The sequence below is a fragment of the Sprattus sprattus genome, assembly GCF_963457725.1.
Source record: "Sprattus sprattus genome assembly, chromosome: 15".
NCBI lineage: Eukaryota > Metazoa > Chordata > Actinopteri > Clupeiformes > Clupeidae > Sprattus > Sprattus sprattus.
Genome location: NC_137913.1, coordinates 25,294,463 through 25,366,551, shown reverse-complemented (window position 1 = coordinate 25,366,551; position 72,089 = coordinate 25,294,463). Strand labels below are relative to the sequence as shown.

Sequence of the window (72,089 nt, the reverse complement as noted above, 5' to 3'; positions counted from 1 at the left end):
ATGGGTATACATTAGTAGACTTTTAGAGGATAACAAATCAGTATTACAATTATGGAAGTATTTTACTTATGGACAATGTAGTTTACACAACTAATTATAGTATTGACTGATAGTTGTGTTGATGTAAAGTCACCTCTATGGTCAAGTTAAGACTTACTGTTTGGAGACAACAATGGAATGCAAATTACAACATTTGGTCAGACAAATATTATAATAAAGAGAACAAACAGTTATAATTATTGATCAGTGTTATTTCAATTATGCAAGAAATCAGCCTGATCACAGGGATGTAACCTTTCAAAAGTCCCTCCCTCAGTGCCATGGAAATGATCATGGTAATGGACCATTTCACTGGTCTGATGGCCACAAATGGGATGGAGGAAGACAAAGGATATCCCTATAATTGTGTAAAGTGCTGGCACAAGGTGCTAAAAACACGAAGGTCGTGAGTGCGATAGCGTGCAAAGAGCAGTAAAAGAGACTTTCTCATTTCAAAAATCTTGATTAAGTGGGAGACAACAACCCATTGGCCATTGTATGAGGCTGTCAGAGGAACACAGGAGAACATCTGTGAATGTTGATTAACGGGCGGAGATGCTCTTCAGTCTGATTTAAAAATGTATATTTATCAGAGGATTTGCAACACCAAATCAATTCCAGTCTACTGTAGACCTTACAGTTTATGTTCTTGCTAACTTTTTCAGAATGGAATCTCTTCAAATGTCTGAGATATTTGAACTCATACCTGGTCATACCAGTACCTGGAGACATGGTGACATTTATGCCTTCTGTCCTCTCTTCCCTTTCTCACTTCCCTCTTGTATGGTCCTGTCCACTACGGTTCCCTTTCCTATGCATTCATTTCTCTTCCCATCCATTTCTCTTCTTCCACTTCCTTCCTTACCTTTTATTTTCTACTTTCCTTTCATCTTTATTTCCTTTCCTTCCCCTATCATCACCTATCCCTGCCTTTCTATTCCCTCATTTCGTCTTATTCTCTCCTTTCCTCTCTATTTCCTCTCCTTTCCTCCCCTGTGATATCTTCCCCTTGCTTCTTGTCCTATAGGGATGTCTGTCAGAGGACAGGATTTATTATTCTGGCCTGCTGCCGCTGAATTGAGGTATTAGTTCCTTAAACAGGTCTGAGGCCTCTGCAAATGCTTTAAGTCCACATAATATCCCCCTGCCCAGCGGCCAAGGCCTCTCCTGCCCAGCTAGAGGCTGCACATATCTACCTGTTCAACTCTTTCTTTCTCTCTCTCACTCTCTCTCTTTACATCTCTCTCTGCAACCTCCTCTAGCATCTTATTTAAAATCTGCTCCTCTGTCGCTCAAACATGAATTCTTCACTTGCCCTGTCTTTTCAGTGATCCAGCCTGCTTGTGGTTGCGATATCCATCCTATCCTCAAACAGGCTTTTATGATATGACTACTATTCATCCATGACATGCAGTGTTTTATGAATGCAGCATATTGAAGACTTCTTACTAAGGAAGGATCCCATAATATTCAGTAAACATACAGGTAACGTAATAACGAAGGATTCACAAATTAAGTAAACACATTACCAGTAGTTAAGAAAGTTTGTGATTCATACCAGATACAAAAAAAACAATTAAACATTGAACATTAGAATTACAGGGAGGTAGTGCCAGGTCCATTCGGAGGTATTTGTTAATTGCCTACTGATCACTGTATCGAATGCCCTTCTCTTTCTCTGGCATTCAAAATCTCCTCACCTCTCTCCAATCTGTTCTCTCTCTCTCTCTCTCTCTCTCTCTCTCTCTCTCTCTCTCCCTCTCTCTTACTTTGACAAAGCTGCAGCACCTACCCGCAGGCCTCATTCTTTTGTGAGCGTTCTGAGTCTGAATTATGCTGACAAGCAATGGTAAATGGTTTCATTCCTTTGTCTTTCCATGAATATGAAAGAGTCAGCCTTGCCTACCACTCCAGACTTGGAGTTGTTTTATCCTCCAAGGCTATATGTCTTGTTTGATTCTGTCGCTTTTTGAGAGTAAGCAACAATATTTCCCAAACTTGGCTCTCGTTTCCATGCTGCCTATGGACTTTTCAATCAATCAGAGCCCACTTTTTTTCCCTCAGGAAGTGTTCAATAATTCATTGCCACTTGGCTTTTGGCCACGGCTGATGTCACAAAAGGAAATTCAATCGAACTGGAAGAGTCGCTGCAGTGGGTACTTGGGGTACGTTTATGGGCCCCACACAATTAACTTTGGCCCGGAGGGTTGTGTTGCGTGGCAAAGATAAATTCAACTTCCTGAAAGGGGTGTCCTCGGGATCAAGACACATCGGCAGCATTTTAAATAGCTCTGCTTTTAATATTGGTGTTCACACCATATATTCTTCAACAACCCCTAACACACCTCCCTAAACTGATTACCATTATCCATCAATATGAATGGAATGAAGTGATGTCTTAAAATACCACCTGTACTGGAAAAAAGTAATAAACTGGGATACAATCATTCCGAGGCATGATCATTTATACTTTTACATTGGAAAATATCTTAACAGAATGTATGTATTCTGTTCAAGTAACGATTTGGTCACTAGCATGTAGTCTCCCTTTGCACCTTTTGAAACATTACCACTGTGTGCAGTGCATTTCATTAAATAATGGGTAACGCTTCCTTTTACAGTCCCCTAATAACCAAGTAATTACCAGGTAAATACCTGGTAATAAGATGTATTAACTAGGTAATAACCATTTAATTAAATACAATTACCAGGTAATTACCAAGTACATACCAGGTTATTACCAGGTAATTACCCAGTGTTTACAAGATATTTTCCTGACTACTACCAGGCATTTACCCAATAATTACCTGGTAGATACGCAGTAATTGTATATTGTAGATTTTAAACCCGGTAGTTAAAAATATTTACCTTTTATTTATCTGGTAAATACCAACAAGTTACCTGGTATTTACCCTTTCATTACTTGGTAGATATCCTGCTATTGCATATTGTAGACTATAAACCCACTGAATGTGTCTATATGTGACTTTGTTAGGGTGATAATAACATAGATATTTACCTGGTAATTACCAGGTATATACTGAAAATGATCACACACTTACCTGCTAACTACCACTTATTTACGTGGTAGTTACCTAATATTTACCTGGTAAATACCACTTATTTACGTGGTATTTACCTGATAACTACCACTTATTTACATGGTAGTTGCCTGATATTTACCTGGTAAATACCAACTAGTTATCTAGTATTTACTAAAAATATACTGAAAACTACCAGGTATTTATCCAGGAATTATAGATGATGTATTACCAGCCAACCTGTGTTGTAAGTGACAGTGAGGGTATAACTTCCAACTATTTACAAAGTAATTACTTTCTAATTACCCAGTAGTTACAATTTACATTATCAGGTAAAACCTTGTAAATTACCCTGTAAGGAAGGTGGAACTGTACTGTAAAAGGAAGTGTGGCTTGTTTCAATGATATTACCATGTAATTTCCTGGTAACTATAGATTATAATCCTCTACCACCCATCAGGGTGTGTAGTTTTGAACATGGTACCTGGCAAGCACTCCCATATCTCCATGATAATTATCAGGTAAATATCGGGGTGATATCAGAGTTTCACAGTGTCGTTACCCTGTAAGGAAGGTGGAACTGTACTGTAAAAGGAAGCGTGGCTTGTTTCAATGATATTACCATGTAATTTCCTGGTAACTATAGATTATAATCCTCTACCACCCATCAGGGTGTGTAGTTTTGAACATGGTACCTGGCAAGCACTCCCATATCTCCATGATAATTATCAGGTAAATATCAGGGTGATATCAGAGTTTCACAGTGTCGTTACCCTGTAAGGAAGGTGGAACTGTACTGTAAAAGGAAGCGTGGTTTGTTTCAATGATATAACCATGTACTTTCCTTTACATAAGGATACAATGCATTTTGTTACACTCCTTCACACAACCTGTGACAAAAATGCAGAAACAGGTGAACTGTCAAAGAGACTAATTTTTATCTTCTTAATCTGCAAAACTTGACGAGAGTAAATTCAATACTCAATACATAAAGTGCAAAACAGTGGCATAGCTTTCTAGTGTACTTTTATTGCAAAACAAGTGGGAAATGTAAATAAAAAGTGCAAATGGAATCAATTCAATAACCGTATGTAACTATTCTGTCCTGAGGATACGTGAGCTGTATTGTAGACAGATAGCTAACAAGAAACGACTCAGTAGGCTTGATTCCAGGTTGACTGTTTACTGAAATCTTCTGGTACTTAGTATTTCTGCTTTTTGTAAAACTGCAAAACAATGAATACACAGTATACACAATGTCACAACTAAAATAAAATACTTGCCACAGCAATGTCTACATTCCTTTCACATTTCTCTTCCTTTTCAGGTTTTAAATCAGGTAAGTATTACTCACTGTTATCTAAACTTGTTAACTTAATTATCTTTCTTACAGTAGCCTATGTCCACACAGATAAGTAACATAATGTCACTAAATGTTAATACTGTTCACACATAAATTGTAGCATGACTGAGGCTATAAGCCATGACAATGGACTCAAACATAGCTATTTGACTAGCATGCTAATGATTAGCATCGCGGTTAGCATAAACACATTTTACAACTTAAAATAAGTGTCCTGAGCATCACCTAAAACATCACAAGGATATATAGCAACTAAAATAAACGGCTACATTCAAAACTTACTGTTGGTTCCACTCCAAGCTCAGCTAACAACTCTTTGTGGAGGAGCACATGTAAACTCAAACAAACACTGGAAGTTTCTGGCAATTAAAGCTGAATTAATAAAGCTGCAGTAATTCAAACCGCCACTAGGGGAAAACTCACTGTCAGGAGTCAGAACAGTAACAGTATTTCAATAACCCTATGTATGTAACGAAGTTTAAAGTGTATTATTTTGTTTGCATTTAGTTAATGAAATGTAACCATATTCTGATTTAATTATGCTTTTATTTTCTATCTTGTACATATTAAAGGTTGACAATACACACTGAGTACGTAAAAATGTACTGCCCCTTTAAGATAATTAGTTTAGTATAGTCTTCAGTTTGCGGTTTCTGAACTGAAGACAGGTATGCTTGTTCCCATGTCAGACAAACTTAACTCATAATAAACCAACAAATATTAGATATAATGTTGACATAAGGGGGTTAATACTAGAGAATAGTTAACATGCAATTTACCATACTGATATTGTGATATTAAATATATATATTCCGTTTTGTATCATACCATGAGGTCTCTAGCATATGTTTTCCTTTGCTAGCAGGCTAATGTCCAGTGTACGGAATGACTGCATGTTCATGACTGTCTCTTGTGTGTTGACGTGTGCAGGTATGTTGGATTCAGTGCAGGGGCGGACTGACCGGTAGGACGTTCTGTCAAAGTCCAGAACGGCCGTCCCTTTATGTGGCCTAGGCCGACGTGTTCAACGTAGGAAAAAAAAAATCCTAGCGATATTAACGTCAAAACAACAGAGGGCGCTATTACAATAAATAATTAGGCTACGCGGGGGAAAGGTACACCTCACCAATGTTAAAACAAACAAAAAACATAAAGAAGAAGGAATGTCAGGTAGGAAGCGCAAGGAGAAAGGTGGCTGGGAAAAGTCGAAAGAAAAAAAGGCCAAATTATTGGCGGTTGAGGCATCAACATGCAAAAAGATTACAGAGTTATTTAGTAGGCCTAACGAGCCTCCGCAGGACGGCCAAGAGGAGGAGGTCGAGGCTGTGCATCCCCCGGTAGTGCAGGGACAGACCCAGTGTAGAAGTGCGAGAAGTACCGGTAAGTTGCAGAAGCAGTAGTTACATAAGTAGGCTATAGGCTCACCTATTTATTTGGATTATCTTGCTATGAACGTCGAGTTTTCAGCACGATTCGGGGCAGGCCAACTTGACGTGTTTGGAGCTGACAGCGTTAATGCGTAAAATAATAACGCAATATGGGAAATGATAAAATAACACCGTCATTTCGTAGTTCGCGACTTTTTCATTAATTTCCCGTGTCATTTTTGATATGTAAGAAAAGGGGAAGAAAATAGGCTAGTTTTACGTTTTGGAGAGGGAGCGTAGCCTTTTAGTAGTCTCTCTCTCTCTCTCTCTCGCCCTCTCTCCCTCTCACACATTCAAACACAAACACTGTTTTGTCCTCTTTTTCCAAATGGTCTAATGAGTCTAATTACAAGTAGTCAGGGACGGACTGGGGCTCAAAAAAGGCCCGTGCAAATCATGCAAAGATTGCCCAGTATGTTGTTAACAGATTCTGTCTAGATACAACCTCCTAACGGATGCATGTACCATATCCTGGGCCTAGGTTACAAATTTCTCCTCACTCTTCCTGTGACCCAAGTAGCCTGTGGGAGAAGTTTCTCTGTCCTCAAATACATCAAGTCCAGATTAAGGAGCACTAGCCTAATTCTCAGGAGCACCTTGAAGCATTTATGCTTATGGCCACTGAGAAGGACATCCTAATGTCCCTGGACAATGAGCTCATCGTAGAGTTGGAGAGACCAGTACCCTGTTGAGGAAGCTTTTACTGCCACAGCATTAAGTACATTTTTAAGTTCAAGTTAAAATACCGGTTAGGCCTACCTTCTTTGAAAGTGTTCTCAAAATACTTTTTTTTATTGTACCTTTGTTATAAATAAACACCTCAGAAATTATTATTGATTGTGAAATGTATTTATTTGTGAATATCTTCAGTTTAGTAGGCTTGTGGTATAGTATCTTGGAACGCTGACAAGTGGATATTTAAACACAAAATCGCGTATGGGCTGTGGGCCTAAATTTTGGAAAAAGTCCAGGGCCTTTTTTGAGCCCCAGTCCGTCCCTGATTCAGTGTATGTTAATTGTCATGTATAGTTTCCTCTATTGTTGTTAGAATGTGTAAAGTGATGATGCTATATTTCATGTGCTTTCACATGACGTTCATTGTTGTAAGATGAATGAGTTTGCGGTTTCTGAACTGAAGACAGCAGGCTAATGTCCAATGTATGGAATGACTGCATGTTCATGACTGCCTCGTGTGTGTTGACGTGTGCAGGAATAAATTCCAAAAAGATCATTTCGTGGCTGTTTATTGTTCAGCAAAGGAGACAACTAGAACACAACGCAGAAGAGCCCGTTACAATGGTGCCGTGACCCGGATATTCAATCAATTCAATAACCAATCATGTTCAATAACTGTTATTTCTACCTATTCTGACCCTGACACTTTTTTTGATGTTAGATTCCATTTGGTGTTAGGTTCCATTTGCACTTTTGCACTTTTTATTTACATGTCCCACTTGTTTTGCAAAAAAAGTACACTAGAAAGCTATGCCACTGTTTTGCACTTTATGTATTGAGTATTGAAGTTACTCTCGTCAAGTTTTGCAGATTAAGAAGATAAAAATTAGTCTCTTTGACAGTTCACCTGTTTCTGCATTTTTGTCACAGGTTGTGTGAAGGAGTGTAGTAAAATGCATTGTATCTTTACGTAAAGCAAAGTACATGGTAATATCATTGAATCAAACCACGCTTCCTTTTACAGTACAGTTCCATCTTCCTTACAGGGTAACGACACTGTAAAACTCTGATATCACCCCGATATTTACCTGATAATTATCATGGAGATATGGGAGTTCTTGCCAGGTACCATGTTCAAAACTACAAACCCTGATGGGTGGTAGAGGATTATAATCTATAGTTACCAGGAAATTACATGGTAATATCATTGAAACAAGCCACGGTTCCTTTTACAGTACATTTCCACCTTCCTTACAGGGTAACAACACTGTAAAACTCTGATATCACCCCGATATTTACCTGATAATTATCAGGGAGAAATGGGAGTTCTTGCCAGGTACCATGTTCAAAACTACACACCCTGATGGGTGGTAGAGGATTATAATCTATAGTTACCAGGAAAGTACATGGTAATATCATTGAAACAAGCCACGCTTCCTTTTACAGTACAGTTCCACCTTCCTTACAGGGTAAATCACAAGGTTTTACCTGATAATGTAAATTGTAACTACTGGGTAATTAGAAAGTAATTACTTTGTAAATAGTTGGAAGTTATACCCTCACTGTCACTTACAGCACAGGTTGGCTGGTAATACATCATCTATAATTCCTGGATAAATACCTGGTAGTTTTAAGTATTTTTCTAGTAAATACTAGATAACTAGTTGGTATATAAATATTAGGTAACTACCACGTAAATAAGTGGTAGTTAGCAGGTAAGTGTGTGATTATTTTCAGTAAATACCTGGTAATTACCACGTAAATATTTATGTTATCACCCTAACAAAGTCACATATGGACACATTCAGTGGGTCTATAGTCTACAATATTCAATTGCAGGATATCTACCAAGTAAATAATGGGTAAATGCCAGGTAACTTGTTGGTATTTACCAGATAAATAAAAGGTAAATATTTTTAACTACCAGGTTTAAAATCTTCAATATACAATTACTGCGTATCTACCAGTGATTATTGGGTAAATGCCTGGTAGCAGTCAGGGAAATATCTTGTAAACACTGGGTAATTACCTGGTAATAACCTGGTATGTACTTGGTAATTACCTGGTATTTGTATTTAATTAAATGGTTATTACCTAGTAGATACATCTTATTACCAGGTATTTACCTGGTAATTACTTGGTTATTAGGGGACTGTAAAAGGAAGCGTTACCAAATAATGTTACATTTTCTGTAGTTTTTCCAGATAGCAAGGTCAAGACTAATAAAGTGTCTCGTTATGAATGCATATATATTTTTGAACGGTTTAGATGATCCACTAAGCCCCCCCACCTCCAACCCCCCTTTGTACAGCATGTGTTACTACCACGTGTAACAAAGTTATGAGAGGCGGGAGAATGGGTGACACAGCAAGAATTAAGTCTTGGATGTTTTATGCATCTCATAAACTCTAATTATTGCAGTAAACGACCCTCTTGGTATGCGCATTTGCATTAACCAGAAACCAATAGTTCAGCACAAGTCTCCAAGTGAAGTGCTTCATTATGAGACCGTGGCCCTGTCTAGTTCCAGGAACTCTCAACAGGTCTAGAGCTGATATTGGTAAAGCATTAAGCGTCGTAATTATACAGCCTTTATCCCCTCTTTCCATGTAATTGCCTCCAATGGGATCACTTGTAATCATTAAGACATTGTTGATGTTAAAATAGTTTAAAGTATTTGTGCACTGTGTCCTTATTCCATTGGAGGCTCGGAAAGAATAAGGCTAAATTATTACTGCTGTGGTAAGCCACACATGCAGGGGGTACTGAGAGCTAAACCAATCATGACCTGAAAATGTCAGGTCTGTGGGTGGTTTGGTGGCAATTAAAGGACAACCTGCTGCTTTGTACAGCAATGTTTTTTTTTTAAATGAAAATGTGGAGTAGGGCAAGGAGCAGCTTTGAAACTTGCCTGCAGAAACTCAAACTCAAACTCAAAAGTCATGTGAACAGATTCAGGTAACTGGAGAATCAATTGAGGAGCCCTCATGAATTTCAGATAGTTTTGAGACTCATCAATATGACAAAGAATAGTTTAAAGGCAAATATGTAAGAGTAGAAACACCAGCGTTTGATTAAGTCTTATTTGGGTCCCCATAAGCTTCCACAAAGTGGTCGCTAGTCTCCCTGGGGTACGTTGATTAAGTCTGTGCTAGCTTATCAAAGGATATCACAAACACCCCTCCATATCTGACTAAAGTGTTTTACCATTAATACTTTAAAACCTTTGAGAGCACTGCAAGAAATCAGTGCTGTGATGTTTTGTCAAACAAAAGAAAGCATTTACCCCCCTGCAGCGCTCTGACCTCTACCGGATCTATTGCAATCCAATTATTGCAATCATAACTTTTTTATCACAAATAAAAGCTCTTAGTGTTAACTGAGAAAAATATCCTCAAATCTTAACAAAACTACAACAGGCTGTCTCTAACCATATCCCCAGTGGATACTACTACTACTACTACTACCACATCACGCCTTTCTTCTCTGGTTCTAATAAACATTACCCTTGTAGCACCTGGCAGGATATATCATCTCCTTAGTGGCAAGAATTACCTGACCCCGATGTGATCACGCCTCCATATTAGGCGAAGCACAGGCTGATGAGGGAAGCCTCTGTTCATTAATAACAATGAAAATGATATCGCCAAAAGGCCTCTGGTGAAATTAAGGGAGAGGGTGGGAGGAATATTGCAGGTTATGAAGAGGTCAGAAGGACCTTGGTAAGTATTTAATCACCACTCGAGAGAGGCAATGAGAGTGACAGAGACTCCAAAAGGACATGAGAGAAAAGCTTTTTCCCCATCAGTGGTATTACATAGTTAACACTACAATATTATCACCAAAATACAAAACACTGCAATAGAAATATAATTCAGTCTAACTGACTGTTTAGTTTATATATATAATTTATATATATATATATATAAAAGTTTTAGGCAGGTGTGACAAATGCTGTAAACTAAGAATGCTTATGCTAATAATATTTTTTTTTCATCAATTTTCAAAATGCAAAGTAAGCTAACAAAAGAAAATCCAAATAAAATCAATAATTGGTGTAACTACCCTTTGCTTTCAAACTAGCATCAATTCTAATTGGTACACTTGCACAAAGAAACGGGCAAACGTTGAGGATGCTAGACGCAGTGGTCGGCCAGGGAAACTTAATGCAGCTGATGCTTTAAACTTATCAAGCACATCAAGCTTATTTCTCTTCGAAATCGGAAGATGTCCAGCAGTGCCATCAGCTCAGAACAGGCAGAAACCAGTGGGACCCAGGTACACCTTATTTACTGTCCGGAGAAGTCTGGCCAGAAGTGCTCTTCGACCCCAAACATACAGTCAATGTCATTAAGAACTATTTTCAGCATAGAAAGTCCTGTAAGTGATAGTATAGCCCCCACAGAGCCCTGATCTCAACATCATGAAGTCTGTCTGCGATTTCATGAAGAAACAGAAGGATTTCAGGAAGCCTATATCCACAGAAGACCTGTTGTTAGTTCTCCAAGATGTTTGGAACAACCTACCAGCCGAGTTCCTTCAAAAACTGTCAAATTCATAATTATATGATTCAGATCCACACGGTGCTTTTCAAGCGTCGCACTTCATGTTCAGAACCTCTGCCAGGCTACCCATCTGAAACAACAGTGGAGCACTGGATAGATTTGATGTCACAGATGTGATGGCTTCAGAAGTACAGCATCATGATAGAACAATCAAAAAGCCGGCAAGAACATCTTCCAAAAATCTGAGGAGAAGCAAATTCTCAAACGTTTTACCATTCACCTGAAATGTTAATGTCTCAGACAGTTCATTAGAAGGCACTCCTTGAGACCTTCCTTTTCTTTTCTGCCTCTTCCTCCAGCGCTCTTAGGGCATCCTACTTTGGCATCCTTTTTTATGTTTTCCTCTCATGGACTTTCCACAAACGGCTTGCTTCTGGGTTTTGCATGCACAAAAACGCCTTCCTCCTTGAATAAGACAGGCAATGAGCAAACTGGGTCCTAAAGCAATTACACACAGGGAGGCAATACCCCTGCATCGCATTCACACAATGGCTTCATTCAAAGCCCTTTAACATCCAAAGGAACATCGCTCTACCCGTCATTGTTCACGGATGAGTTGATATGCGTCGCTCATTCTACATATTTAGATGTGATGGTGACGTGCTTCCATTCCGAAAAGGGGAAGATAGGGAAGTGGTGGGCTCAGGCCCTGCAACTCAGGTGCCTAGAGACAATTTTATTGTTTTGGTGCAAGATAAATTAAATTGAAATTGAATTGAAAATATTCTCGCGGTCTATGGGTATATTTTGCAAACTTTGATGTCTTAGTAAATTCGAGAAGGCTAACGGACATAGCACGTGTAAAAGCAAACATGCTCCCTTTCCAGACTCGTATGAAAGGTCGTAAATAGCTGGGAGGTTTGCGTTTGAGTGGCAGCGGTTTGTTGTCAGACTGACGGCTGTACTTCAGGCCATTCCTTCCTGATTGTATGGACCCTTCATGGAAAGTACCATGCTGTGTTCAAAGTACATGGAATTGCACTGAAAGTGTTACTCATGCAGCAGGTTTCCCCTAAAAATTCTCAGATTTCTTAACCATCTGATTACCACCTGTCCTTTGACTTTCCTCATGAGCACCTGCTCATTTGGTGAGGTGATATGTTGCTTGTCACATTCCAATCACTGAGAAAGAGATGAGCAGGGGCAATTTGCAAGGAGGCACACAGCCAAGGGAAAGGAATTAACTAAATGTCTTCTGAGTAGTTTCGCTGTTTTAGACCAAGGCCAAGCTGCAGTCGAGAGTTTTGTGCATCCTGAGCTTTACAAAAGGAAGAAAAGGAAGAACCTGTGCTGTTTCTATTTGTAATGCCGCTTTTCTGTCTACTCGCCATGTTGGCACTGATATAACTGTAAAAGACTGCAACTTACTTTCATCAAAGAGACTAAATCGCTTAAAAGAGCAAGGATCATCCATGTTCTCCAGTGGCAGTTTCATTAATGATGTGTTTTGTAAGAAAACTTCGTCAAGTATTCATTCAATGACTTGCTTACAGTCCCATTGAGAAGACATATAGGAGAAAATTCAGTCAAAGTCTGTCTGTAGAGTACATCTAAGATCTTGAGAAATATAACCAGTCTTGATGCTTTTTTTTTTTTAGGTACACCTTGCATAATGCTCAGACACATCAAATATGTATGTATAAAATGTATAAAATATTAACCGGTAAGGCATTTTGTTTGTGACCACAATAAAGCATGACATATTTCAAAGTGAATCATTTTAACTGCCATGACCACCTTCAATATGCATACATTAACCACGATATGTCGACACAATGTACTTTTTTCTCAGAGGTATTTACATCAGAATGAAGCTCCCTTCTTGATTCGGCTGCATCCTTGCTTTGCGCTACTCCTCTGCCATGCCGACCCAGGCATTCTGGTGTAGCTAATGCTCGTCCATTGTGTTGCTGAGTGCTGCTGGGACGGAGAAGAGGGAGCTCTGCGGGGCCGTGGACCTCTCAGCGTGAAACCCATGAGCTCAGCTGATGTTAAATCACATACACGAGCCCCCAAGCCCTTCCAAGCCCGCTCCCTTGACTGGGGCTTGGGGACCACTTGAAAGCCTGGCCCCGCAGTCTCTCTCTGTCAGATTCACCTTGAGATGACCCGTCCCTGGGAGCATGTGCAGAGGCTTGCAGGATGAGGGTGAGTGGGTAAGTAGAGGCAAACAGTCAGTCAACTGAATTATTTAGATTATTCAGACAAGGGAGGCACTCGACAGAAGTAAAATATTGACAGATTAGTAACATTTGCTTGTGAATAGTTTGCAGCGACAGTCTGGATGTTGAGAATGCTACAGCTTATTTTGAGTCATCCTCTCAATAAAAAATAGCTTTGTGACTGTTGAATTTCATGGTTTGGTATGGGCACATGTGAAGGTCTTTTTCCTGAACTGAAAAGCTTGACAGAACACCACTATAAGAACACATGAACCTCATGTACATTATAAGAAGCTGAGAGAGAGAGAGAGCCACAAAGGAAGCGAGAAGGAGAGAGGGAGAGAGAAACGGAGAGCGAGGGAGAGTGAGAGAGAGAACACCTTATAAAATAAATTAGGTGCCATTCAAGATGGACAGAGCTAGTTCTAATCTTTAAGTAATGAAGGCCACGAAAGATTGTGGTAAATGGAGCAGATGGTAAATGAGATCCAGTCTATTTCCACTGCATCAAACACAAGCTCTCTCTCAGGGTTAGACTGGATTTCACCAAATGCTAGGAGTTCTGACTCACTGATCTCAACTGCCCAGACACATTAGGAGGACCTACCCGCTGATGTCATTGTTCACTTGCTTGCTAACAAATCTGTTGGTCAGTTGAATGGACAGTCTGCTTGCATTCAGAAGGATATATGTCCATGGCATTCATGTATTGTAGGCAAATCGCTTTAGGTTAAAGTTGCATCATCAATCTTCAATCATCAATCATCTTATGCCATGTCAATGATAGCTCTGAAATGTCTAGAAAACACACAAAAAAACTGTGAATGATATTGGTATCCATTCAATTGCAGGGATGTAAACATGTTCCATTCTGTGACTGACAGGACCTGAAGCACATTGTTGATGAAGAGAATTTAATTGTTTTACCTGTCTCATGATCAACTCGGACATTTATACTGACATTTTGTGGATAGTGGGATACAAAGCACAAGCACACAGAGCATTGTTTTGTTCTCATTCTCAGTGCCATGGGATGTAGTTGTGCTGTTGGAACCATAAGTGATAATACTCAGGGCGATAGAGACGGGCTTGTTTAGAAACTTTTGTTTTGCTTTGGATACAGTGACAGCACAAGGTTGAAGATTTTTATTTGTGATCGAAATTGATTTTTTTCCCCACGCCGTGCCCAAGCACCAGCCTGTTGGCTGTCATTGTTTTCCTTTGGCCCCGTAAAAACGAAACATCCAGCACAACAAAAGGGGACACATTTAATTTAATTGACACCCTTGTAACCCGGGGCCTATTGAGAAGAAGTGAGCTCACCTCCTAAATGTCCTTGCATCCGATGAGGGGAAGTTTTATGAGTTTGTCAGAGGGAAAAATCAATCCCCCTGAGTGAACTCGCACAAGACAGGCTTAGGCAGTCTGTTCATGATGCGGGTTGATTCTTCTGGGTGGAGGGAGACCGTGCCAAGAGGCATTATAGGGTAAGGGTAATCCTTACCACTGGGCTCAACTGTCACTCAGAGGGGATAAGATGCCCAGTCAAAATGATAAGAGATAAAAAAAAGAACTATAAGTAATATAACTTATATAGTGAGCGCCTGGGTTGCTACATAGTCCACCCCACAGGAAATGTTAGTATAATAGAAGTAAATCATGATGACATTACCAAGACACACAATATAAAGTCTTGAAGCAATGGGAATCATCATAGAGTTCTGTAAAGGTTCAGGTTACAAATAAGTTATTGTCCTCTGTGGTTGTAACCAGTATAACCCAAGCACTGTGCTTCATCATGTGCATGCATCACTGCTTTCTTCAAGCTTTCTTTGTTTACCTTGTGACCCATCCTGATGATCTGGGCCATAAAGGAATGGGAGAGGGAGACAGAGAGGGATCTGCGGCAGGTAAAGAGCATCCCCGTGGGGTCTGACATTACTCTGGCTGGGAGGTGGGGTGGGTGGGAGGGATGGCAGGTATTGCTGATGCCTGACACCAAGCTTATTGGCAATCTGTTAGCACAGCCTGCAGGGGCTGTGTGAATAAACGGTATCAGGACAGCATGTTCTCACACCACAGAGATAGAGGAAGAGAGAGAGAGAGAGAGAGAGAGAGAGATGTTCAGTTCCACTGTGGTGGGTGGGGGGAAAGGAGACCATGCATTTCAGTAGAGATGAGGACAGGAGACAAGACAAAATCTCCCGATAATGTTTGGGAGAAAAAAAGGGGGAAGGAAAGACTGGTGACAGCTCGTGTTATTGACAGGGAGAGCACAAAGGTACTTTTTAAAGTTTATTTTCAAACTTTCTTTACCACATTTCTTAGGAAAATATCCATAAATGTATCTATTCATGGATAACTGTAATCAGTGAAACTAGCTCTGATTGATTCATTATTTCTCAGGATGTTTTTATAGACCATCCTTGTAGTTCATTCCCATGGATGTGTATCAGTGTGTTTTGGATAATCTCCATTGAGTCCCAACTGGAGCAAGTGGTGGAACAAATTGAGCTAAATATCATGCAAGTTAGGAGCACATTTCATCATCCATTTGATAATTAGCGTGGGTAAAGTTTGTGGAAAACATTGCTTGAGTTGTCAGATTTCTTGGTGGATTCAGAGAAAGATGCCACTGCTTGTGGTATTGAAATAGAACCTGAATATTAATATTGACAGTTAACTAACTGTTAAATAACAGTGTGAAGCTGTTTTAGACATTTCCTGTGAGTGAATTAAATGAGAGGACATTTGGTATAATTGCAACTGTACACTTAAGAATGCTGTGATATATAAAAAAAACACTTAGCATAAAGCATAGAGCTTCCATGTATTGATGTGAAATGAATTTATTTAGAGCTTGCATTGCATTTATTTATGACTGTGGCTCGTGTCTTGTCTTGTGAGTGGTCCACGAGGCTTTATGTTTCCTGTTACCTTCCTTATAAATAGCCATGTCATGAACACTTCCACTCTCTCAATGGATGTTAACACTTTATTTAACAGCACCCTGGGACCACCATAGAACAAACACAGTGTGGAACAAATGGCATGTTTAGTTTGTAAGGAATAATGGATGACAGGGTAGCAGAAAATAATGCATGTTCGAGGTGGTCAGGATGTACACAGGACCCGGTGTGTGTGAACAGTGTGTGTGTCGTCCCCACCCCCCCCCCCCCCAGACTAGTTTCCTCACCTCCCGACACATTATGGGTTGTGCCAAAGTAAACAGTGAGTAATAGTAAATAGAGACTGTACACTTATATACACCAAATTCAGTTTTAAGATTAGTTTTCACTTAGAGAAGATGCAAGAACAGAAAGGCAGTGCGCTGTTACAATCGGTAATTACTGTCTTACACTTTTCTTCAAAGAAGGTAAACCATTCAGAAAACACTTTAGTAAACACTAAATGCAAAATAACCCCACCATTCCAAAGCTACCTGAACATGGCGACTGATGATGTCAGTGGCATATTCGTGTCTAAGGTCAGCAGTCTAAGGTTCCTCATGTACACTGGCATTTCATGGAGATAAAGGTTTTTTTTTCTTAAATGAGCTGTTCGTAGAGTGCCATTATTGACATCGAGATGCATTCCATGTTTCAAACAAAATGAGTCCACAACATAATGCACTTTCTAAAAATAGGCCACGAGAAGAACAATGCATCCATTAAATGAATTATGATTCCTTCAGCATTCCTTTATACATCCGATAATGTTTTACATAGAGACAGCGTGGAACGCCCAGATTCCACCTTTTTTGCCATATCCACATTTCTCACAATGTGTCAAACCATGTACAGGTGTTGTCAGTGAGTTACTTTTTTGAGTGAACACTGAAGCCTCTTCGGTTTGGTGCTGTGCTATATATATATATACCATATACTCATCCATCTCCAAGGGATGCACTGAAACATCTAATAGAAATTAATGTTGAGAGTATCAAAATTAAAAGCACTTCTATCTTATTCATTTGACTACAAAACAATCCCACAGATATATTAAGTGCACATTCATACGCCTAAATACGCGAGGGACCAAAATTCTTGTGCCTTCGGGAACAAAGAATTCTGTAAGACATATTGATTTAGTCACATAAGCCAATTTTTCAACGCATGAGATCCATGAAGGAGGGAGTTGGGATGAGAAAAAGAAACATGAAGCAATTTTTCCCCCTCACAGCAGCGGGAGGAGGGAACATATTTCCATTCCAAATGGGAATGGAGTTATTAGTTCAAGCAGTGGGTATTTTGTCACTGTCACAGGCATGAGGGGAATTAATTGTTGCTCCAACTCCCCGTGTGCCACCTTGTGGGGCGCAAATGACATTTTTCTAACCTGGGGACCTTAATCAAAGGGAACATATACAGAGGCGCGCGCGGGAAGGGCCTGAAAGCTTCCTGCTGGCACGGATTTTCGGGATGAGCAGTTCTGACTCCTTAAAGAAGTCGGGATTGATTGACTGAAAATTCCGTGTAATCTCTTACTGGTGCTTTGGTGGGGTATAAGCGATCAATTATACGGGGTTGTCTGGTCTCCCACATGGAGAGGAAATAGGAAAAGGCTTTGAAACTGACACTAAGAGGGAAATGCAATCAAGCAGTTTGGCAGAGCTGGTGAATTACTTGATTGAATTGCTGCCGCTAGTCATGAACGTCTCCCTTAAGTAGAAAGGAGAGGTAGAGGATGGAAAAACACAACATTCCCTGTGCCCAGGCAGAGAACAGTAAGTACCAGTACTGTTATGGGCTGAATCAGTGCCATTCAAAGGCTATTGCTCACCCAGTTATGAACAGAACCAAAACCTGGCAGTTTGTGTGAGTCACACTTGTATATTTCATGACCTTCTTGAAGAAAGATTACAGGTTAGATAAGGCCACCTAAAGGGCAGGGGTTCTGTCTCTAGCACCTGACTGGATAGGCATCCTGAAAGGGCATGGGTTCTGTCTCTAGCGCCTGACTGGATAGGCATCCGGCCCACTCTTCGGCATGGTTTATTAGTGGCTCTCCTGAAACGGTAATGTGTAATGATCCATGTGAACAGCAATTAAGGCAAGTTTACAAAATGGCCATTATTTAAGGGTGTATCTTCTCTTGTATTAACTGATGACTCATGGTCCGTTCGTTCTTCTTGGAAGGTGTTCAAATGTCATGTAATGAGAGTTATTTGAAATGGAGTGTTGGACACAGTGAACTCAGCACCTGCTTAGAAACAGATTTTTTTTTACTGAGAATCGTCCTTTCATGAATTTCATGAGAATGACCTTGACGTTGGTCAGACATGGCTGTTAGCTATGCAAGAGAAATACACCCTTCTTGAGAAGTAAGCAAGCTCTAAGGAATCTTTCAACTTGTTTACATAGAAGAGATTGTGCTTGCCATAGGTATGATTTGCACTCACTGTTCTTTTGCATGTGTTAGTCTTGCTGCCTCCTGTAATTAAAATGTTGTATGAAAAGAGCTTTGACAAACACTTGTGCTAAGAGTACTTGCTGAAAGCACTTTCACAGACTGTAATGGATAAAATTATGTTTGAAAGGATATAAAAACTAAAATCTGGAGCAATTTTGTGTATTCCCTGGCCGGTTCAGTCACCAGACAAAGGCCATGTTTCATCAATGACTCAGAACAATGGTTGGACATCTTGTTTGTTCCATTTCTGATTCCATCGTTTGTTTTCTTTTTATGACTCTGGCACGGCTGTAGCAAAGCACTTTACAAGCCTACAAACAGTAGGTAGCACAGAGCAGCCAGAGCATCCATCAAGTGCTGTTTATTCATTATGACTTGGCCCATGAGATTACCAAGATGGACTCTTAAGTTTGGTGCCACATATCCCACAAACATCAACACATAACATTCATATACGTTTGCACATACTATAACTCGTAAATCACATTCATCCTGGCGTTCTCTCTATGACGTTGAGGGGGGCAACCGTTGTGGGTGTTTTTGCCTTTTCAGTAGTAAGATTGCTAGTTTTTCGACCGAACCCCCTTACTGCTGCTTTAATCAATCTCAGGGTGAAGTTTGTGAATCAGGGTGAATCAGTTACCACTTAATGTACAAAAACATTATTACTAGTTAGTAGATTGAACATCTTATGAAAAAAGACTGCATACTACCCTCTGTTATTCTATCATTGCCCCTCACAAACATGCTGAGCAGAGCATCGCTCATTGGCATTGCACCTTGGGGGCATTTTGGTGCTAGGACAAGGGCATTAGACTTGGTTGTTTTTCGGATGGCCTCAGCGTCCTTCAAGTGGTCAAGCCCAAAGCAGCACAGGCACTTGTTATGTTATGTGTCTGTCAGTAATGTATCCAAGGCCTTGCTGTAAAACGCCGGTGCTGACAAGTCACCAAGGGAGGCAAAGATAAAACCCCAGGGGGGGGGGGGTGGAGCATACAAGGGGGAGACTTAGGCTAGAGACACAAAAATCCAGAAATAGAGAGGCAAAGAATGGATAGAGAGGGGAGTGTATGGTACACCAGAGGTCAGCAGGTAGAACAGAGAAAACCCATCAGACAAAGCTCCACTCACGGAAAATGCAGTTTCCGAGACACCAAACCCCTCATAGAGGAAATTTACAAAGATAAAAGCAGGGAAGCAACTGTGAGCAATGGCTCACATTTACACATGTCCTTATTTAGCATAGCTTAAACCAATTTTAGATCAAAGGAAAATTACACACGTTTAATCCATTTGTGTGCCTTCCCCTGAGGAACACTACCCATGACTTTGAAATTACAAGCACCTATGAGCTGGAGGATAACGCATGTACCCGTGGCTGCACAAAACAAATCTACAGCACACTCAGTCCCACTCAGAGTCTATTGTAGTGGGTAATGTGTTAGTTTAATATATGGCAGAGATGTGTTGGCATTCAGGCAGCGTATATATAGCCATATCTTCTTTCTCACTTTTTCTCAAAGGTGTGCTCTAAAAATGTAGTATAAATAATGCAATCAGTTTGCTTCCATCTTACCCTCTCAAAACTATCTCTTTCTCTTTTTTCCCCTCTTTCTCCGGCCCTCCCCCTCTCCCTGTGGTCTGGTCTTACAGGATAAGTAACTGATGTCCCTCAACTCATTGTGAGAAATTTATGGACTTGGCGAGTGCAAGGATGGCAGTATATTTCTCATGACTTCTCAGCTGCCTCAGTTGGACTTATCTGTGTGTCCATACCAAGGTCAAAATAAGCATATATTTCATAGAGACAAATTGTTCCTGTGAAAGTATGCTATCCTCGGTCCCCTGGGTCCTTTTAAAGATGCTCCACTTCAGCCAACTCCTCTACAATCACCAGTCTTCCTCCATTTTATATCAAACAAAGATAGCTTTGCTGCTGAATTGATGCAATACAATTTTTTTTCACAATTAAATGGATTTTAAATTGACAATAAAAATCCTTATTGTGTTATGACAATACAACCCTTCATTATATGTTTCAATAATAAAAAGCCAATCAATCACTATATTTATTTTGGAGAGAGTAGATCTAATTATGAGGTCTCATGCAATTCCCCTCCCTTATACTTTATTGTTCTCATTTATTCAGAACAGCATGCTTTGGGATTTTAGATTTACTTTGTTATTGAGATTTGTGGTTCCACTCCACTGTCAACATCAAGGACCACAGGCAATACACTGGTTTCAGATCACTTGTGATCACCATCATTGTTACTCTCCCCACTCCTTGCCAAATTATCCTCAGTACGGAAAGTGACATTCTTACCAACTTGGAAAATGTGTGAGACTGAAAGGGAAACACATGCTAGGCCTAACAGAGCCTATTGAGTTTGGATAATCATTATGAATTCCACTTACAATATAACAAGTTGACATCTACAAGCGTCTCAAAAAAGCTGTTACATTCCATTCTTCATTCTGTTAGCCTGCTACGGCTACCACTTCATCTGTTACTGCACTAAAGATAGACCAGGTATTTTCATGATGTTGTTAAGTCTGACAGCCTGCTCTTCAAAGCCTCATGTGACATTGAAAGGCTTTTATTAGTCTCCTGAGCACTTTAAGGTAAAATGTTGTTGTCCTTGTTTGTTTTAGAAAGTGTTGTATGTTTGACCTGTTTGTTATTCTAAATAAATCTTCTCCTGCTCTTGAGTCACTTGAGAATGTGGAGCTTTGATTGGTAAGGGTAGCATATGTGTGTAGAGGGTAGTTGTTCCTTTTTCAGTCCAAACTAATTTAACATTCTCGGAGAGCTTTTTTCACGAACATTGTCTGTTTTATTTCCAGTTTCCTTGCCAGGAAAATGAGAGGGCAAAATGACCTATCCATCGATCTATCTTCATTAAGAAATTATTAACAGAAATATAATTATCAGCAATGATCTCTTTCAGAAATACAGCCATCACGTTGAAGTGAAGTTGGCCAGACAGTCCAAGTGAACATTTCACAAGACCACAGGGCCATGATTGATTTTAACAGCTGAGTTGAAAAATTCAATTACTATGACTGTGTTTTACCCCTGCTATTAAAATACTGAGTCTGCCCATGTCACATAAATTAAATTCAGGCTTATTCAACTATAACCCCATTCTATTAACTTTATCTTAATTACTATCCAATGTCCTGCCTGACCTTGGGAGCAACCGCAGGCTGTGGGCATTGAGGTGTTGACGGGAGCTGGTCCTCAGTTCAAGAATTCGTTTCACATGCCTTAAAGTAAAAGAAAACAAAATAGTTTAACCCCTTAAATAAGCCAAATTACATCTTAAAACAACAACCAATCAGCTTACTGCTGGGTAGGGCTGGAATCAATACAGCTGTACGCTTGAAAGCTCACCTGAGGAAAATGTGAACTAAGAAAAGGTTTCAGTGGAGCACAGTGCAATATAGAGAGGGCATAATAACTCTTATTTTTTTTAACAAAGGCTAATGACTATAGCTGAGGCCAGAAGGCCAGAAATTTTTCAGGCCGGGCATTTTTAACCAAGAGCAGGCCACCACCAGGTATTGACGGGGAAAAATGTAAGCACGCTGTGTGTCAGCGTGGGTTTTTTCCACAACTGCTTTTGACATGCGTACCCCTTAAGCCTTTTTGTCAAACCATGAGTACCCCTTCACTCATGCAGTGACTATGCTGCACACATTCGTTAATTTATCCACATACCCCCTGCAGTTTGCTTGCGCACCTCAGGTGGTATGTACCACTTACCCCTTGTTGGGAATCACTGCCTTAAACGATCAATGTGCACTAGGAGACACAAACATTTTAACATTATGAGAAGCATTATGAAAAGTTCTCCCAAAATACTGTTATCGTAGGCTTATCAAAAGTATGATCTATTGACCGTAGGTCACATTGCTTTTTAGAAATGTCATTTCTTTCAACCTTGTTACTTAAATTTAAGTAAAGGAATTATATAAAAAAAATATGAATTAACTTAATCTGATCCACTATGAGTGTTTCAAGGCAGCGTATTATTTTACCATCACAAAAGCAGCCTTTTCATCAGATCGCTCTCGGCTACCCTGTCAATGATGACATCTGTACAGTGGCTTAACGTGGTTACGACGGGCCCCGGTGCACGCTATTTTGACGGGCCCTATAGTTACTTTGGCATTCCCTATTACGCTACACAAAGATGTTTGTAATCGATATGAGTGTGACAGGTGTGTACACAAAGAACGAAATCTTGTTTAGAAATGGTCAGAAAGTAGCCTAGATAGCACTGTTTACGATAACCCTGATCTTAAAAATGACAGACGTCCCACATAACGTAATTAACTAATTTATTAAGAGGAACAGCAAACAATGTATTAACAATATTTACAAGAAGAAGTTTCAATAGGATATTTAAATAGTGTATACAAGCAACGCAGACACGATGAAACTAACTAAATTATTAAACACAGACACACACGTTCTGTTTTCCATCCTCCTGGCCATGGTGCAGTCACGGATGGCCCGACACCTCTCACACTCGAAGTCCTCTTGCTCTTTGAAAGTAGACAGGACAGTGACAAATGTATTAGAAACATGGATAGCGACGCGCTCCGACTCGAGGTAACGTAAACACAGGGTCAAAGTGTGCTAAAGCGTTCTTAAAACACGGATGGCAAGCGACACACCTGCTTTACCCACATCTGAAAAACACATAATGAAACAGGTGCTCCACTGCGACTTGTTAAAGGGGGCATGGCAGCCCTTCAAATACCCTTGTACTACTCACCTATTTGAATGGCATTCGACGAGCCTTGGTGCTAGCAGGAGGGTCGTCCGTAGTACTAGCAGACTCCACGGACTGGCGAACGTTTGTTGAAAAATCAAAATAATCTAATTTAGGTAGCTTTGCCACCTTCTCCTGCAGCTCTTTTCTCTCTTGCCTTTTCTTACTGCCACTTTTGTGTTTATAAGACATTTTCAACAGACTCGTGTAGCCTTCACAATAGGGTATAGCAGTCTTGCTCCTTTGCTATTGACAGTTAGCAGCCTTAATGTCACTCTGTTACCTTCTCGCGAGACGAATATTTAAATGATCTGGTCCATTAGCAGTGTTAAACATGTTACCCAGAAATCCCCATTGCAAATCTGAAATTCTGAAAGACAAAATACCAAAGAAAATAACTCATTCGTTTCATTGAATCGTTTTTATTTATTGTGTCTTCAGTGTATGTAGGTTAATCATGTGCTGTTGTTCTAAATTGCTACTATTTTTTTTGCAAAAATAATACCTACCATGATGAAGATACGTACGGTATTATAGGAGTATAAATAGTTGTCGAGACACCCAATTCTTCAAATAAGGTAGTTAGCGCTGAAAACTTTAGATAGAGTACTTGTAGTCCAGGACTCGCGGCCCTGTTTAACTTCCATTAACTTTAATTGACGTTAATGTGGCCTGCATTGAAGTTAACGTGGCCTGCTACGTTAGACGCGAGTTGGGCATAAATAAAAAAAATAATAAAAGGCTTCAGGCCACCGGGCAAATGCCCTATGCCCAGTCCAGCGGTGGCTGAGGCTGATCAGTCGTATGCATCATATACAGTGCCCTTGACACATTGCAAATACACCATTTAGGACGGTAACACCTTAGTACAGTGTAACAAGTTGAAGATTTAGAACACTTAGTATGACCCTTTTATACTTGGTATGCATTGAAGCTTAAGTTGAAGATTAGGGGTAGGCCTACAAGCAAACACAGAATGTCAGTGTGTTGCTGCACACCAGAGGCTCTGTTCATAAGGGGTGTGCTTACAGTGCATCTGTAGTTATCAAATGAGAGACTATAGGCTGCAGATCCCACTTTAAAAAAATAAAAATGCCAACGCTTGCACTGAAACAGTCAAATGTCAGTGAAAAAATATCATCCTGCATGAAAATAGTACTTGGGCTGCAAAGATATTTAACACAGCTGCATTGATGTCCACTGTGAGAGGAGAGGCTACATTGCCCAGCAAGGGGAAGACGGCAGCAAAGTCTTAGCACGCAAAACTACTTTGAAAATGGCCAGTGGGCACAGGGAGCGATTCTTGATTTGGAGAAACAGCAAAACACTCAGAGCTCAAAGTGTAAAAGGTGGCAAACATGCTTAGCAAGGTGTAAAATCAAATCTCAAAGTGGCAAAACCTTATGGCTTCATCAGGCAGACAGGCAAACTCAATTAAAAGTTCTGTAGATCCTCTGACTCACTTGGGTTCAATGAAGTTTGATGAAAAACCTGAAGAGGTAAATTCAGCTGAACACATTTTAAGCGCTATGGGTATTTCTTTCAAGCTCCCTCCAGACACAGCAACTGAAGCAGATAAACACTTTAAGTGCCCTGATGGCTCATGCAACTGGACCGTGTTGAAAGTGTGGCTGCTGATTGCAGACCCTAAGAGAGTACCGCAGGCATTTTCTTCTCTTTTTCAGTTAGTTATATTTGTTGCACTTGAATGTATTGATGTGTTTTCTTCCATAGCAGCTTCGAAATAGCTATTACTCTGACATTTCAACTTGTTCTGTTCTCTCCCGCATCTCCCACTGTTATACACATCATTGTCTTAGCTACGACTTTATTTAATTTATTCACTTAAACTGCCACCTAGTGTTTCATAAATGAAATGCATGAACAATTACGCAACAAGACCACAAAATCCTGGAAGGGTACAGTTAAGGGGGGCATACCACATATTGATACAAAGTCTTTGAGCCTGTATAGTTAATTTTGTATTGTTGGATCATATGCTGAGACACATTATTTTGATTTCTTCAAGAAGGGTTATCGGTAAATATGTTGCCAAGGAAAACAAGTAACCATGATCATATTTTGCTAATATGTGACAGGACTAAGGCAGGGACTCAAGTGCAGATCAAGATAAGTCTTTCAAAGAAAATAATTTAATGGAAAACAGTCCAGGACAACAAAAATCTAAAATCAAAAACACAGGCAGAGTTTGTAATTAGGAAAGTCATCAGATATAGGCAGACAATCCGAAATCTGTGAGGACCACAACACAGTGAGAAACTAAACAAGCAGAAGTCAAAACAGCAAAAAAAAAAAAGGTCAGGTTTGTACTAAGTACAAAAAGAACTGAGACAATCTGACTAACTAAACTTGAAAGGGCAGGGTTTAAATACACAAAGTGATCCAAACAAAATGACAAACAGGCGAACAAGGAAAATGGCAGGAAATTAACAATGACAGGAAGTACACCAAATAAGGTGTGCAGGGTCCAAAGCAAATGGCAGGGAAACAAAAACAAACCCGTAAGTGTCAGAAACTGACAAGCAGGAGGAGACAACACACAGCGCTCATGCGAGAGCACTGACAATTTGACATCAGATTGACGTGAATCTGGTGTCTGCTTATTTAATACAAATGTAATTGTCCCACTTCTTCCTTTTACCTAGAACTACCATAAAAGCTCTTTTTTTTTACTTCTCAGAAACGTTTACACATAATATGCCAGTATTTACAGGGTTGCACACACTTCTGCAGAGTAGCTATGGATCTAAATTTAGCAATGAATGCTGACAGAAGTGTCCTTTACAGACAAAATCCCTTCCTTTTTTATATGATCTCTCTTCAGAACCTTTCTATAAAATAAGCTTATTGGTAAGTTAACTGTCTTTTGGGACTATGAATACTTCTTTGTCAGAATAAAACAGTGTAGTTGTTTTTGTGAATGTGCTAACCTGTCCACAGTACAGTACTGACAATGTTGTCTGCTTGTAAATGCTCTTTATTTAGAACATGACTGTTATGGACAAAGTCACTGACGAATTGTATTTTCCCATTACTTTCTTTAATATATTAGAGTGGTTACACGCAGGTGCTTTAAATACTCTGCCCATGTGAGCTTCTTTTAATTTTCTTGGTCAATTTCATCCCCTGGAAGGATATCATTCAATTATGCCTCACTTCTTTTTGAACACCAGGGGAATCTTCACACCCTGACTGCCCGTAATGCCACTATAATTTGAAATAAAGAGGCAATTAGTTAATAATAATCTTTATTATGAAAAACAAACCTGGCAATAATTTGCATTTACAGATGGAATTTGTTTTAGAGTAATATGACTTGTGAATTGCTCCAATGGGATAATGGGGATAGCATTAGAAGGAACAAGGGGTTTATTAAAGTGAATGCCCTTTAAGGTTGGAATTCCCTTTGCAGCTGCATTGCAATAAGACTGGCATAATCATTTCCTTCCCAAATGTATTATAATTCCATGGTAGGTGGCCATCAGAGATCCCAACAGACATTTTTAATTTAATGGAGGCATTGATTTTCTTTCACACTTCATACTTCCTCATATTTTTCCTGATGAGAGTATTATTTCAAATCCTTCCAAAGTCTTTGACTTGTTTGATGGTTCTAGAACATAAAACTTCTCGCTTATCACAACGGATGGGGGAACTCTACTGTGTCAAAAGATAATGTGAAAAGTGACATACAAGTGTGAAGGCTGGATGATTGTATTTTAAGGAGGTTTATATAAATATAATTATTATTATTTTCTACAGTGTCTTGTGGTCTTGTGAACAGTTGACACAAGTTTGATTTATGGCCACTGCAGGGTGCCTGTGTAAGTTACTTTGGATAAAAGTGTTTGCTAAATACCAAACATTTACCTTTTACCTTTTTTTTTTACAATAATTGTGGTAGCACATCTGAGATCTGACAGATATAATAGTGACTGCACAGAGGGGGAATGCAAAACAGAAAACTAAAATGCATCTGTAATGGTTTTCCACTAGCATGGCTATTATACAAGCTGTGTGTAGGCACATTGTACATTGCACACAAATGGACACATTTCCTTGACATTTTCTTCAGAAATGTCCTTCTGGCAAGCAGAAGACCTCAGTAGTGGCAGTTCATTGCGTGAAACTCGATGAGGTATGTTGTAAAACACATGAAACATGTAGATAACATATTGCTAGGCTTTCTCCTCAATGACGCAAGCTTGCTTTATGTATAAAATTCACACTTTTGGAGGCAATGTGTTATATGCTGTACGTGTTTTCCTTTGACAGAAAAGCATGTCAAAAGCAATACAGTTTTAGACAAGGCATTTCATCTCACACCATGATGTAGTCTGCTTAGCCATAAAGCATTTCCTGTTCAGCAAGTAAAATCCCCTTTAGTTTAGTTTCAGTATTCAACATGATGTTGGGTGACCTTTTTTGCTCTGTAGAGTTGACAGGTAATTAAGGAAGAGACAGGCTAATGTTAGAGGTATCTGATTTGCTGTCAGCCCACTTTCTGTCTGGTTGACTGCAGATCCTAATTCAGCACTTCCTAAACAAAAATGGCACATAATTAATGCGTGGACGACCTAGGAACAAACATGCTCTTCGGTGAAACCCACTTGAGATCACAGGCTTTACTTTAATCTGTATTTACACATTTAGCGTATGTGTGAGTCTGTTTTCTTGTGCAGTTTAAGTTCTGTCTTCAGGGTTGCAAAAACATTTACTATTTACAATTAGTGGTTTCATTTCTTAATTGGTCTTAAACTTCGGCAGAGCACTGCATGCTATTTTGCCTCTCTGCAGGGACGTGCACAGGAATTTTGAAGGGCAGTTGCTCTGCCCTGGGAAAAAAGGGGCAACACATTATTTTTTGTCACCGCTGCTGCCACGCCCCCACCATCTGATCGCAAATTTTGCCAATATCATTTTAAACTCTCACTAACCGCCAAGCACCCGTCATCTGATCGCAAATTTTGCCAATATCATTTTAAACTCTCACTAACCGCCGCTGCCACGCCCCGTCATCTGATCGCAAATTTTGCCAATACCATTTTAAACTCTCACTAACTGTTGCTGCCACGCCGCCGTCCCCTGATTGCAAATAAATATATTTCCTGTGGAGGGGCAACTTTAGTCGAGGAGGGCAAATGGGCAGTTGCCCAAGCAATCTTAGCCCACTCCTGTCCACGTCCCTGCCTCTCTGGACTGGGGCACAAATGGCTTAAAGAGACTTTGTAACAAGCATCATTTTGAGAACAAAAATCCACTTAGTTGCAATAAAAGTTTTTGCTGCTTTTAGGATGGCAAAACAAATTCGACCTGTAAGAAAGAGCATTTTATCCATATAAGAGAGGGCATAAGCCCTTCAGAGCTTTCTCATCAGCAAAAAGGTTTTTATCATTGATATTTTTATTATGCTCATTAGATTTGACAAGAAAATTCAACCAAGATGTGGTATAATCTTTGATATTGAACTGATTGATATTTCCCCCTTTGCTCTTGACAATAATGAATCTAAAACCCTCATAGTGATAGAATCCAACAGGTCTGTCGTCGGTCTTGGAATGAAAAGGTCAGGGACAATGAATTTCAATTCTGAAGGGCATGTAATCAGTATAGGAATGTGCCAGGTGTCATTTCTGAAGGTGATTTACTTTTTATTAACGGCCATTCTGATAGCTGTCAGTGTTTGGTCTGAAACTGTCAGTGTGCCTCATAACTCATGTTGTGTATTCTAACAAGATAGATAGCATCATGACCAAGGATACGCCCTCATATTCTGCACCTCAAAAGATCCTGACACAGCAATCTCAGAGATAAAAGAGTGTTTGTGGATAGATAACTCGAAAATAATGTTGATACAGACACAGTTTCAAAGCAAACTCCCAAATAACTCCCATAAATTATGAGTGCATAAATGACGGGGAGGCAATGAAAGGCCACCATTTTCAGGCACTTATATATAAGTATACAAACTACTCAGTCAAAGCACGGAGGGCTCAGTAATGGACATAACTATGACAGGTTTCCATAAGTGCAGCTTTTAGATGTTGTTCTGTCTACAGGCAGAATATAACAATTTGCAAATACTTGACTTTACTTTAGATGCTTATCACAGTGAGAGTTAAACAGGTGGTTTTGAATTTGTAGTGAACATCCAGTATGCAGTGTTAGTAACATTTTCATGGCCCTGTACAGCAAGAAAGGATAAGAAAGTTTAGTGAAGTCTTACAAAAAAAAAAAGGCATTAGCAAGCCAAAGATTTAAATTTGTTTGCAATTCCCTCCTCAGTAGATAAATCATCATCACTCAAATTGGCAAAAGAATATCCACGGTGCATTAACAGAATCTTTGATTCTAGCCCACTAATGAGATTTACCAAGAAATGGTTGGATGATCCTTAAAGTTTCCACTGGTGAGATGGTTAATTATAATGGCGGTGCTGTCTTTTCATACACTCATACGCACACAGACACGCACATAAAAAAAAATAGTGGTTGTGAGAATCCCTGAAACACATACATACAGAGTTTGCAGGTGTGTGTTAAATGTTGGTATGGCCTGGGTATTATGTGATTGTAAATTAATGGAAGGCAGTTGCTAAGTTCAAGCGTTACCTCTGAACCGTCCCCATATGCCATCAATTGCTCGCACAACTAATATTGCTTTAATGTCTTTAAGATGGAATTTTTACACAGTGACTGAGGAACAGTTTTTCACTCAGGGAAGAAAGTTTAAAGAGCATGAAATTGGATTGAATTCACACTTCACGTGAACCATGTCTACACCCTTTCAACTGTTCCCATTACTCGTTCACTGTTCGGAATAGGCATATTAGGTGTTGTAGAGAAAAAGGGTGAGCTTGTGTAAGAGACAGGCCGAGGAAGAACCTTTTTCATTCCTCATCATGCTATTTGGAACTAAGTTCCTTAGGTTAATCATATTCTTATTGGACAATACCCTTTCAATAAGACTTACCATTTAACGCCTGTTCTGTATAGCAAATGTGCGAAGAATTTTGTGTTTTTCTTCTCGTGCTCCTGTGAGACTGTCGTGTTAATGCATGTTAATGTACCAAGAACAAACAAAAGCTTTTATGATGGAAAAAGCAAGTAGACGCAATGCTTATCCTTCATAAGAATGTAAGGCATGAGAGCATTAAACATGTGGCTAGTGTTAATTGCCCAGACGTTTCTTGCTGTCAAAGGTTAACTGCAGCTGAATAGATCCTGTACAAAAGCCAAGTCTCTCTTGCATGAACTCTATGACGTGTTCAGTGATGCTGGTTAAGTAAGCTGCTCTCAGTGCTGAAACAGCTCTTATTTATTCAGACATTATGTATACATGTTTTTTTTAGATAGTAGTTTGCCCTTGATGCAGAAATCCATTGGCGTTTGTTTGAAATATCTATTGCATGCCAGTAGCGTCAGATCACATGATGTGTCACTGAAGGTGATGTAAGGACCTGTCGATGTTTTTTTTCTGTGTGTGTTGGGGGAGGGGTGTGCATTGGGGGTTGGGGGTGAAAACAGGAGCAAAAGATTGTTTATTACACCTGAGATGTACCATTATATCGAAAGGTAAGCGGTCAATAACCAATTTTGTTGGGTCACATCAAATAGTGCTCTCCGACAAGACCAAGCAATTACAGGCTTGGTTTCAGTAACCTTTCCACAGCAACTGTTAGTCTTTTCTTGTTACGTTTGCTTTGTAGCTTATTTTTAAAGGTCACCCTTCAGAACACCTTGCGATATGGGGTCTCACCCAGGCTTATGACAGTCTTTTCTCAGGCAAAAAAAGAGTCATCTTTATATACAGCAGAGAAACTCAGTCAAGGAACCCTCTCCTCATTTCATATATTTGATTTCACAAAAATGACTCAGTAAATTTGATCAAAAAAGCTTGAAATGGAGTTTGACGTCTTGGCAGAAAAGAACTGTTCTAAATAACAAATGAGAAAATATAGCCAGGCGGCTAATTGCTCTGCATTTTCAGTTTACAACACTCTGTACAACATCAACAAACCTGAGAGAACAGGAGACGGTGAAAGCAAATAGACAATTACCGTAAAGAAGCATACATTCAATTCTGTTCCCATTTGTTTGCCTCAGCCCTGTAGTCTCTGCCTGCATGCATTTTAATTGCAGTTCAAAGGAGCACTCACAGTGGCTACCTTGCAAGTATTTGCTCGTGGCCCTTCCCAGAGAGGAGCTCATACAAGCAGCTTGTCTGGTGCCGATCTGGGCCAGATTGGTGCTGCAGTCGGCTCGTGGCCCGGGTTGACCATTTCTTGTTTGTGAATTCTTATTTTTCAGAGAGAGGACATGCAGCAGATGTTCCAAGTGTAATGGACCCATTTAAGGGCACAGATGTCCCAAGTCATGATGGAGCACCTGCCAAGGAGAACAGACTGAGCTGCTTTTTTGCTTCTCCTCAGGTGACTAGAAGTACAAACAGGCTCTCTTCTGTCCCCTGTTTCAGTTTAGTGTAGAGTGCTAATACTAGTGTGAAACCTGACAGGGTCTCTGTTTGAAATGCTTTGTAGCATATGATCCCAGGTGATAACCCGAGTAATTATGGAGAAATATGTTTAGGGGCTGTTTGTTTTGTGTAGAACAGCCAGTATTCTAATGAGAGGTCAGTGGGTTTTCACGCAGGTCTCCTCTCTGTGTTAGATAGCAAGGTGTGAGAAGACTGTTAAACATGTTGCACTGCATGAGTTTCTGTGAGTCTCTTTTTCCATGTCTTTCAAGGGCATCGCACCCTCAGCAACATAAAAAGCTCAGAGCCTCAGGCACATTCTTCATTCAATGCTCACTTAAATGTATTTGATAATAACTAACAGGTGCAAATATTGTGCAACCATGCTTTAAAGCGATCAGAAAAGCTTCAGAGTGGACCATGGCAATTAAGAGGTACCAACATTGATTCTTGTGTTGACGTTCTAGCTCACAGTGGTCTGTAATGCTTTCGGATCACTCTGTTGGACGTTCTATCTGTGATATGAGTCTGCCACTCTTATTCTTTCCCTTGCATATTCAGAATAATCAGGCTCCTCTAATCAGATATGAACTAAGGTACCTAGGAGGCTCGTTGAGTTGGGCTATAATTGTGTAAATGAAAGGGCATGTCTTGATTAACAGGAGTAAAGGTTGCAATTTTCTCCAGCTGAGTTTGTGGTTGATTGCAGTTGCTCATATCATCGGTTGATTGCAAGATGCAATTTATGGCCAGATGTCAGCTCAGTCTCAGATTAGAAGAACATGCACGCTTGTCTGACGTGAAACTTAGAGTAGTTCGATTTTCAAATGATTGTGGTAATTTGCGGATATCCTGCAAAGAGCCAAAGCGGACCACCAGGCTGGGTGTCAGGAGGTGATCTTTATACCTGAGTATTAACAATACAGACGAGTGATTGCAGGTACCTCAAACATGTTTGGAATAAAAATAATTCAAATTCAGAGCTTTACTCTTTGCTGGCATGAGCCTAAAATAAGAACAATTCCCTACTGTAGATGAATGAAGGTCCCTATACCATATCAGAATTAATTAACTTAAAGAGTTAAGAGGATTCATAAAAAAGGGTTTTTAAAAAGCTAATATCATTTGCCAAGAGCTAATAGTGACTTTTTTTGTTACGATCAGGAAAGAACAGTGTTCCATTAACATGCTAATGTGTGCTATTCTCTGCAATTTAACTAAGCTAATTAAAGCAGTACATTCATTGTATAGGGATGTAATTTAGCACACTACTTGGTCCTTTTTTCAAGTCATCTGGTAGCATAAAACTATGCTTAGACTTTTACTGGCTAGCGAATTACTTTAATTTCCTTCAGATATGTGTAAGGTCATTATTAGAACCAAAAATCCGTAATATAACGTAATTATAAATAAAATATGCCCTCAAATGACCACATTTTGGGATTATTACTGTGTCCATCAAGTATTGCAAAGGGGTTTAAAACAGACTCACAAGTAATAACATCACAAATGAGTTAGCTGCCATTACCATAGCAGCCACTTCTAAAAGCAGGAGGAGAGCTGAGAGAAAACTGGGAGGCTGGAGTCAATGTCAGGAGACATGTGGGATAAAGGAGTTTAAGCAGCAATGGATCAGGACCCTGCCGCAGTCCTGGCTGCACTTTATTCCACACACATAGCGAAGGCTTCCTGTGTCCCCATTGGCTTTCACACGTATTAGGCACCCTGACTAGACAAGTATAATTATTTATTTCCTATCCTTCCACCACCCTGTGGTTGAAAATCGATTGGGCAGATCAATAAACCTACAGGCTGTTCCTAACAAATACAGACATTTTAAGGCTTCTCTCAATCTATGGCCAACAAACATTCTCTTGGATGCTGCAGGGGCTGATTTAAACCCAGGCAAAACTTCCTTCATTTTGTTCCCAACATACACAACCGAATCTCATGTGTCCATTGTATTGTTTCTGAATATCCCTGTTGCACATGTACTACCGTGCACTGATCTGGCATATGTCACCGCATGGTGTGCCATTAAAAGAAAGTCAATGGAGTTTCATCCCTGAAATCAGCAGTAGTATTATTATGTCGAGAGGAATATCCTGTAGCCTCAATTCCATTATGCCTAATGACAAAATCTCACCTGATATGACAATATTAGTATTAATCTTTAGCAGTTCCAATTAAGACGGAATGCCTTTTAGGCTATATGTGGCGAGAGAGGAATTAATGTGTAGAGGTCATGTGTTTTCGGCATGCTGTTAGAAAAGTAATTAATGTCAGTGCAGATTGATTTAATGATTAAATAATATCATAGCAGGGTTAGCACTCAGCTGCTTCTTGGTTGCAAGAAGACAGGAAAGCGCTGACTGAGAGAATTGTCCCTCCATATTTTGATGCATCAGTGATTCAGATTGTGTTTTGTCTGTTTATATTTCAGGACATTAATATTCATGGACATCAGATTTACTCTCACATCCTCTGTGGTTCTGCTCTTGACCCCTGTTCTTTTTTGTTGTTGTTGTTGTTGTTGTTGTTGTTGTTGTTTCCTCCTCTTGCCAAAACTTAGTGATTGATGCCTCAACCCCTCTCTAGTTTGCTTGCTGATGTAACTTTAAAATCACAAACTCATCAAGCTGATGTGTCAGACTGCCATACGTTCATAAAATTGCCCAGGTAGAAGCTGACTCAGGAACAGTTCTGGCTTCAGCTGCCATCTAAGAAGTAAATGACAGTGATCAATTACCTCAGTCAGTCAACATAAATGTATACAGATATAGCAATTATATATAAATTATCTAATGGAAAATAGTCAACGATAACTTCACAAAGTATTTCGGACTGTAATGATCATTAGCTTTACTTATAAAGGGGCTGTTTACACAGAGTGGTTGTAATCTATTTGCAAAAGAGAAAAAGAAGTTGGAAGTTTCAAAACGGTAACTTACACACACAAGGGCAAAGTGTGTGATTCTTACAAGTCCTGTTTGAGTGCTGTGGTAACAGGGATTTCAGGAAGTAGAGAAGTCGTTAAGCAATCAGAAGATGGATCCACAAATTAAAGAATGACACATAACCCACAGGGAAGGTTCAAAGAAAATGTAGTAAGACAGGAGGGATTCAGGTGTATAAAAAGGGAATGCAAAACTCTGTAAAAATCAGTATCAAGACTGGCTCAGGTTTGCTGTTGGTATTGGCAAAACAAACCTTTTTTGCGGGACATGAGTCGAAGACAGGTGGGGATCCCGGACCTCGTTATTAAGGCCAGCTGCAGTTGGGAAAAAGCTATTTTTGTGATGTGAGGTTTTGGTCCTGATGGACCGCAGCCTCCTGCCGGAGAGGAGGACCCTGAAGAATTTGTGACCCGGGTGGGAGGGATCGGCCGCCATCTTACCTGCCCGCCTCAGGGTCCTAGAGGCAAACAGGTCCTGTAGAGATGGCAGATTGCAGCCAATCACCTTCTCAGCAGTGCTGATGAGTATTAACAACAATTTGAAAATCGATAAAACTGATTTTATGGATCACGGTGTAAGTCGTTGGAGTAACAGAGTAACAGTAATCCTCTGTTGCAGAAGTAAATCAGATGGATGAGATAAGCGCTAGCTACACTTACTCTATGAAATGTCTTAGTATATTCTGTAGCATTAGGGAACATGGGGTTTGTCAGTGGAGTGGGTCAAAAGAACAGTTGCATCCCCCACCCTCACAGGGCCCCCTTGTCAGCGCTCCCCCATGACACGGCTTAGGCTGTGTGTATAATCAGAAACTTTTTGACAACAACATCTATTATTAAAGGCAGAGTCATTAGCACACGTCTTTGTCCGAAACGTGTTACATTGGCTGGGAAATGAACCCGGGTCAAGTTCTTCTAAGGCAAATTGGGCACAAATTGTAAGGGGCAGGGACTATAAATGAACTATTGACATGGATTCTTACTAATAGTTCCAGACTTATCTACATGTAACTTCATATCAATTAATGTTTAAGAATGCTGATATCAAAGTATGTATTCAGTGATGAGCTGAAATGAACAACTACAAAGTGGCATCTGCTCAAAGCAGTTTTATTACACTATCACTATCAAAGCAACATTAGATGTCTCCACAAGATAAGTTAATCATATCTTCCTTTTATGAGCAACATTTTATTTATAAATTTGATTATTTTTCTTCATAATTAAATATCTTTTTTAAATGAATAATTTCAGGGATCTCTAAATGACTAATCATAACACAGTTTATGTTTTGAAGTAGAAAACTTTGAATTTCAGTGATGCTGCTCTTTTGGGTGCTGCACGTGGATTGAGTGACTTGACCATCACCTCACTCATCCAGTGATTTGTCATTCAACCACCTGCCACACTGACTGCTGAAGCCGAATGATTCATTCTCACCTCCATCGTCGAGAGCTGCATGACTATTTTCAGACTCTTCTCCGGTTCACCTATTTTACCTTGAACCTTACAGAGGAGATCAGTGAGACATGTGCCCTACCCTGCGCAGACAAACACACGAACATGCATACACACAAGAAAACACAGACAAACGTGAACATTCTTTCCCTGTTTATGTGACAGCTGTGTGAAGTCTGTGGGTGATGGTGAAGATGACACAACACCTCATCTTTGGCTGTCTGTGAGCAGAGCACACACAGACATATAGCCTTACAAGCACCATCGAACCCACCAAAAATCTGCTGTTATTCAAGTGTTGTCAAAACATCTTACACAAGGATACTCCCTTTTAATGCTTGGGAAAATATTTCTATAAAAAGATTTTAAGCCTTAGCCTGGAAATATCACTAAAAGGCATTTGAAAAAACTTTGCTAACCAACCCCTGCATAAATCCACCTTCACCTGCCCCCTGTGTTAGCAGCCATGATAAGCGCGAAGGAAAAGTAAGTAAATCACCTCTATGTCTGAATGAGTCACCACAGTCCAGTCAATAAAGCTGTGGTGCTTGCAAACAAGATTTACTTTTCCTTTCATGGTCCTTTCCTATTGAGCCATGCCCATGTTATCCTCACTGTCTTTCAATAAAGCAACAATGACAAAGGAATCACTCAGCTCAGGATTACAAGGAGGGCTTGTTACAGTGCCATATTTCACAAATGTTTGTGAGAAACAAGTACAAGGAACCAAACTCTACTACAAGAACTTCAAGCAAAAAAACAAACACGGTTCAAAGCAAATACATACAAATACCATGGCATCCCCCTTAAAAGGATACACAGTTAACCATGCTTGCACAGACACACATGCATCAAACGAACATGCACATGCACACACCCTCACATACAGCACACACTTGCCGAAACACACACCACTGCTCTATTTGAGCTTGGATAGGGCCTTCTGCAGTGCCTCAGAGTCAGTCTAATCCCAGTGTGATAAGACCCACTAGCAGACTTGCTAGTGAGGACTGTGGATCATGGGCCCAAGGAGATCAGATAAATCCCCCATTACGCCAGCTGCAAGAGGACCACCCCTGTGCTTAGAGCAGGGTGAGGATGAACACAGTCAGCCATGAGGAACCAGCCCTGCAATTTAGTCTGTCATCGAAGCAGAACTCTTCTACCACCACCTCTTCTCTCCCACTCATTTTCTTTCGAGTGGTTCTTAAGAAAGGGTCTGACTGGGACTGGGAAATGGGGATTATGATCATTTGTATGTCCACAAGAAAGGAGCACTTTATCATGACATCAGGGGAGGCCTTTTGTGTGTGTGTGTGTGTGTGTGTGTGTTTGTGTGTGTGTGTGTGTGTGTGTGTGTGTGTGTGTGTGTGTGTGTGTGTGTGTGTGTGCTCAGGTGTGAGGTTCACAGTGCATCATGCCATTGGCCTGAATCCATGGAAAGGTTTCCATGGCAAGAAAAAAAAACATGGCTCTACCGCATTACGACAGAGCAGGTAGAACATAACACTTTACACGGCACACATGGTGGACTGCATGAATTGGTTCTCAGTGTGAACTATGATCAGAGAAGTGCGATTATTCAGCAGAGGTTAGGGGTCAATAACAGTAATGGATCAGACATGGGAATGAAAGCAGAAATTGCAACAGAATTGTGTTAAACAAACTATACAAGAACACACAAACACTCAGTTGCCATTATGGAAAATGATGAGCAGTTATATGTTAGGACTGCTTCATAATGGCATTTCAGTACACCACCAACATTTCAGCAGCCATATTGGATGTTCTTGAATTGGTGCTGTCTGAAACCACAAGGCATACGAAGTTCTCTGAAGTGGGTCCCTGCTCATTTTAATAGAAAAGATAGGATGACAAATGAGAAGAAAAAAAAACAATTGAAGGCATTGCAAACATTTTAACAAGAGCACTGCGTGCGATCAGGACAGACGCCTCAGTTGGAGTGGTGGCAATATCTCCAATATTTTACAAGTGCTGGGAGCAGAAGGGTGCAAAACTGGTGCCATAATAAAGAAGAAGAGAGAAGACCAATAATGTGTTTGCATCATGCGTCATGCACTAATTATAGTGCCTCGCAATACTGTGTGATTGAGCAATAACACAGTGCCATTGCCATGCCATTTCTATATTGTATTTTCGCTTAATGGGGTCCCAAGACACGATGCTTTATCTAAGACTTACTTTTATACTGTGCCAGAGCTCTCACTAGAGGCCACATGAGAAAAGCGCATTCCTCTAATAGCCATGGTTTAAAAAGCACTGAAGGGGTTTCAGCCATGGATATAAATGTGTTGAATATGCCTCACTGTTTCATATTGCAATTGCACCTAAAGCAAAGCAAACAATCAGGTAGTTGGCTGGTTGAATGATGCCATCTACGGAATGTCACATCACTGTTTTATACGTTGTGAAAGAAAAGTCTGTCATTTCCTTGCTAACTTGCATAGTGCACACACTGATATTCTTATGCAATAATGTGTCTGAATAATGCAATTCAAATCCAGATATGACACTGAGCATTGCGACTGCATTCCAAGCAGCATTGGAGCAAAATTCTTGCATCACCCCCAGTAATCCCCCATCTTAAAGCAAAGCTATTATCCGTCTGAGAGCATTAGGTCAGCCTCAGAGTCGTGTGTAATGGTTTCCTGGTCCTTAGAGAGCGAGCTAACTCGACCATATAATGTCAGTTACAGGCCGATTTCAAGACCGTAGGTAAAGGAGCAATGTTAGGACATTGACAAATTAGACGAGGCCTGTTTGATGTGCTTATGTTCTCCGTGGAGCCTGACAGTGGAGATGAAACCCTCTGGAGGAATCAAATAAAATAGCAGATTGAAAATGAATTTGAAATTGACACCTGAGGAGGCAGTGCTTTCCTGTAATAGTAGGATAAGGGAATCTGCATCACGGCACACCACAACTGTATCATTTGCACACACTCTCAAGAATGTGATTTACATGGAAATCTGTGAAGAGGAATGACAACTGCTGGGCCTGAGTGGTAGTCTTGGAAAAAGATTATGGCTTAAAAATGCCTTTTGTACAAGGTGATACTGTTTGTTGAACTGGGATGTTCAACAGACTGAAAAATCGCAAGGAGCAGCCGCCACGTTTTACTAACAGATAAAAGCGGTGAAAATTATGCATTTGTCGCAATATGAGTTTGTTTTTCATTCACATTTACTGAATGCATTTCTTCATAGCTACTTACAGTACAGGCAGAGTTTACATTATTGTCACCTTCAGAATTAAAATCTTTTATTTACCAAGTACTGGGAGTACTAGGAATTTATCTCGGTGTAGGTGCCAACATTGGCTCAAGTAAAGAAGAGCGATATTGAAAGAGAGATTAAAAGATATATAGGCTCCTATATAAAAACATAAAATAAATAGACATAAGCATACATGAGCAAAAACTGCAGGTCAAAGGATGTGCAATGCAATACAAGAAAGTGCATAAGTGCTCTGACAACAGCAGGCATGTGCAGTAGTTTAAATCAGAGGAATAGCAGAAGTGTTCCTGTTTAGGGGGATTATGGCCTGAGCAAAGAAGCCATGGAGATGTCGGCTGGTTCGAGTCATTAGGTCTCCCACTCTACTCACTCTTATGTATGTTCACTCCCTTACATTTGAACCCATGACCTTGGTGTTGTTAACACCGCACTCCACCCCCTGTGCTACAGGAGCTCATAACATTCAGTCTGCCATTAAAAAGGAGTTGCTGTGCTGGCTAGGCCGACACATTTATCCAAGGTCATGAGGTTGTCTGGGACAGTGCCCCCTGGGGTATGGGAGTGGGACTATGTAATCCCATCATCAAAAGATGGGGCAATGGAAATGTGTTTTTATTTTTAGGGAATAAACTTCCCAGCATCATGAGAAAGTTTATTCTGTTCTAGTGTTTGCGCACCTGGAAAAAGGCTATAGATTCCTGAAATTAGTTTAGGATTGAGGCTGATTTCTGTCCAAGCGTACTTTCCAAGTGTGTGTTCCACAAAGGTTGTACCTTGTGTCCAATCCCATATATGGTATAGGCTAGACAGAAAGAGAGAGAGAGCTGAGTGTTTTACTCACAGCTGAGTAGTTTTACAAGATTTTTCAAGTTTTACAGATGATGTGGTTCTGTAGGCTGCGTTGGGCTGTGACCGCTTTTGCTCAGTGAGGCGATTAGCTGCAGGAGTTTGAAGTGGATAGGTTGAGGATTAGTCCCTCCCAGACTGAAGCTGTGGCTCTGACCTTACAAATCACTTAAAATAGCTAGCTTGCACACAGTTTACCCCTGATGAGTTTGGAAGATCTAAAAAGTGAAACATTTAAAACTGAGACAAATTCATCCTTAATTCTAAGACTGTGTTGGTAAATATTAACAGATGATTTACAAAATAGTTTGGAATGTTACTTTGAAGCAAGCAAGTTTCCCTGGCTTAATATTGTAAGGCACAAAAAGAACAGATTATTTCTAATAACTACTCCTCATTTCACCAAAATTACACCTCATTGTATAGTACCCACCTGATTATAATTAGTGAGGGTATTAACAACCCAGGTTACCACTGTTTGGCTACTTAAGGTGCTTGTTATTTGTTCATAGCTGTTGATTCCTCACCAAATAAACACTAAAGCGTAATATAACAACATAATTGACAGCAAACTGTGTAAAGTCTTGTAATATATAGAATAGAAAGTGGTTGATGGAAATATATATAAATATATCAGGACGTCTTCATTCATTTTCTTATAATAAGACTAATAAACGGGCCATAGTAAATAATCTGGAGATGAGTTGGCCACCTCAATTAAACAGTCCTAGACAGATTCAATCAAAGTGTGTAATCCCTATCATTCTGTGCTTGAGAGTGAAGTGTTCTCTCCAGTAGGCACATCGCGGGACTGAAAACTCCGGGCACAATACCGACAGCACCAGCTCCTGACGATGAGGTGGTGAGCCTCATTGTTATTTTCTCCTGTCAAAATCAATCAGGGGCCCAGCGATTGGATTGCACAGTTAAAGTATGGTGTATCTTGGCCCGTGCTGACTCAATTAAATGAGTGTCGAAATACTGTTCTACTTTATAATTCGGGTTCTTTACAGGGCTGGCAGAGGGGGCAGATTTACTTCCACACTGAGAAATGATTTTCCCCCTTTGAGTCACACCGCTGGTCCATCCGTCTCCCTCTCCCTGCTGTCACTCACTGTCAGATTGAGGTCCAGGGGCTTGATGAACAGCCACACCTCCCCGCGCTAACACCTTTCTAATACGAGTTTCAGGCAAACAAGGGGAATTACCACCTTAGGAGAGAAATTGGTTAATTTTAAGTCACTCCCGGACCCCTTCCCTCTTTAAAGAATTGATTAACATGAAAGGGCGAGGCGAGGAGTAAAAAGCTTAGGCAAGACCCCTCACACTCTCACACAGGAGTTGGAATCACACTGTGCTCTGGTGTGAGTACACACTTCTCTGGCAGTAGTGCACATTTGCACATTAACAAATAATCACATCATCCAACAGCAGCCATTGTGTACTGATGTATTTGCATACAGTTGTTGAATTTTAACCAAGCATATAAGGACCTGAGGTGGCAAGAGTTAATTGGAAATCATCAGAGAGAGGCAAACCAGGGGGAAAAAATGGCCTCGGGCTGCCTTGTCATCCAGCACAGACGGGGAAGGACAGCAGGTGTGCTGGAGAGGGCTAGCAGGAAGCTTATGGAGAGTGTTCCCTGACAGGCCCTCCAGCTACAACTTGTAACGAGGATTTGGGTGGCTTGGAACCATGGCATTAAAATAGAGCTGAAACCATAGCTTTGGTATAGCAGGCATAGCTTTATCTATATTCGTGTGTGTGTGTGTGTGTGTGTGTGTGTGTGTGTGTGTCTGTCTGTGTGCTCTGTGTGTATACATATCTCTGCCAGTGTTGATGTGTACCTCTGTGAGAGTGACTGTTGGACATATACTCACAGTGGAAAGAAGACTGAGTTTCTTTAAAGTGAAAACGTGACTTTTGTTCACTGTCATCTTTTATATGCACGACGTATTAGCAATGATAGGGTGAACAAAAAGCCCAGACACGGCCAGATATCCTGTTCTTGGGGACCTTAACAGAGAGCTTGCAGTCAGGATTAAACGATATCAAAGGGACCCCTATGATGCATAGATAATTGAATATCGGCACCGTAAGATGTCACTCCTCTGTCTTCCTATTAAAATCGTCACAGGGGTGCATCTCCAATCCAAAGTGTGGAAAGAAATATTTCCTTTTCATAGATCTGAAGTTGCATCATATTTCAAGCCCTTCACATTTTCACAAGTGCCACCAATGCAATTAAAACACAGCACATCCTGCAAATCTGGACGGTTAATGAAAAAATATGTTATAATTTGTCATCACACTGCTTAATGAGGCATGTCTTCATTTTCTATTTCTGTGTTCTACATGTGTAGGCTGGGATGATGCTGGTATTAAATGAGGAGGAAAAGATTGTATCAAAGAAAGGATTTTATTGATGCTGACACTCCTGATGGCTGAGGGGAGATTGCCAGAGTGAAACTCGTGCTGAAGATGCAGAGGTTTGTGAGTTTTGATGCTCTCTTTTGAAACTTCACTGTGACATGTATTCTGTGGAATTGAAAAAAGTCATTTTTTTCTTTCCTCCCACTTAACTTTGTGTAATTTCAGTTACATTTGTCACGAAACCACAAAGAACCCAGTAAACAATCCACGCTTATGGGTATAGGCAATTATGCCTGAGATTCGGTCCAGATTCTGTCCACTGCAGACAAACACCAACAATTAGTAAGTTTAATGAACACTTACCAGTACATCCTGCCGATCCTTCAAAATTCTAGTTGTTGATAATACTTATAATGTGGAACTTTAGATTATGGAACACATACGATGGCATACCTCAATGTGATACCATGGGAATTCAACCATGTTATAATTAATCAATGCAGTGTGTTATTGTTTTATAACATTGAATTGAACTTAACCTGGTTGCTGTTATAAGTTGCAGGCCAGTGCTGTAGATCATAACAGTCATGATTTATTGACAGAACAAACCTGAAATTTGACTGCTCCAACTGAAAAAAGGGAATCAGACAGTTATCACAAGGGTGATATTGTGACTTTCCTTGAATTCATTTCATTTTTTTTAAATGTAAGTTAGTGTAGTTTGTTAATTTGTTGTATTACTACTTTAAAAAAATAAGCAGAAAATTGCTTTTCAGGCCAGGCGAAGGCCTGTGAAGGTACCGAGTGACATTAGTTATTTGCCAGGCAGACAGTTGATAGCGAGCCTTACATCGTCGCTGCTGGACAGAGCTTAAGCCAATGCACACTTTAATTTATTCATCAAAGAATTCATTAGAATCGTGGACCTTAAACTTGCCTGACCTCTTTTCTTTGTTTTGTGGTTCTATGTTTTCCGTCCTCTTTCCCAAGAATGCCGGTGTCGACAGAGAACAAGCCATTTCAGCTCTTGAAATAATGGTTTAAATTGGAGTAATGATTGCATGACTTGCCAATGAGGCTAACTAAAGTTCCATAGTGATCATGCTGCTCAGCTTTAGTTAACAATCTGTAAAAGCTTAATTTTGCTGTTCTATGCTGGCGTGAGATTGGTCCTTGCTGCCCTCTACACTTTTTGCCTGGTATGCCTCTGTAGTTCACAGCACAGCAAGCATGAAATACAGAGAGAAACACTCAACTTCCTTCTGTCACTTAATGCCTATGCCCTTGGATATAACTTTTTCATCTATAATCAGTGTAGTGTTACTTACTGCGGTATTGCTCTCTATTGTCTAACCAGCCAGTCTAGGATTCTAACCATTTGTTTTAAAGTAATCTGCAGCCATCCCCATAATCTGCTGTCTTTGGACTGAAAACCATGTTAAACAGAATGCAAGACATTTAGTGATCTAAGGCTGTAATGTTAATATTTTTGCGTCACAATATTGGTTGCGTTGGCATCTTGATTGAAATGGCACCTTCAGCTGTTAACGGTTAATCTTGTATTTCTCATTCTAAACAGCAATACCGTACATAAAAAGTGGAATTCATTTGGAATCTGACTTTGTAATGCTGGTTTTCAATTTCCCAAAGACTTTCTGGGAATCATACATATTTATCAATTTCTGGGCTTCCTGCCCACAATTAGCCGATTGAGCATTTTCAAAGCAATCATGCTTGTATTAATCTCTCCTTTTCATTCTGTCTGTTCATTAAATTGTATCCAGATACCAGATCTGCAGATGTGTGTGTGGTGTTTAAAAAATGTATTCATCTGATTTGTTTTCTTTGTCCATTGGCTCTGTGAGACACCGATATCCTCAACAATGGGCTATTTCCGCTTTTTCCTCTTTGATCGTGTTTGATTAAGCTTTGAAATAGGCATTTTTTTTTGCATTCTGGTAGATCCCTGCGGTCTGATGCCCTTTCTTTTATCTCCCTCTCGCTCTTTTTACTTCAGCCACCAGAAATATGTATGCCTTTATTATCAGCTAGGGTTTCTGGGATTGTATTTGAGAGTATCGTATAAAGAGGAAACGTGTGTTCACTTGATGAGTACATTTAAGAGATTTAAAAGCTCAGTGAGGTTGTTATTTGGGACATCTATTTACAGTATTTTCACAGATATTTTGGGTGATATGATTGAGCTGGAGGCAAACACGTTCCAATTGAGAGGGAAAGGAATGCATGACAATTTGTTCTAGATTTATCTTCCATTTATGAAAATAGCAGTCACATATCTCTAACTTCAGATTTACAGGTCCAGACAACAAAGGCTGGAAATCATGGCTGCAACCCTGTTTCTTAAAGTGGAATCTATGCCAGAGTGTGTGAGCCGAGAAAGCCAGTGTGTGTCAGGAAGCTTTGAATTGTCAGCATTAGGATTAATAAAGAATGAGCTTCTTTAATGTTTTGCTTGACTGATCTCATAAAAGCTGTCCTGTGGCTGAATGGGAGACAGAATACAAATAAACCAAAAACAGTTCAATGCTGCAACTTTTCTTTTGTGTTTGCCAGACATGCAGAATGGGAATACATGGCTGCCCTGCATTGTGACGGGAAAATGAGGGAGAACCTAATTTGGCACCAACCCTCTGAATGGCCTTGCTGAAGTTTATTATGCAGAACCAAATGCCGCAAGCCGCGGCTTCTTGCCAATTCAGAGACACAGTCTTGTTTATTGGACACAATCAATGTAAGGGTGAAGAAAAAAGAACGAGAGAGCATCACCACAATGCACTGATAAGGCAAAACTGTTTTTGGGGGGGTTTGCATTCAGACTGCTGGGTCAGGCGGAGGAGGGAGTTCAGTTTGGTTTGCTGAGTTGGTCCGATTTTCTTTTCTTCCTATTCTGTGGCGAGCCTAGGGTGGACTGAACTTTTTCGGATTGCTTTATGCGCTGAGTTAATGCAGGTGGACCGACACAGAAGCTGAATCTGAACTGTGGCTATGACAAGATCCGGGCCAGGACCAATTTGGCCCAGAGTCGGCTGTTTCCCGGATCTCCTCCTCTGGGCTGCCTGAGGACTGTGTGTGTGTGTGTGTGTGTGTGTGTGTGTGTGTGTGTGTGTGTGTGTGTGTGTGTGTGTGTGTGTGTGTGTGTGTGTGTGTGTGTGTGTGTGTGTGTGTGTGTGTGTGTGTGTGTGTGTGTGTGTGTGTGTGTGTGTGTGTGTGTGTGTGTGTGTGTGTGTGTGTGTGTGTGTGTGTGTGTGTTTGTGTGTGTTTGGTACCTTCAGGAGAAACAGAGCAAGGACACTGTTCAAAATGCCTGTTTAATTCAATGCACTATATCATCCCTGATATAGAAGGCAATTTGCAGAAAGGCAGCCTCAGCGACATCACTGAGCGCAGCTTTGATTTGTATATTTGGTTTTGCCGTGCGACTCAATGAGCAATGAAGTGTGGGCCTAGCCAGTAAAGCACAGCCAACTCCTTTTGTGTGCGATAGTTAAACTTCTCTCCTATAACACTGCATATCCTCAGCAGTTTTTTTTTGGGGGGGTGGGGGCGCTCCTGCTATAATGGTTGCAGTACTTCATGACAAAGTCTCTTGCCTACATTGGCAAAAAAAACTTGTGTCATCACTTTTGGCGCATAGGAATGTCATATTTTTCCTCTCGATGGCAAGGGAGAGTGGGTAAACTGGCCATGTGAATGCGAAAAGTCATCTGAATTCTCTTTCGACGTCCTTTGTCATTTGTAAATGATCCCTGATCATAGTAGCAATCATTCATTTGATATTGCATCTCAGGAAATAGTTGGTGTTTAAGCTGTAAGCAAGGTATCAACATGGCACAAGCCCACACAGACTCACTGGCTGATCTGCATCAATCACTCACTTCCCAGTGCGCTGATCCATCCGTCAACCTCTTCCACTATTACCTGAGCACTTTCCCTTCGGGTGATATCCTGCTGACTTCCTTAACCAAGAGCACTACACACCCCATCCACCCCCCTCCACCACCCACCCAGCATGGAGCTGATGATGACCATCGGGCCCCTCCCTCGGTCCATCCATGGAGCCGGGAGCCAAAAAGCCCCCCTTGATCTATTCAATTTCATGACGTGCCACCGCACACACAGTGCATCGTTATAATTTCATTGACGCGCCGATGGATTTTTCAGTGGATGTGTCTGCTTGGTAAATTGTCCCCGGTATAATCGCTTTGGAATGAAATGCAACCAGCGGTGATTCACACGCTCTGGCTAAGCACCCCCACATGCACGCTTGAGGATGGGGGTCTCTCGCGCCGCAGCTATACATTGGCATTCCATCTGCATGCTGTTTCCCCTGTCACTGAGCCGAGACCTGTTTAGAATGAAGGTAGAGGTAAATGATCCAGCAGCTCAGGGTGTCTCTTTTTTCAATTCTTTTTTTTTTTTTTTACATTCCATCCTATCAAAAGCCAAATAGCATGGGATTTTCCGCTCTAAATAGGATTTCAGGTTATATGAAAGGGGCAGATACTGCAACGGTAATTTAGCAACAGAGGCTAGGCGTAATTTGAGAAGGTAATATTTAGTTATTGATGGGCAGGCTCTAATGTGATTACATGTATTCCATGCTTGGGAATATTGCCAGCCTTGAGTCTGTCTGAGGGAAAAAAGCCTATAGGTGAACTGAATGGGTTTCTGATTATCTCCACCTGTCTTGTGTGCCGTCCCCTGTTGCCCTAAGGGGAGCCTGTATCTCTCTCACCACAGAAGCCAGCAGGTCAAAATGGCTTCACTGGGGTAGAAAGTGATGTACACTCCAGTCATTCCCATGGGTATTTCAAGTCTCTAGGGGGTGAAGGGGTAAAATCTCAGTTGGACTGACATCCTATTGAAACACCTCATGGGTCATTTCTTTTTCTTCCGTAACTTGATGAGGTCTTAAGCTATAACACCCAGGGTCCGTAGGGTTATCTATCTTTTTTTGTCTAGTATCCTTACTGATGTTGTTATTTCTTTTCTACTGCCATAATTGACTGGATATTGTCAGCAGGCCGAGCATGGTTAATACTTTAATCAGAGCGTGGTTGGGACCCCCTGGTGAGCACGCCACTGCTCTCCATCCGACCGGACGACGATGATGCGGGGGGACTGAGCCATCTGTGTCATGAAAGGGGAAGGTTAAGCTAATGAAGTGGCCACTTCAGTGTATAAAGCCGCTTTGTGGTTTGCAAGTTCAAAGCTAAATGTCTTTCAGGGAAACAGTAAAAGGGGGGAGCCTGCTGCTGATTTACAGCTCTGTTAGAGCCTCCTCACGATAAACTGCCATGATTTAACCAGAGCTTTTTTTTAATGGCTGACACTATGCAAAGGTCACAGCTTTAGCGGCCAACAGAAATAAAGCGTCCAAAAGCAAAAGAGTCTATTCGTTTCCAATCATGTTTCTTTGACCTGCAAGTGTGTGTGTGTTATTTAATGTTGTGGGAATTGTGTTTCCCCCCCCCCCCCCCCCCCCCCCCCCCCCCCCCCCCACAGAGATAAGGACTTTGCATATAGTCTGGACTGCCCTTCTGCATTTGCTTGCTCTATGGTCTGTGCCGATAGTGAGCCATTGGTCTGTGCTGAGGGAGCCGAACACAGCGAATGCATCATTAATGCGTGGCTATGCCAGGACTCATGAAATATTTGAGAGCCGTACAGTCAGGTGCCGGTGCCCTGGGTGACAGGTGCAGGCTGGCCAGGAAAAAAAAGGTGCCGTCTTCAGAGAGCGTCCCTGCGGTTTGCTGGACGCCAGACAAGCAAATGAAGTGACAGCCAGAGCAAACAGAACACTGTGCTTATTCTGAAGGTCATCCACTCTCATAGACTCAATCACAGGCTGCTCGGGTCCAGGAGTTAAGGCCCTGTCACGCAATGCTGAAACACCCAACAGAGGAGTGCCAAAAGGAGGACGATAGCAAGAGGTTGAGGTAAGCATGTTATATTAACTAATAATGCAATATATGATTATATGTGACATTACACAATATATCTTATATCTATCTCTTCTGTCAAGTACTGTTAAGAACTCCCATATGAACTATGATAAAAAAAAACTCCAGAATGTGTTGGAAAAAAAACACTGCTTCTATTTTTTTCCACCTTGATATTCCTTTGTGGCATTACTTTTTCTAAACGTGGAGATTTCTGCAGCTCATGGAACACACTGATCTCACTGAAGAGACCGTGATTCTACCCGTGTAACCATTGATTTGATGCTGTACAGCGTGTTATATTCTAGTCATGCAACTTGTGTGTATAATGACTTCTTATTTACATTTGGTACCCTACTGATGGATTGGTGCCCTAAATTGACTTCCGTGCCAAGCGCCTCTGTAACTGTCTCTGCTAACAGTATATCTACTCTGAAGTTTGTTTGGCCAGCTCCCCAATCTGTACTTAGATAAATGCATGTCATGTTTTGATATGTGGCTTTTGTTGCATTGGCGACTCAAAGTCAAAGTTAAGTTAATCTTCACTTTTGCTTGGATGCACTGCACTTTCCCCTCTGGTAATAAAATCCAGTGTGTGTTTGTGTGCATGCTTGTGTGTGTGTGTGTGTGTGTGTGTGTGTGTGTGTGTGTGTGTGTGTGTGTGTGTGTGACCCATTTACTAATTCTGTGCCTGTAAAAGTGGTGTCTCTGAGGAGCGCCAGTGATTGGGGCCCCTGAGCTAATCTAATCTGCACAGTGGCTATGCAGAAGAAGAATTAGCAGACAGACTGTTGTTGTGGGGGACACTGAGTGTGCATCCCAATCAGAGACTAATGCATGTACACGAAACATCAATCCTACCAAATGTGATTTCCACTCAGTGTGCTCCCTGCATTCAATATGGGCGAAAATGGTAGCTTCTTGTGCCGCTCAAAAGCAAAGCATCTTAGGTGGAAGGGATGAATTTTGCCCTCTAACCGCCTGTCCTTCACACCGAGAAGCGTCATTCTTCCTGCTTCTCCTAGCATTCAGCGGGAAAAAGATGTATTACTGAGGAAGACAGAGAGTTCACCCTGTGGCACCGCCGAGGAGTTTTGGAGATTTCTGGGTGGGGAGCGTGTCCCATTGCCCAGCCGCACAACAGGGTGTACAAGAGTTTCAGAAAAAAGACGCTGCCCCTGAGCATCTTGCACAAATTCCAGCTTAAAAAAAAGCAAAAACAGATGAGGGTTGACCGGAGGTCCCGCACTTCTCCGAACAGAAATGAGACCCAGCGTGTCAAATGATATGTTCCAGCCAAGGGGTGAAAGCTCATTCGGGTGTTATCAATCCTTTCTTTAGATCCCCAAAGGGGAAAGTGGCTTCGCAAACTAAAATAAGTGTGAAATGTTATTGCCTCAATTGCCTTGCCTTTTCAGCACAGCATTTTCTAATAAAGTATCAACGCTTTCAGGAAGCAGACCTTCTGGACGAAATAAAATAGTAATTGTCAAGTCTTGTAACTGGCTGACACATCTGAACAGATTTTGAAATGCACTGACACATTCATAGTATCTCGGCTGTAATAGTGCAGACACCAAAATCATTTCATGCACAAAAACAGGACCATATTTTTTCACCTTCCTCACTGTGGTCACATTGTGAAAACTTTCACAATGACAATAAGGTGAGGCAAGAGAGTTATAGCACCAAGGTCATGGTTTGATTCTCAGAGAGCATACAAAACTATGAAAAGCTCACTTTGTATGTGTATTGCTTTAGATAAAAGTGTCTGCCAGCTGAATAAATATGCATATGAAGTACACAATGTGTAATATTCTGTGGTAAAACACAAAAGCCATATATTACATTATGATGATTTGTGAAATCTTTGTCTATTTCATAAGGGAGATGTCTGTAGAATGTCTATCAAAACAAAATAGAAACTCATAGATTTTCTTTGACCAAATGCTCTGTCACTATCCAAGGTTGTACTGTTGTTCTAATGTTACTGTATGGAACACCAGTCCTATTGATATATTCTAAGCCTTCTGTGAAATGTTTTCAAGTTTTTAAATGTTTTCTTTCCTAGCAAAGGCACTTCGACATGGTGTCTGTCCATAGAAACATCCAGGACCTTCAGGATGAAGTTCAGAGGTTACCTCTAAATGATGGTGTTTCATTGAAATGGGACTTTAAGGAACACATTCTCCCCCTCAAGATCAATCACCCAATTGTTTTGTGCATGACTGTGTGTCTCTGCAATCTCGACTGTACCACAGGTTGTCTTCACTCTCGTCGTCAGTGTGTGTTGCACCTCACCCCTTGGCTCTCTGCTGGGGCCACTGTGTGTTTACCGCTATCTTCACACTCTGATCTTGCTTGCATCCTTCTCCTCCTCCTCCTCCTCACTCCTCACTGTGGAGATCTTTATCTCCTCCCTGAGTTATCTCTGCATTCAGCAGGATCTTAATCTGATGCCATTTTTCTTCCTCGCCATCTGCACAAAGCATCTCTGGAAGACGTCTGGTAGCATATATATATATATATATAATCCCTCCCCTCTATCAAAAAAAAAGCTTTAACTGCTACAATCAGCGATTTGCAGTCGCAGTTGATAATAACAAACCCTGTGTCAGATTCGAACCAGTTTCCGGCGCATTACGGGGCCGATCCTTTGCCAGTGGTAATTACTGTGACAGTCTCTCTCCCCTGTCAGAGCCATTCTTGCACATTATGTACGTTGAATAAGCCACCTGCGTACACTCCTCAGTCTGCCCCCTAACAATCGGCATGACTAACACAATCTTCCGCAGAGGTTGAGAGCCAAGCCTTTCTCTCCAAATCAAATTCCCCTGTCACAGAGTGACTGATCTTTGAGCATGCAGGAGATAGTGTTTGAAAAATAAAAAACCCAAAGAGGAAACAGGAAAAATAACACAAGGGAGAAAAAGCCTTTGTGTGAATGCTTATTAGAAACATTTCCATGGACTGGGAGGCTAAATCTGGAGTATTTCTGTTTTTGCGGCAGTGGCGGTTATGCCTTCATTTAGGTCTTCAGTCTTCGCAGGGAAAGCATATCAACAGAATTGGAGCTTCTTCACTTCTAATGTGACCATGAGGCTGATGCAGTTTTGTAAGTCCTCCTCCAAAACAAACTTGAACTAGGGCCTGTCTTCCCCAGAAGTTTCTGGTGTACATTAAACAGAATCCCTAATCCTTTGGGTGACATGTATATCTGCAGCAAACTGCTTTAAATTATGTGAGATCATGGGGAGAACCCTTTGATATCATGATATATGAATACCAATGTGTGTGTGTGTGTGTGTTCAAGTGCAAAATGAATTCCTGTTTCAGAGTGTGTGACTTTGCCTCATCTTTCCCCATGAAAGAACTGTCAGATCAGCAATCACCACCAAAGCATGCTCTCAGTCTCTTAGGCATGAGGCGTTTTAAACCCACACAACCAACAATCAAAGCTCTATCCTCTCTCAGATTTCATTTTTTTCTTTTCTTTCACCATGCAGGCAATTTGTTATTTTTCATAATGCCACCAAAATTGCTTAAATAACAGCAATAATGGCGATGAAAAATAAATTGTGCAGAGCTTTAAATGTCATTTTTAATTCTTGCCTTGATGTAGCACTGATGCATCTGTGGAAGATGGAGTTACAAAAAAAAAGAATGAACTGCTCTTTCCCACCCTCCTCCTCCGAGTTAATAATGGCTGGTAGAGCTTGTCTCAGCTGCTAGAGTTGACTGACTCCACTGATGGTTCATAAAGGTCTAGGGGGAGATGTGCCTGAGCCATATCAGGCAGAAAGATAATGGACACCGTCTGGCTTCCCCTTTCTCTCATCATGAGAGATGGCTTTATGGTAGGTTTTCTTGCAGGTGGGTGGCAATAATGTTGAGTTGGGGATTGGAGGGGTGAGAGGCGTACATGCGGGTGAGATGACAGGTGCCTGACAATTGAATGAAGCGTTTGAAGGCACAACAAACACTACCTGTCATGTGATGTTATGCATTGTGGTTGCCACGGTGCCTTGTTTGGGAATGGTGCGTGATTTCCAGCTTCCCCTGTCATGCCCCGTCAATGAAAAATGCTCGGAGGGCATTACTGATATGATTTCTGCAAGCTTGGCTGTTCAGGCTTTGAAGGGTGCGCTGATCCCAAGATGTTACCTCTGCTGCCTCAGCTTCCGCGAGCTGAGATAACAAGCTCCTGCACAACACTGCCCTCCACAGGCTTACAGGTCAACTACAGGCAAAGTCAAAGAGCCCTAAACAACCACTTGAGAACACTCTTGTCTTAATGTGTTTATTTCTCTATAGGCAGACATTCAGGCTGTTAATCAAATGGAAGTATCAGTATCACTTCATGTCAACATGGGGTGGGCAGTAACACATTCAATCTAAAAGGGAATTTTCATGATTAAAGCAGCATTGTGAAAAAGACTCTCCACTGCTAACTAGCCAACGCAGGAAGGTTATTTGCATCTGTTGTATTATGTATGGCCTCTTAAATGCCCACACTGAGGGTGCCATCAGTGGCAGCTTGACAGCATTCATTAGCACATTAGATGGTCAGTCTGCACATGCTGGTCGTTCAGGAGCAATGCACATGGGAGCGGGCTGTTGATAGGTGGCTCTCTCGCTGTGACTCTCAAGCTGGTAGAAAGCAAAAGACGCTAATCTCTTTCACTCTTTCAAATTGTCCCCTTTCTCACTGTTATGACAGCACATTCACACTTGATGCTATTAAAGTCCTCCGTCTCACAAATTGATTTTGACTTAATCCAATACAGACCTGCACTGGTGGTCTTCACTGATTCGGTAATGTGTTGAAATTCTCAAAGGCATGTGTGAAACATCACTGTGGTCCATGACAACTGAATCAAATCAGCAGCTACACAATTCCATCCCACACTGAATGTTTATGGCAGACATTTCAAACTTCACTTGTTGAGGCATTTCATTTTCTACATCTGCCATAAAATGGTTGGCCAACTTAGTTCCTAACAAATGCTGATATCTCAGTTTCTCAGACCAAGTTTCTGTTGTGCTACTGTGAGCTGCCACAATCAACCCGCTGGGAGAAGCCTATTCCAAGGCCCTCTTGTCACAATCCCAACTCATGTTATACAGAGGAATACTTATTCAGCACTAACTCAAAGTCAGAGCACTGCTTTACAAAGAAGTAAGGCATAGTTCAGGACAAGACTTAATTGTTATCTGGGAAATCCATCCAGGGAACTACAGCAAATAAATTCTGCTCTTACCTCCAGAAAGATCATTAACGTTTTCCATTAAGTCACTTGGATATATTAATTATTTCCACACAATCAATCTACATTCATTTTCAATCAGATTCAGTTCAATCTACAATCTAATCATAACTCTATCTCTATGCGCATGAAATCCCAAACCACTCTAACACGACAAGCGTAAATTATGTAAAGCGCACTTTGCACATGCTTCATAGAGTGGCTGAGGGAAAATGCCAGTGATATTTGCTCTAAATTATATCTTTGGGGAGATGTGCAAAGTTTCCCCACACATCCAAGGAGAACTAGTGATTTTTCTTCTCCCTCTCTCTCTCTTAATCTTTCTGTGTGTGTGTGTGTGTGTGTGTGTGTGTGTGTGTGTGTGTGTGTGTGTGTGTGTGTGTGTGTGTGTGTGTGTGTGTGTGTGTGTGTGTGTGTGTGTGTGTGTGTGCATGAGAGTGTGTGTGTGTGCGTGTGAATGTATAAACATGTCTGGCAAGAGTATGCGCATGAGTGTTTGTGTCTTAAATGTTGCGTGCAGACGACTCTAGGTAAAAATTGCTTTATTTCTCAACCTTTCAGTTCAGATCAGTGCAGAGACCTGACTTCCCACAGGGAACTGGTCAGCAGTTAGCACATACCATTTTCTTCTGTGCCTTTTTAAAGATTTATGTCAAAACATACCAGGTGCATGTAAGTGGCCATGCCATGCTGTTAGGAATAACTATTGTGAGGTCAGTAAGCCGAACATGTCTGTGCAAATATGAGAATGAGAGGACATACATTTGAAAATGTGTGTGTTTGTGTGTGTGAGAGAGAAGAAGAAGGAGATATAAATATTAGTGCTGTCAGTCTTACTGCGTTAACGCAAACCCATTTTAACGCCGTCAATTTTTTTATCGCGCAATTAACGCTGTTGTTTTTAGATTAACGTTCTTTTTGGCCTCACAAACTGTGTAGTAGGCTAACGTTACGGTTTGAGTAAATGGTGAGCGCGATACAGCGAAATGGATGATAAAAAGATTCTGAATAGAAAGTTTACTTTTAAAAGTTGTGATGTGCCAAAGAAGCAAGCTTTACTGTTGTCTGAACATGTCAACAGGCAGCTGGCTGAAAGCAAAGAGGTAGTAGGCTTACCTGTTATTGGTAACCTAACTGTTACGGTTCATTGAACAAAAGAAAATATTAAGCCATGGTTTAACTGCACTATAGGCTGAGTCCTTGTTTACCCGAAATGTGCACTTTATAAATGTATTTTGTACCTCCCTGTTTGGCAATGTTGTTTTTCAATAAAATAAAACATTTGCATAAAGCAAGCCAATCCACTTTTCCATTTTTTAAGAGCATTAAAATAAAAAATGATGGAAAAAAATTATTGAAGGGACCTTTACTATAGATAAAAATGTGCGATTAATCGCGATTAATTCTGAGTTAACTATGACAAAAATGCGATAAATCGCGATTAAATATTTTAATCGTTTGACAGCACTAACAAATATATATAGAGAGAGACAGAGCGAGAGAGAATGATGACACTCACTCAAGTGTTCCTTTGTAGTGAAAAATGTTTTGAATAGACTTATCTCCAGTGTGACAGAGTTTGGCGGGCCTGCCAATGCGAGCACCTTTGCAAGGATACAGTGCATTCTGCTCTCTGGACCAAGGCAATGGGGAGTGTGGAAGTGTCCAGCTTTTCATCACTCCAATTCCCCCTCTAACCTTGGGAGACAGCTGATAAAGCCGTCACTCTGAATGCTTTCTCCAGTGAGTGTTGCCTGATAAAGTGGTGTTCTACCTGCTTTGGCCTGAGGAAATAACACAAGATGGGGGGGGGGGACGGACGGACTTATATACTGAAAATGATCAGCATCCCATGAGCCCTTATAACTGCATAATCTTTACAATTTACAGAAGATTTACTAACAGAATAAGGTGTGCTGGAAGCCAACTCAGTCTCATTAAATACAAACAACAGCATACCAACAACAACTACATTAGAAACAGAATGAGATATTCTCAAATATACACCAGAACCCTGTGTTACTGGCAACATTGCTCTCATGGACATGGGCCTTTAGACATGTATTAAGCCATGTTAGAAAGCCAGCCGGGCTTATCACTGTATACAGCATACCATCAACCTATTACCTTGCTTATATAGACATATAATCGAAATATTATTTGAATGTCTTATACGTCCTTATGCATGTGATGACATGTGCAGGCATGTGACCATGTGTTCATAAAGTGGGACAAGCGCTCACTAGGGAGATGGCATATGGAGTCCTGCTAAAGGATGACAAACATCACAAAAACACTAAAAAAATACACAAAAGCCTTCTGTGTTGTGTCATCAAGTCGATAACGTTTCTTTGTCATTATATGTGAGGTTATGAGGTTGAGCCACAAACACAACATCATCCCGAGTCCCATCCTGAACCAACTGAGTGACAGGGCAAACAGATGGTGTCTGGCCAAGTCTTGACCCCATGGCTGATGGATATGGCACTGGTGAGAAGACGTCGTGCATCAGCTACTGGAGGTCATTTGTGACACTTTCTATCATTAAGACAATTCATTGTGCATAATGCAATACCCTACCATTCTCAGGTCTAAATTATAAGGCATAAATCATAATTTTCTTTATTTTGATCTCAGTTTGCAAAGGACAGTAATATCATTCAACTGATTACCCAATGAAATTTGCACTTCTTTTGCATTTAATCCCAAAGACAATCTATATGCCACATGGTAATCCACAGATAATTTACATTTACATTTAGCAGACGCTTTTGTCCAAAGCGACGTACAAGGGAGAGAACAGTCAAGCTAAGAGCAATACAACCTGGTGTAACAATAAATACTGCTTTTTTTTTTTCAAGAACTAGAAAACGACATAGAAAGAAAAAGAAGTGCGGGACTGTCACTACTTAGGTGCAAGTTAAGCCAAGGTGACAGTTAGGAAAGGAGGTGCTCTCTGAAGAGTTGGGTCTTCAAGAGCTTCTTGAAGGTAGAGAGGGACGCCCCTGCTCTGGTAGTGCTAGGCAGGTCGTTCCACCAACGTGGAACTACAACTGAGAATAGTCTGGATTGCCGTGCTTGCATAGGCGGCAGTGCCAGAGGACGCTCACTGGATGAGCGCAGCATCCTGGGTGTAACATTTGCCCATATAAGAGCATTTAGGTAGGTGGGAGCAGAACCAGTAAGCACTTTGTAGGCAAGCATAAGTGACTTGAACTTAATGCGAGCAGCTACAGGCAGCCAGTGGAGCTCAATGAGTAGCGGGGTGACATGTGCCCTCTTTGGTTGGTTGAACAACAGACGCGCCGCCGCGTTCTGGATCATCTGTAGTGGTTTCACCACGCAAGCCGGCAGGCCCGTTAGGAGGGCGTTGCAGTAGTCGAGTCGGGAACTCACCAAGGTTTGCAACAGCAGCTGGGTGGCATACTGGGTTAGGTACGCCTGATTTCGCGGATGTTGCATAGCTCAAAGCGGCATTACCTGGCAACAGAGGCGATGTGGGCTGTGAAGGTTATTTGGTCATGAATAATGACCCTGAGGTTTCTTGCTGTTTTGGATGGAGCAAGAGATAAAGAGTCAGTATTGATATTGATGTTGTGGTGGATGAACTGTTTGGCTGGGAAGACCATCAGTTCTGTTTTGGCCAGGTTCAGCTGAAGGTGGTGGTTTTCCATCCATGTGGATATATCAGCAAGACAGTCCGAGATCCGCCCCGAAACAGTGTTGTCCTCAGGAGGGAAAAACAGCACCAGTTGAGTATCATCAGCATAGTGGTAGGAAAAACCATGCGAGCGGATGATAGGGCCCAGCGAGGTGGTGTAGATGGCAAAGAGAAGTGGTCCCATTACTATCCCTTGGGGCACCCCAGTGGTGAGGCGGTGAGGTATAGACAGATGACCTTGCCATGACACCTTGAATGAGCGCCCAGTGAGGTACAATTCAAACCAGGAGTGCGCCTTGCCAGAGATGCCCATACTTGACAGTATGGACAGAAGGATGCGGTGGTTGATTGTATCAAACGCAGCTGATAAGTCAAGCAGGGCGAGAGCCGAGGATTGAGCTGCTGCTCTAGCTGTTTTTAAGGCCTCCGTCACAGATAGCAGGGCTGTTTCGGTGGAGTGACCGCTTTTGAATGCCGATCCGGTTTGGATCGAGGAGATTGTTCGTTGTCAGGAACTCTGTGTCCTGTTTGGAAGCTGCCCTCTCAATTGTTTTAGATAGATCAACTCGTTATTTCAGATGATCTGCTGTAAATGTTCTCGAAGACACATTATTTGGATACAGCAGCTGGAAGACACAGAAGTAATCACATATTCTAAGATTGAAAGTAGCCCATGGGATAAATTAGACAAATCATACCCCTGTTTTACAGTGTTTCAGTGTTCAATTATTTACTGTGCAATAAATTGGAGTCAGCAAAACAGCTTTATGCCACGGCATAGTGAGTGGAGCCAGAGGAGTAACAAACTGCAGCTGTTATTATGGCAGAGCATTTTATCTCAGTTCCACAATTAGAAAATCCCTTTGATTTTAATGTATATATCATCTTAGTGTATTAAAAAAGGGGAATCTTTTTCAGTGCTATTTAGCAAATATATTTACTAACTAAAGCTTTGCAAGACACAGATTGCAAAATATTTTACCATGTTAACATCAGACTGTAACCTGTAGCCTTTTTTTTCTTTTTTCACAATTATTGTGTCAACACTTATTTCCTTTTCTGCTAGTGATCTTATAGCCATTACAGCTAAGGGATAGTAGCTTAAAATGTCCATATCTCGAACAAGCCTATACTTGGTGACAGTAAGCTAAGTACACAGATAAACAAAACTGGAGAACTGACAATCAGAGAACACACACTCTCAACGGACGAAGACTCTTTACCAATGGGCAACCTTGTATAACCCACCACTCTCTCTATAAGGACTGCATTTCCCATGAACACTCTCACATTTCTGATTACCCAGAAGACATTGTTTCTCTCTTCCCTGCTCAAGAAAGAAGGTCGCACGTATTTTCCGAATTGAATAGAGGCGATTACAAGTCAACATGTTTGGTCAGGCAGTTCGGCGGTTTACAACCTCAGCAGTCCGTGCCTCTCACTACGGAGAGGGACCAGGACAGGTATTTAATTTACATCAATTTGGCCAGTTATTTCAAAAAGAAAAGGGAGCATGGAATCATGGTGGCCTCGCTTTAGTGTAAACCGGTGGAGGTCATTTTCCTAGCTATGGTAGCTAGTTAGCTATCTAACATGAATTAGCGCGCAGTTAAGCAGACATCAACATGACTTTCTTGATTCAAATAGGGTGCTGACACAGAACATCATGTGAATTACTGTGTTTGTTCTCCCAATTCTGTTGATTTGAGCTTTGTAATTCTAGCGGTGGTTAGCATTTTCTACCGCAATAGCGGTTAACTATCTTTGCTAACACGTCCGTAGAGACGTTCGGAAGTTAACCTACGGTTACTTGTTAATACGTCATCTACACTTGCATACTTCTCTGATATGAAATATTTTCCAGTGTCGTCGTTATCTCTAACTTGGCTTGATTTGGCATTGGCTAAACTAGGATAACAAACGTTAGGTGATGGCATAATGTTGACCTTGCTAAGGAAGTAAACGGTGTGTAGGGAAACATATGCATGTCGCCACCAAAACATATAACAGTTGGAACTTTAGTGCGTTAACATTAGTTAACGTCAGGGCTTCTAACACAGATGCAGACGGACGTTTGACCGAACCTTGTTTTGAAATATTGAATCTGTTTGCTAGAATAGTTAGCTAATGTTAGTGCCATAGCTTCAGCTTAGCCTAGCAAACCGCAATCTAACATTATGACGTTATTTCCCTGCAAGAAGTTTGGCCTGTGTGAGGTCTTAACTATTTGCTGTTTTAGTTATTTTTGACCCACTCTGACAATGTAATAGTAACCATTCAAGAGTCTACATCAGTCATGGACCTAGGCTATTTGCTGAATTTAGTTTGGTATTATTAGTTGCTGGCCTAAACTGACACTGAAAGTGACCTTGCAGAGTTCAACGGCAAAGTAATACGATTTGATCAGACTATTGTAGAAATGGTATGTAATTTGTCTGCATTAATAAAATGATATATATTGACTCTTCTCCTGTTTCACAGAATCTTCCATTCTCAGTGGAAAATAAATGGAGGCTGTTGGGAATGATGGTTTTGTTCTTCGGCAGTGGATTTGCATTCCCCTTCATTGTTGTGAGGCACCAAATCCTGAAGAAGTAAACTGGGTCTTGAAACATGGCCTACAAGGTGAGAATTCAACCTGTTTTTGCAGACAGTATATTTTCAGTCTATTTTCCTGGTGCCTTAGTGTACCACATGGTTATTGGACCGGGTTGACCTGTCCAGATCCAATCTGTTGAAACTATTGGCAAACTAGAACCTGAGAGGAATTGCTGAGCGCTGTAGGGTTTGATGTGATTGCAGCAGTTTTGTAGTAAAGTTTCTCGGACTACGCTTGTTTCATATGACCAGTATAATAAAAATGTCATCATAATATTATTGTTCACCAAGATGGAAGCAGAGGACAAAACTCTGAGGTATCATTTTGCCTGACAGCTCAGCAGATAGTTGTCCCATAGGCTCCTCCAGTTTGGTCCTGATGTTTCATGTGAAATGTTAAGTGAAGGAATTGTAATTCATTCATTAATTGAACGGCTCTTAATTAATCTTGTACAGCAACAAACAGATTTGAAATGGCATGTGTGCCTGTATCAAAAACCTTCCAGCGAGAGTTTAGTTGGCTAACATTCAACTATTGCGAATTGATGATTACTCGACCATTTCCATGTACCAAATGGAATTTTCCAATGAAATTAATTCAATAGTGGTGTTTGGGGGGGAAAAGGAGTCTCTAAATAGTCCGAAAAGCAATCACTCGCAAAAGAGGCCCCTCACATAAAAAAGAAATATTTACAAGTGAGCTGAAACAAGAAGTGTAAAACGCATAGTAAAATTGTAAAGCACTGTTTATGAAACCGTTAATTGCATCATTATAAGTGGAGACACATTTTACTTTTTGTCAACTAGAAACACTTACTACACCTTCAATGTCCCTATTATGTTGTGTTTAAATAAGTCAAGAGGTTGGAGAAAGCTACTTATAATGCATCTTAAATAGGTTTGCTGAATTGATGGCACTTGGATGTTGAATAAAAGTAACTAATCTGCCTCTCTGACAACAATCTCTGACAACAATCTTTGCTTTTATCACACAGGTCACTCACCCTCAACATCTTGTCTGGAACAGCTATCTTCATGTCCAGCGGGGATTGTGTAATTTTATTTGTACATAATAAAGCCCAATAAGCCATTTATTTCTGACTAATTCCACTAAGTTTTTAAATGCCTTTCTTTGTAGTTGAGTCCATACCCAAACATCTGCACCAAACTGAATATGGAACAAAGTACATGACGCATTACAGAGAGAACAAGGCATTCCACAGGGTGCAATGGTCATTATAGCTGTATTTTAAACAGATACGTGAAATGAGTGCTAGTATTCAACTTCACAACTGAAGTTTAATTTTGGGATTTATTAAATGGCATTCCCTAGAGGTTTGAACATACTCTGGTCAGCAAAAAGAATTGCTAGGTTTTAGGTGTCTTTGAAAGACTTCCTGCCAGTGGGCCAGTAGGCTGGCGTGTGGTGCACTACTTAAAATAAAGGCTTTCCAGGCCTCTAAGGAGTTTCTGTAATTATCAGTGCATACATAGCATAACATAAAATGTCTAGAGTTTATCATGCATGAAATTGCTGTGAGGGTGTGTGGGGACTAGATTCTATATCACATACTTCACAAATGTATCAATTTCTAAAGCTGTATATTGACTGCTAGTGCCTGGGGTAGAACATACCTACCGTGAAACTTAAAGGCACAATATGCAACAATTATGCTTCAGGATTAGGGTTAGGATAAGCAGTTTAACCTTAAAATAACAGCTTTAAAAAAATTGGGGCACTACAATGACTTTTAATATGGAGAATTGCGTCCGTGCCAATGGCATAGCAGGGTCGATAGGCATATAACTGCGTTATGTAGTTTTGCCTGCCGATGCCCTCCGACCTGACTTTGATTACCTTCTGCCGATCTAGTAAGTAGCTTCTTTGCCGTCTTGCTTAGTCTTGTGTTGCACATGATTGATGTTTGACTGTGTAAGGACAGTCGTTGAGTAATTAGTTTGTCATAATGTCAAAGTCAGCACATTTCAAGAGATTTCGTTAGTTTTAGCTGCTAGCATACCTTTAGCGAATAGCTATTAATCCTTAATGCACCTTTAAAAAGCCCTATATTTCATTGTCCTCTCATTCTGAAAAACAGACCGACCAGTGGTGCAATGGCTAATGCAGAATTCCGATTCCTTGAGTAGCCTGTTGAAAAGACCGTTAGGCTGCTGGTTCTCGGGAGTCAAAAGTTTTGAAAATTCACAGCCACGTATGTAAAGATAATTTAGCAGTGTCCTATATGACTGCTTCAAGCTTAATGGAAGATCTTAAAGCTGTTCTTAAAAATGTTGTTTCATTATACAGTGGGGAAAATAAGTATTTGAACCCCTGGCGATTTCACAAGTTTGGCCACTTGCAAAGAAATGTGTGATCTATAATTGTAATGGTAGGTGTATATTAACAGTGAGAAACAGAATATCAACAAAAAAATCCAGAAAATGCATTTTATAACATTTATGACTTTATTTGCATTTGATGCAAAAAAGAAGTATTTGAACCACTAGCTAAACTGACTGACAAAAATGACTTAGTACTTGGTGGAATAACCCTTGTTGGCAAGCACAGACGTTTCTTGTAGTTGGTCACCAGGTTTACACACATCTCAGGAGGGATTTTGGTCCACTCCTCTTTGCAGATCCTCTCCAAATCTTTAAGGTTGCGTTTTCAATGGGAGGGAATGAGGTTCAAGCCCAATATTCCACGTTACATGGCCCCATCCATAGTCCCCTTGATGTGGTGGAGTCGTCCTGTACCCTTGGCAGAGAAACAGCCCCAAAGCATAATGTTTTCACCTCCATGCTTGATGGTGGGTATGATGTACTCTTGGGGTCATATTCAGCATTCCCCCCCCCTGTCAAACACGGCAAGTCGAGTTGATACCAAAGAGCTTTATTTTGGTATCCTCTGACCACATTCTGTCTCCCAATCCTCCTTAGAATCATTCAAGTGTGCAATGGCAAACTTGAGATGGCCCTGTACATACACTTCCTTGAACAGGGGGACCTTGCAAGTGCTGCAGTACTTCAAAAAATTACTGCGTGGTGTGTTGCCAATGGTTTTCTTGGTGACTGTGGTCCCAGCTGCCTTGAGATCATTCACAAGCTCCCCCTGTGTAGTTCTGGGGTTATTCTGCACTTTTCGAATGATCACTGATACCGCACGAGGGGATATCTTGCATGGAGCCCCAGACCTAGAGCGATTAACATTTGTTTGGTGTGTGTTGCTTCCATTTACGAATAATCGCACCAATAGTTGTGTGCTTCTCACCAAGCTGCTTGCCAATGGTTTTGTAGCCCATTCCAGCCTTGTGCAGGTCTACAATCTTATCTCTGACGTCCTTGGACAACTCTTTGGTCTTGCCCATGGTGGTGAGGTTGAAGGTGTGAAGTATGATACTTTGGACAGGTTTCTTTTATAAATGTCACCAGTTGAGATCAGGTGTATCTTGTTAGACCTAATGAGGACTAATCGGTGTGCTTCTTGGGCACATAACTGGTCATTGTGAGCCAGAATTCTTGCTGTTTGCTTGGGGGTTCAAATACTTATTTTTTGCATCAAATGCAAATAAAGTCATAAATGTTATAAAATGCAGTTTTCAGATTTGTTTTGTTTATATTCTGTTTCTCACTGTTAAAATACACCTACCAATACAATTCTAGATCACACATTTCTTTGTAAGTGGCCAAACTTGTGATGTCGGTAGGGGTTCAAATACTTATTTTCCCCACTGTAGGTGTGAAAGTTAGCTGCACCTGAGATACCGTATCGTGGCGATACTAAGCAGGAATAGCATCTGTGGCAGGCTGGAAAGTCCTCAACAGTGGCATATGTTAAAATCCCACTTGAAATACTTTAAACAGATGGGTGAGATTAGGTGCATTGGGCTATGTGAATTTTAATTGTATTTGGTATTAAGGCAAGCTAAGGAAGCAGAGCCTTTTTCTACAAAACAGGTGTGGGAGAAAGTGCAACATCAGTTCACTGATTCGTCAACAAAGAGCAAATCTCGATTTAAATCAGCCCCTTATTTCTATTCAAACATAATGGGTGGTCCACAATGATAACTAGCTTTAAACCTCATAGATATAGAATGTTCACAGCCTGATGGCTGACTTTGATCCCTGCCTATTTATTCAAAGAAAAATCTACCTTTGAATGCAGGACACAGCAGAGCCCAGCCCTCTAATGGTTTTTGGAAGGAGCTTATTTGCTCTACCTCTGCTTCAACTCTTTTGCCCCATTTCATTAAATAACCCATTTAGGTTCAACTAACGTTTCACAGCTTCCGGCTATAGATAACTGGGAGCAATACAGGAAAGATTGAAATGGTAGCAAGTGACATGGTCATAACCAGATCTTGAAGGATTCCATGAGGATGTTTATTTACCGTGTTCTCTGTCCTTCCCATCAATTCCTCTTCATTGCAGAGAGATGTGTAGTTGTAACAGTGAGAAGTGGTTCTTCAGATCACCTCGGTAAATCTGTCCGGCTGTTTGGTCCTCCATAAATCTGACAAGAGGTGCCAGTGTTCCTTTGCTTTTGTAATTTAATACATAGACTAAAAGCGCTCCAAGGACTTGAGAGCAAGGATATCTGGTAGAACTGGATGAGCATCATTACAGGTTTAATAAGGTCCTGTGGGAGAGGAAGAGAAAGCGTTTGTACTGTTTTAACATTTTTGGAGATGAACCTTATTAGATTGGAGGCTCCACCATGCTTTTTAAAGATGATGTAGCAATACATTCCCTTTTGTTGCTACTCCAGCACACATCAATTGCCTTGTGAGCCACTGACAGAAACGGATATGAGGAGATTTACTTGTTGGACTGAATTTACCTAAGTATGCAATTAATGAATTAGGACTGTGGCCACCTCAACGTTCCAATCTGTATCTGGACTTATCTTAGTTTAAATGTGCAGAAGTGTTTGGTGGTTTGGCTTCCAAAGGTACTGCAATTGCACATTCATCAGAAATGAGCCAATCCAGTCTGAACTCAATCTCTTCGCATTGAGAATCCTGCCATCTAGGGCCAGTGTTTTGTTTGATAAGAGCTGCAAGGAGTGATGCCACTGAAAACTCCTCAAAAAGTCCAGATGGGATGGCAGAGGTGGGAGAATTAAAAAAGAAAAAATTCTACTGGCAGAGACAAAACTCTACAGCATTCAGTCATCACAAGTCAGCTTGGCAGAACTGGCCGGTGGGAAGTGCAGCAGGGTAGATTACTGTCTGTCCAGAATCAATCAGACAGGAGCTGCTTTGATGATTATGCCTCACTGTCACTCATGGCAGGGCGTCATGTCCTTGCAAAGAAACAAGCAGTGGGTCATCACCGTCTGGCATAAAGAGTTCTTCTGTGGTCACATCAAGAGCACAGCCAAGCTCCTGATCTTTACCTGGGGGTTGTGTGTGTGTGTTGGGGGGGGGGGGGGGACTGGGTCAGACTGTCAGAGGCTTTTTCACCTCCTCATTATCGGGCAGATCGCGAAGCCATATGCGTCTCCCATGTCTGCCACCTGCTCATCCATTTTGTGCGCCAGATCTTTTGAGGGAGTTAGGATCCCCCCCCTCCCCCTCTCTTTGTGCTATGAGCTGCACACACAGCTGGCACAGACTTCTTAGCGCTGGAGCTCCACTGCAGGCAATAGACAAGAGGGTATTGTCAGCAGGCTCCAGTGCTTTAGCAGTCCCCGAGATGTTCAGTGCTCAGTCGACTTGAACTACAGTCATGTCCATCACTCTTATCCATCTGGGCATGGTAAGATGTGCTCTTAGCTGCCGTGATGGTATGTAGTCACTGAATAGAAGTATTATATGGCTGGGGGGAGAGAGCCAGTCAGCTGGCAATCATGGCTGCACAATTCATGCTGATTAGATATTTTACGGTCAGCATAACATTGCCTGGTCTTTATTTTTTGTTAACTTAGCCAAGAACTATTTACGCTGAACAGAAGCAGCCGTTTGACTTCTATGCAAAACCATTAGTCAAAATGTAAATCTCCTTCCAAAGGCTTCTGCAATCAGGTGATGTCTTTCCATGAAATACTTAGTTTCTACAACATGCGTAACTAACTGGCTTCATTTTGGCATATGAATATAATGCGATACGCTACTGTGACATAGGGGTATACAGACTCAAGTTATTGACTTTGTTGACAGGCCATCAGAATGGACTTAATGGCCTGCTGTGGCATTAAGCATCTGCGTGAATAGGTGAGAACAACAGAGAAAAAGATAAGCTGAAACAACTTAATTTTTTTTTTTTTAAATAGTTAGGCCTACACATGAACTGGGACAAAAAAAATTGTAATTTCACGCCATCACAATTACCACTATCGTGAAAGAGCTGCAAACTTCCTTGGCTGTACTTGTAAAAGCAGAGCACACTGTAGAGTATAAGCTCCTGATGCAAATGAGTATCTGGACTGTACCGTGGGATACAGGTTCTCTTAGAAAGGATATTGACATGCAGTGCAGGCTGTGTTCCCCTACATACGCGATTGGTCATGAGGTGACAGTTTTGACATAGAGGTCCTCAGCAAAAATGAGCAGAAGCATATGGCTTCCACCATGTGGTGATGCCATCTGGTTGTCACGAAGCAACGAAATGGAACTTTCCAAATGGCGACATGTCTTCCTCTCCAGGACTCCTCTTGTCTGCTGAGCTGCACAGAACTTGTGTCTATAAGCTAGAGTCCTGCAGGCAGGGATGGGGTTAGGACGATGCCATTGGGCCCTGTACTGACAGGGCATCATGACCCAGCTCATCTGTGTTTTTATGTGAAAGACAAGGCTGTACATAGTTTACCTCCATAATGCCTTGGTGGTGGGATCTGACAGGGTCAATGTGGCTTCCCTTTTGTGTCCTGTATTAGTGTGAGTAACTTAATAGTAATCTTTTTTTCTATGTGAGTTTAAAGCCTTAGTTAAGCCTGGCCTTGTGTTGATGTATCTGTCCACTGTCATGGTGTTTGTTACTTCCATATAGGACATCCATCCTGTGTACTGCATTCTGTGTCTGTTCAGTGCCTAATGAATAGCAGTCCCAAGATTGAGTGATGTATGGGACTGAGGACCCTGCCATGTAACCAGAGATCTTTGTGTCGGCCTCCGTTCCTCTGGGCCAACTCGCTACATTGGTGTCAGAAGTGGGTTGGGGCCCAATGGAGGACTGGAGGGAGAGATCCTGGACCTCCACTAAACCACTGAGCATACCTGATGCCCGGGGGGCCTGGCCTTAAAGATGTTACCTGCTTTTGATGAAGGTCTCCTGGTCAGCCCTGTTAGGTCCTATGTGCAGCATTCTCGTCACACACCCCTGTCACAGCGGGGAAAGCCAGAGGGAGCTCCGCATCAGTTCGGCCAGCCAGAGGGAATGCTACACCACAAAATGACAGCCAGGGTTCTCAGCCTTGGGGTCGTCAGCCAGCGAGATAAACATGTCACCGTCACAGCCAGTCAGAATGGGCTACTGACGCCCCAGGGTCTCTTGTATCACTGCTGCTGACCAGAGGTGACCCCCGCATTGCCATAACAGCCTGGGGTCTTCTGCATTGTTATTGACAGAGGGGAGCTCTCTGTGCCACTGCTGCCAGGTCGGAGGCTCCACGTCCCTGCTGCTGCCTGAGGGTCCTCCATGCCGCAGTGGTCATCAGGAGGTCCACTAACCTCCCTTTGCTTTGCTTATCTCCCCAAGACCTCATGCACTTTTTTGCGGAATGTTTTCCTGCCTTTCACCGTTCCACTGCGGGGGTAGTGGGGGCAACCATGTCCGCTCCATCGTTGCTGGGGACAGCTACCGAATTGGGTGAGATGGTGGGGGGCTATGCAGTGTGCAGGGGTCCTGCAGTGTTTCTGTGTGCTGCTGTGAGTGACAAGGCTTTACATTGTTTGCCTCCATAATGCCAGGGGTGGGGGACTTGGTGGTGGGATCGTTCTAGATAAATGTGATTATGCGTTCCCCTTTTGAGTACCTGTTATTATTTTGTCTGTTTGCATTTGATGTTTAATGCCTGAGCCCTGCCTTATGTTAGTGTATCTGCCCACTGTGATAGCGTGTGTTGGTGTGATGCAAGACTTCCATCCTGTGTGCAACAATCTGAGTCTGATCAGTGGCTATTTTTCCTCCTTCAAATAACGTGATCACTGGTGAATATCATCAAAGCTGGTGATAGAATAGAAAAATGATATCACGACAAACGATAACTAAAAAATTGGACTTGTGGCCATCTTCCCTTTTCTCCCCCATCCGCCTTTTTCCTTTTGTTTGACAGGGACCGCAATGTCCCAGATCTCTCATCCCCGCTTTCTAAAGCAGACACCAACGAGACACAATGGCACTATGCTGGCCACGGACCAAGCAATGCTGCGGCTCTGACAACTTATGAAAAGTACATGAGCCCCACGTGTGCTGTGGGGAATGTCGATCGAGGGTGCCATTTGTATGGGCTTGCCACAATACATCATGTGTCTGGAGGATCTGTATGACAGGCCAGTGCTGCACCACACTGAAAAGGCTTTTTGGGAAAGGATGGAGCAGAATATATTAAAATTGAAATGCAGTTTTCTGAGGGAGCTTTTGCATATGTTTGTAAAAACATTTTAATTCTTCTCCAGTAGGTGTAGGGAGGAGGGAAGGCATGGTTTTGAAAGGTTTTATGATGTGTGGGTATGGTGATTGACACCCTGTTTTGTCAACTGACAGGTCTTAGTCAAACTTGCTGCAACGTGATGGATGTAATATTTGTGAGATGACCAATTTTAGCTTAGTATTTGTAGTGTCTTTCTTGAACATTATTTTATTTATAAAAGATTTTTTTAGTCTTCGATTAAACTAAGGAGGAACATCTGACATTTTCTCAGCTGTCAGGCTACATTTTCTCTGTTGAAATTGCTTTTTAATGACTGTCCAGCCTTACAGGGCCTTCTGTTCTCTCTCACATTAATGTCCATTCACAGATGGCTTTTCAACCAGACACCTCTAGAAGCTAAATCTGTGCCAGCATTGAAGTCACATCCACTCCTTTGGAGGGCAAATGGAAGGCAATTTCTCATCTATACTTCTTTGCCTTCCACATTAAAAGTCAATTATACAGATATATCATATCAGTTAAGATAAAGTCAATTTTGTCCATTTAAGTTAATTCCAGAATTGTTTATTAACAATGTATGATGTTGTACAGTCCCGCTACTGCTACTAACTAAAACAAATATGCAATTTTTCCCCGCTCAAACAGAATACTTCTTTTAAGTTTTAATCCTTTCTCTGTCTACATCATACTCATTAATTACATGCCCTGTCTCATTTGCACTTCTGAGCATTTGGGATTTAGGACACATCACTGTTTGCCAAACATTTGAAGATGATTCATTAAGACAAATCATTACAGCAGAAAAATAGTCTTCAACCTGTTTTCCCTCACAAAGTGTACACAGTAAATGGCTATCTTTCTTATTTTGTCCCTCGGATGATAAAGACTCCTTTCCGTTTGAAAGACATAATTGCAAATTCAAAGAAGGATTTTTCCTAGGCTATCCTGGGATCTGGAGAGTCTACATAGTGGGTCTAGTTTATAAGCATACGCATCATATTGAAAGTTTGTATGGTTAACCTTGCTTCCTACCGCTAGGCAGTGCAACACACAGCAATACGTGGATGTGGATTTTTGCCTGGTATGATAATTCTCCACAGTGCTACATCGTCCAATGATAGGGCTCAACATTACCAAAGTTGTGGGGACACTTGCGGCTCTACCAAGTCTTCCCGCTCCCTTCCTCTCTTTGTTTACTTTGCTCCCAGAGTTTAAAAACGCTGACTTGCTTGGAGGTATGTTAGACTCTCGCTGCAGAAGATGAAGAGTGCCAACGCCAGCCACTTCGTCAGTGCTCTAAGCGGCGCTAGGAGCTGCAGCTAATTAGCGCTGTGCCCTCTGGGAAAACTCTCCCTCATGAGAAATGAAGGTCATTGTGTGGAGGGAAACTGAAAGTGTCATGGCACTATAGGATTATTAAGGTGTCCAACAGTAAATTACAATAGCAACGTTTATAGACTGACATGGAAATAACTCACACAAGTCTGTGTGTGAATGCATTTATGTTTGTCAAGTGTGTATAGGAGAATCTATGGAGGACCTGCAGAGTTAAGTGCACAAGGTAAGTGTCTCTTCAAGACATGCTCTTGATATCGATTGTGTGGGTGTGTGAGGGAAGTATGTCAAAATGTCCTCTACTGAGACCCAGTTCAGTCACCTAAAATGTACCAAAAGCCTTTCCCCCCTCTTTTTGTGGCCCCATCCATTTCATTTAAGCTTTAATAAGTAAAATAATGGGTGCCTGGACCGAAAAGGAAACCTCATTGCATGTGTCTCATTAATCTCCCCATCATCCTGGCCCCTTTTAGACTTTAGAACAGGGGCCTGTTTCAATTACATAACACTTTCCACTGCCACATTTCACAGCAACAAGTCTTGGGCCTGACAAACCTCCTGTTTTTAAATAATCATTCCCATCAAACTAGGAGCTCCTGCAAATAGCTTGTGAGTCTCCTGCACTAATACTGCTGAGCTGGTGTTCTCTGCCTGCAGAAAATATGGATTTAGGTCACAGTATGTCTCCTACTGAGTAACAAACCTGGATTTCCCTTCTTGCATTAAGCCAGTCTGTCAGTCAGTTAGAAAACTAATATGGACAAAATGTTTCAAGAAAATGTATTAACTAGATCAGCACAAATGCAGTTGCATTCGTATTTTAGATGACAGACATGGAAACAATAGCAGTCATTATATCACGGTTGAGATTATGTGTAGATTAAACTATATGGAAGGACCATGCATAGTACTTTGTCTCTACAAAAGAGGTCATTGAGAAATATGTGAGAGTGTATATTTGAATGTGAGAGTTCTGGTAGGACTACTACTAGAAATACCCAACTTTAGTTCTGAAAGGTAGATGGATTTTTGTGCACTTTAAAGGTGAAGGCTCTCTCCTGATAGCCGCAGGTAAGTTCCTGATCAGGCCCCCAGGGGGGCTCCATCCAGCCGACGGTCTTTTGGACCTTTTCCAGTCCCTAATGAAGTTCCACTGCAATGAATACCGTGGAACTTTTCTGAAAGTTAATTAGAAGATTTTTTTTTCACTTTGCAGACCCATATAATCTCTGAGGAGACCTGTTCGAAGAATGCTGAAATTTGGAGGTACCCCTGAGGTCTATACGGGAAGATTTGACAGGACAGGATGAGAACTGTTTCACTTTTCAAGAAGGATTAAGCGTGGAACATTTTAAATTAGCTGGCGAAGAAGCAAAACCATGAAATATCAACAGCATTCAATTTCCTCTGGCCTTGGCTTGCATCAGGTCACTGAGCCACTTTGGTCCTCTCAAATAAGCTGTTGGTTGCATCCTAACTTTGAGTCAAGGTGGGCATTGAGGCAAAACACAGTTGCTTCTCTCTTTTGTTTCAGAGTGTATCAATCACAACTCTGCTTGAAGCAAGACAACCAAAGGACAAAAAAATACACCATTCATTACCACACACTTCTCATTACCAAACAGCCATAGGTTCTCTTTTTGTCTGTTTAGTGCTTGTCATGCGTCTGTGGATCATTAGTTGTCACTTTCTGCATACAGAGAGCTGTTTCCTTCAAAAAATGTTCAAGCTCAGCACTGATACCATGAACTCAGGTTAGCTAAGCCAACAAAATGCATAGACATATAAAGAAAAACACCACTTAAGATCCATAGCTCC

The 72,089-nt window shown here is 41.1% G+C and overlaps 1 long non-coding RNA gene across 1 annotated transcript; it reads left to right on the top strand.

Annotated features, from left to right (window-relative positions):
* The first annotated feature begins 59,066 nt into the window (after positions 1-59,066).
* Positions 59,067-61,453, top strand: LOC308376112. Its single transcript, XR_013968906.1, has 3 exons — positions 59,067-59,208; positions 60,227-60,370; positions 61,339-61,453. It is a non-coding gene; the product is annotated as an uncharacterized lncRNA (long non-coding RNA).
* Positions 61,454-72,089: the final 10,636 nt, after the last annotated feature.